Consider the following 72,089-nt stretch of genomic DNA (forward strand, 5'->3'; position numbering starts at 1 on the left):
TTTATCTTAATAGTTTGAATTTTCCTTAAAATTGAATTTTCAAAATCCGGACTTAGCTTCTTGATTTTAGGCCAAATTGATTTCACAATTTCTTCCAGTCTAAACTCTTGTTTAAATTTGACAAAAAAATTGATTGAAGGGAATTTAGAGTTCGGATTATAATAAATTCCTTGACTAGGGTTCAGGATTAGATTTGGTGGACTTTGAAAGGGGTAGCTTAAAAATTTTGCCTGAGACATTTTATAGAATTTCTAAAGTTGGCACTGAGAAAAATTTAGAAAATTTGGTGTTAACAAAATCACAAGATTTTAAATAAGACATTAGTCATTACTAAGATATTAAATATCCATGTGTGAACATTAGAAATATTTTGGTTAGTTAGCAGCCGTTAGGATAAAGGAAGATATTTTGTGCCATGTACACATACCATCTTAACCTATAAGACACTGAATGATGTAAAAAGAACAATATTGGAACGGATATAATGAAATTCATCTATTGACTCCTCTCAAGCAACAATCTATTTGGCGGATCTAGTAAACAATTTAAGGGATTTTATTAAAAAAAATGTTCTCATTCAAATTGTCATGTGAAATTTTATTCATAAATATAACTACCTAGTGTAAGCACTATGGCTTGTTTCTAATATGCATTAGCTTCATCGAACCAAGCCTTTCTAATTTTTGAATATCCCTATTGTATGATCTATTTTTTATGTTGGAATAGGTAAGTCATTTTTTCCCTTAGAATTGTACTTAAGAGTTTCTTATCTCATATGACTCAATAGTCAACTCTTTTTTGGTGGCATGTCTTTCTTGATCTACTCTATCCACTGAATGAGATGTATTTGAGATTTATCTCTTCTTGGCGATCTAATCTGATTGGTCAATTAATTAATTTCCATTTTTTGTGTTTTGAACTTTGTGTTTCTAATACCCTTTTGATGGTTCCTCTTTGATTTTAGATTTCTTCATTTGTTTGTAATCTTTATTAGGACAAGTTGCTGCTTCCTTCGACTTGCAGCCACTTAAGATGATTACTAAATTACATGGAATTTACTCCAACATCATTGCAACTATTACTATGATTGTTAACATTGTCTTCGTATGCCAATTGATTATATATTACTTTTCGGTTTGCATAGGGCTATGTAAAGAAAGTTATGAAAAATTAGATTATTAGAAATTTATTTTTTTTAAAAAAAGACCAATTGCAGTGATAAAATTTGTTGCTATATATTCATCGGTAAATCGTTGAGCAACACTGGTGATATAACGATGAAAAGAATCACCACTATAGTCTAACACTAGTTAAAATATTAATTGGCGTACTAATCTATAACGGTGATTACTTCACTGCGATATATCTATACCGATGATGTGGACCCGTATAGCATTTTCAGATGGTGTCTATAGCGGTGACACTAATAGGGACAAAAGCACCGGTTCCTATAACAGCGGAGTGGATCACAGGTACAGACTTATTTTCTTATTGAGACGGTTGTTCATTCTATTTCAAGGATCTCTATTCTAGAACCGTACATGAGATTTCCATCTACCACGGCTCATCCCTTTTCCATCAACAATGAGGGAAAAAATCCATGGAATCAAACAAACAATTGAAATGTTTTCCTTATAAAGTGATGGGGGCTAGTGTTTTTTCCTAGAGGTCTTTTCTCATTTGTACCAAACATGTTGAACTTTTTTAGATTGATTGGTAACTCCAACAATTCTTTTTGTTCTTAATCCCCAATATTTCTAGGAATTAGTTGCTCCAACAATCTTTGGTAGTTATATGAATATCTAAAGTACAAATGAGATAAATGTTTGTTGTCCTAAGCATTCTTGGTCGACCCAATTCTGAAAAGAAAGAGGAATTATATATAAAGTTTTCATGTTATTGATTCCAAGATACAATGCTTTTTCCTCCATGCTACTTATTAGTACTAGTATAGTAAATTTGATGTGCAATATACAACCTATAGGTGTATTATTTGGTTTTAAGACTAGAATCAAGAAGCATCTCAAGTTGCATCAATCTGGATATATGATAGAAGGGATTGCCTATCTTCGAAGTTCAAAGTTTCTCCAATCTCTTTCTTTCCACATTGAATTGTGCCTCTTTTTTATAAGAATAAGAATAAATTAAATAGAGTTGTAAGAAAAAAAAAAGTTAATCCAATCACACCATCTCCATAATAGGACAATGACCCTTTTTCTCTCGAGGTGTTGGAATTTTTAGTAATAAGATATTGATTACAATTGAAATGTTTATTAATAAGATTTCCATTTTATCTGATGTTTATGCGTACTTTAAAACTAACTTTATAATTCTTCTCATTACCCCATGTGTGAATAATTTTCCATGCAAAGGAATTACATGATATGAAATGTGTAAAAAGGATTAAGAACTAATTAAAATAAAAAAATGTGAATTGTTTGTTTGGAACTTTTAGGAAGAGATCAATAAGGAACAATTAGAACACATTTGAATTTTCAATTCAAATCTCTGTTGAGACTATTAGCCATTTAATCAAGATGCAAGAATCAATGCATTTTTTCTATAGATTCTAATAATAACATAATAAACAATAACCTATCTAATAATAACCTAACCCAAATTTGATTCCTTTATGATAATAAAATAATGAAATAAGAATGCCATGATAAAGATGGGGTTATGATGACTATCCATTTTGTGTGCATAGCTTGTACATATCATAACATTTGTAGAATGAAAATCCATGGGATGATTTGTTGAATTGTAATAGATCCATAGCTCAGTGAAGGAATTGTTGTTGAAAAAATATAAAAGGAAACTTTAAAGTATCGATCAGTTGATTGATTCCAACTTATTGACTTAATCAGTAGGAATAACATAATCAATAAGATAGGAGTATCCATCAACTTGACAAGGATGAATACATTTTTTCCCCTCAAAATTGAAGGAAGATTGTTCCTTGATGAAAAGTTTGATATAATAATGGATAAGTCATACATGTACTCAATAATATGAGTTATTCGCTGTTCACTTGGTTTCTAGGTCATCGTTAATAAGATAGATTATGCTTATCATGCAGTTGTAATACAACCTCACCATTGAATCATTTGGATCTCTGGTGATACAAACATACCAAAGTATTTGCCACTCTGTTAGGCCATAATGAACACACAATGTTTGTTTTTCTTATAAACAAGTATGAAATTGTGATCTTTTGCAAGAGTGAGATTGGTTTCTAAAAATCACTTTCTGACATAGGGTTTTCACTAGCTAGTCTCAGCAATGCCTCTAGGTGGCGTATTTGTCTAAAATGAGATCTTAAAAAATGAGGCATAACGACTTCACAGTTAAGAATAGGATAAACCTTAAAATTGAACTAAATGATAAACAACAGAAAGCCCATTAAAGTGCTAATGCTATAATAGATCGCAACTAGAGATTTAGAAAAAAGAAGGAAAAAAATCTTTTCACTATTTCTTTATCTCAAAGGCAACATTATCAATCATGGATTATAAAAAAATATGAAAAATCCATCTATTAGAGTCCAATTAATGGTGATTTCATTACAAATGTGATGCTCTAACCTCGAGTTTAGCAAACTCAACTCACATAACATAAAAATAAAAACTGAGGCTTAGTTTAATAAGTTGGTGGGATCTTTGTTTATTATTGTTGAGCTAGTCAATTTAGTTGTAAGGGATCCATCCTAAGAATGCAATCTAAATCATAATAAAATTGTGTATTCCTGATATTCCATTTTTAATATAGGAAAAAAAAGAACATTGATTGTTCCATTATTTTAGATTGAGCAGGAAAAATGCATAGAGTGTTACAAATTTAGTTCTATTAAGCTTATAAAAAACCACCAAGTGATAACTTAAGTTTAGTGAAACATTGGAACTAAAAATGGGGAATCGTAAGCCAAATCCTGCTTACAGAATGTATGGGTTCCTTAGAAAGCAAGAACAGACAAACGACAAGTGCAGAGGCTTAATGGAAGTTGCTCCAATGAATTAGGTTGAAGGGTTGCAGAAGAATTTATCTTTCAACACCCTGGGGGACGATTCTATGTGTTGAAATATCAAATGATTAATTATAGTTTGAAACCTTTTTTTTTCTTTTTTTTATTTATTAATATATTAATATATAATTATTATAATAAATATATAATACTAATTAGTTTGTAATTCTTTCATTTTGAATCATTCCCAATTTGAAATAAAAATAAACTATTCAATGAGAAAAACATTCGCTCTAGAGAATAAGGCTAGGAGAGAAATGTCTTATCATGTGAAAATAAAAATGGAGACCCACTCTACCTGTCGATATTAACAACAATATAATTTACTTGTACTAGAAGAAAAGTTCATTGAGTTTAGAGATCATCAGAATTCAAGTCACCTCTGTCCCTAGTAAATGCCTAGTTTATGACCTAAGTGTTTATCCAACTTTTTCACCAATGCTTACAAATTCGAAGTTGTTTAAAATTAGATATGAAATATTTATTATTTGCTCAATGTCTTTGGCAAACAGATAAATGTAGTTATTAATACAAATGAACACACACACACACACACACAATGATATGCAAGGAATCCCATTATTGAACCATTCAAAATGCATGTGCCTCTAAAGTAATTTTTTTTTAAATAATCCAAAAAAAGAATTTCAAGACTTGTTAATGTTTCAATAGTACCTTCAGATGATTTGATACATCCATATCCTATGTTGATAATGCATAAAGTTTGGTCACAACATTTCAGCTTGTAAAGTGGAGGACTGAAAGTCCTTGTGTCACCAATTCACTTGATATATAGTTAGTGTATTGAAATGAATATATACAAAGAGAAAATGAATATGTATTGAAATATAATGCATATTTGTTACGTTAATAGCATAGTAATCATTTATCGGGGTATCCACAATATACATTAGATTTTTGGGATGGCAAAGGAATACAGTTTTTCTTCTTTTTGTTTGTCCTCATTGTCCTTCCTTTGGCTCATGTTGATACTCTACACACATCCTAAGTTTTCTAAAAACATAAAAATTTAGTCCATCCAAAGGAATAGAAGTAAGAGTAGAAAAAACCATTTTTTATAAACATGAATCCAATCTTACCCTTTTTCATTTCTTAATTTTCAAATTTCTTTGCCCCTTCCCACATTTTTTTGATTTTTGAGCCCATCTAAGTTATGTGTGTGGTATGTAGTTCATGTTGTATCTTTTGAACTGTGCTATTGGTTCTACTCATATCAAGTGGATATGATACCACACATATTAGATGATGTTAATAAATTAATCACATATAAATAATTTACGACCATCTTTTATCCCATCATAATGCAAAGGACATGACAGTCATGTTACTCTATCTAGAATAGAAGAATACATAAAATGTTGTTTGAACCTTTTGAGTCTTGTAAGCTAAAATAAATTCCTTATCATTCAATAAACATCAATTCTTATCATTTGGTAATCACACTATAGTTTATAAAAAATTCATGCAATGTAATCCTTGGCTAGGGCCAACCAATCCAATTTTTGGGCATCAAAATCTGTTTTAATGCATGGATGATTATCATACGATATTCCCAACGTATCATAGGACTCATGTTCTAAAAAATCAATGTTTTCCAAATGTAAAAAACAAATAGAATTACAGGATTACTCATTGGGACAAATACTTGCATTCATACCTCTTTAGTTGGTTCACACCATATTGCATTCTCATCAAATGATATGCACTAGCTAGAAATCCACTAAACACTACGTTATAGGTACATCGGGAACATGGATAATTGTAACCAAACATGTACAAAATGCTATAATGGAGTACCAATCCTTGGACTTTACTTGTAAAGTTTATACTCCTTTGTAATTACAGCCCAATGATCTATAAACCAGCTCATGTTATATTATCCATGTAGATGAAGAACCTTGCATTTCTTTGATGTTCCCACATATTTTTATGAGTTTACACTACTTATGATGATGAAATTTATGAAGATTAATCCATGTACCATTTTATTTTGTACAAAACATCATATTTACTTCATTAAGTTGCAAGAAAATACTGAACTCTTTTATTTGAAAAATGCTTTAGAAGTCGTCTCTAAAGTTGATGTTGATTGATAGAGTAATCATTAATCATAATTTGCAACATGAGTACTATGTCCAAGATAAAACTTTCGATTAGAAGTAAAACATCAATTTTGTGGTTGGGAGCTCACTCTAACTTGACATTACCATTTGTTGTAATTTATAATGCATACACTGTGTCCAAGAGGAAACTTGTGATTAGTAGTAAACAGTCAATTTTTGTTGGATCCATTCTATCGTTATAGATCTCTTGATATAACTTCTTATAAATTTCATCATAGCATCTACAATTGTCTTTGATTTTAGGTGGGTAGCCCATCCATGACATTGATGGAGGATTAACTTATTGGTTCTTTGAACAATACCATAAGAATCAATATTGAACATTCGTCCTATAATAATATAGGCTCCCATCACATATTTAATTTGGTTAAGACACTTCATATAGTCTTATTAAAGGAGTTGTTTTTGTTATTACTATACCAAATGTTCAAATAAAGTCAAATTGCATAGGACTTGATATTGTTACCAGTTCACAATCAGCAAAATCAAATGGGGAGCCTATTAATGAGGCAAATTCAATGAACCAACTAGTATCATAGGTAGATGGAAATAAGTTGGAGTATTGAACAATTGGAAAGATCATTAAATGTTGTTGAAATAATTGAATTGGGGGTTGTTCAATGAAAGATCAATTGTCTTATAGGAACCCTTTGCTTCCATTTTATTGTTTGAATATTCAAGAAATAAGGTCATTACAATGCCCGTTCTTGCCATTCATAAATTCAACCAACAATTGGGATGGGCATGAATGTCAAAACTTTTGTAGATATGTATATGACCAATATATCAAATCTCATGGAAAGTGCTTAAAATAAGATAGTTTCTAGGTATAATAGCAAATTCAAAATTTGTATCCAAGCATCCACCATTGGTTCTATACTTGATTACAAATAGAGAGCTTTTCCGTCCTTCTTTAAATGGAGTTAAAACTTCAAAAATTATAAATGCCAAAATAGGAATAACACTTGACATCATTAGAAAAGCCCAAAAGGTATCACATTTGTAAAGCAGAATATAAACATACTTCTATGAATGTAAAATATGTTGAACTCGTTTATTATTTAGAACTCCAACTTCAGCACATCACTCTACACGAGAACCGGTTATGATTAGATGTACTTCTTTGAATGTAGAATATACTAAATTCATTGAGTAATTAGAATTGTAATTGTCTATTATCCATAACTCCATTTACTTACTCAAAATAAGAATTGGTGTAATCAAACCACATAGTTATTTAACATCGGCCTTCAAGATTATCTAGCAAATATATGACTAGTTCTCCTTTTTATTTGTCCTCGGGTTCTCCATGGAAACAAATGAAATTCATTCTAAATATACCTACTACAATAACTATAATTTATTGGTAACAAAATTTCTTTACACTAAAGTGTTTTTTGCTCTTTTGTCTTTGTTTAAGAGTTACAGTCATATAATTAAGTTATTATTATGTATTAATATTAAGTCATTAGTGATTTTCATTTTAGTATAATAGTGAGATGCAATAGTTATGACATAACATATGTTGCTTGGTAGCTGGATTGTTTTATTCTGTTGATTAACTTAGAACTGATAGTAGAATCTTCAATTAATTTGATATGGAATACTTGAACCGATTAGATTTGCTCTTTTCCTTGTACCAGATTTACACTTATATGATTAAATATGTTCAATTACAAGGAAACCTTAAAATGATTCATGACATAAGAAAATAAGTCTTATAGGCTAGCACTAACCTTGTATTTGAGTTATTTAATATCTTAAATTAATCATTCCATTTTAGACTAATTCTTAGTGCTATATGATTTGGATTGACTTGAAATCCTGGTTCTGTTAATGAAGTTATTCATGGACAGACCAAGATGTTGGATTTCAGGAACATCCAAGAACGATTTTTTTGAAGCATCCCCACATGGCTAGATCGATAGTGGCATTGTTTAGTTTAAGCATAAGGTCATAAGTGACCCCATAAGACACTAGAGATAGAAGAGCGAAAAAACGTCGCTGGAACTTCTTTCATTAAACAAAATGAAGATCAATGCACTGTTACAAAGATGCAATGGCAAAGCTAGAAAGTTTTAGCTAAGGGACACTGATTCATTTTATCATTGCAAGTGATTGGGTGCATGTAGAGTTCCACGACACTAGCCTGGGTCTGGTGTGGGCACCCTACATGGCTAGGCCTGAGTCCAACACATGATAATAAGATTTTTATAAAGGTTTACATAGATGCCCACTCCTGCCCCATGGTATCTTCACTACTGGTTTTACTAAAAAGCAATGAATCTAGATCTAAAGATTCAGAACTCTTCCAAGCCCAAAAGACCTTAATTTTCATTCATAAATTATGAATTGGCAGAATTCAAATTGTGAGCAATAGGAGTAGATTCAAATGAAAAAAGAAAAAATTGAACAAAGGAAAATTACGATTCAACTATTTTGCTAGTCTAGTTATATGAATATAATTTGACACCAAAACAAGCAATAAAAGGGGTTTCATTTTACTATGATTTTTTTTTCTCCAAAATCCAAGAACGGGTCTTCCAGCCATGCAGCCATTAGCCAAGTTGGAGGTTTGTTTTAGCCTCATGTTATTATTTTGACTTCATTGATTAAAACTGCAATTAAGCATACCTAAAGTGCATCCATGACTCTTTCAGCAGTAAAAGGAGAAAAAGATTGTTTATAATTCAATATTGGAAACATGCCCATTGGATGGAAGAAACACCTTTTTTTATTTTAAACCCCTAAGAATCACTTATACACGTGGAGGAATGCACTCTTTATATTATAATTATATGGCCAAACTCGCCATAGGCAGTGATAATGAATGTGCTAAAAATTCACAATCATCTAGTGCAAAATCTATCATGGAATGCAAGCAATAGCAGAATAGTAGACATACTCACTCCAGTAGATCTAACATGGATGATTTTATTATAGACAAGACGTAAAAAGGCAATGCACTTCCGCCAAATACATTGCTAACAAGAAACACAGTTCGGATCAAATATCAACCCAACCCATTCAAGTAGATATGAAGACTAACAAGAATCAAATTTTACAAGCAAATGTAAGGCCATCCTTGGCTAGCTCATCCGCACTGTGAACTGGAGGCTGGAGCCTAGCAGCCTTGGCTATGGCCTTGTTCTCCTCTGGGCTGCCACCTTCGAGGAAGGCACCTATAAGTTTCCCATCTTTGATCCAGTATGAACCAAACTTTGGTTTCGGAGATACAGGGTTAGTATCCCCAAACATGACAGTGTCACCAACATTGTCCCCATAAAACTGCCATGAAAGATCGAAGGAGCGGGAGTAGAAGTACGGAAGATAATCATATTCTTCGATTTCTTTTCCCTCTTCAGTTGCCTTTATGTGCTGTGGCAAAAAATAACAATAAGAGATACCAACATCAAAATTCAGAACGTGTGTCAAATTCAAATTTATATCACATACTATCCAAGCAAACAAGTTATGTTTAGACAGCGTGGTTCTTCAGGAAGTTTCAAGAAATTATCCCCCATATTTCAAAAAGGATTTCCGAGAGGATGAAATGCCAGGTATTCATTTGATGGAAAATAACCTTTGCATTTGCTTTCTCCATATACTTCTTTAGTCATACCGTGGCACATTGTCCAAGAAATTATCCCCCATATTTCAAAAAGGATTTCCGAGAGGATGAAATGCCGTGTATTCATTTGATGGAAAATAAACTTTGCATTTGCTTTCTCCATATACTTCTTTAGTCATACCGTGGCACATTGTTCACATGCTTTCACTCATTTACAGTTTCATAGCAGCATTTGAACAACAAAAAGGAACATGCAGAAGACGAGTGCTTACATGTTCATTGTGAGAGAAAGAGAGAGAGAAAGAGAGAGAGAGAGAGAGAGAGGGAGGGAGGGAGAGAGAGAGAGAGAGAGAGAGAGAGAGAGAGAGACTATCCTCACCAGTTCAAAGGAACATATTTTTTGCCTAATCAGAACGACTAGACCATTACCAGCCAAAATGCAGATTTGGAACTGTTATAAAACCTATCCAAAGTCCTAGCCTAAAAGTTCTTAAATCATGGGCTAAACTTGGCCCAGCCCATGGTCTATCCTCTGATAATAGATGTGCTTCTGGGTATTTAGGAATCAATGACACAATCTTTTTGCAAACCAACTTAATCCATGATTCTGTTTTAGTGAACATGGGACAACCAACATATCTAAATATCAGAACACACCTAACTATAATTTCTCGAATTTGTTAGTGCATTTGCACACAGATGCTCACACACGTTGCACATGAGAAATAACATGCAAAAGATTACCTTCACAGCCTGCTCTGCAGATTTCCTGGCGTGATCAACATGCTCCACCCTTCTTAGTTCATTGTATAATTTCAAGGGAAAAGTAGCCACATCGCCTATTGCATAAACACCAGGCACACTAGTCCGGAAGAAACCATCTGTCTGTTATCAAGTAATGTACAAAAGGGTTAGGAGCTTACAAGCTCATATGCCAAAGGCATCATATTTATGTATATTAGCAACAGTGTACAAATTTAAGAATGTGAATGCATATAGTTGACAGCTGCCTTGCCAGTAATTTGTTGCCCCATGTACAACCATGTTGAATATGTTATGTCACTTGTTTGGGCAATTGATAAATGAGTTTGTTTTCAGGTATCAAACACATTTTCCTTTCAACGTCAGCCTGCTTATGCACCTATCTGACATGCAAGGACACTGGTGTGGACATTCCTAACTACATGGTGACAAATCAAGAAAGGAAGGTGCATGACGGTGAAAGATGGTGCAAATGATGATAGATGAACCTATTCACATGTACACAGTAATGAACAGTAACGGTAAACATATTCCAAAGAGTGGGACTTTTAGGGGTCTATTAAAGGATGAACACTATCAAAATCATCATATGATGGTCGGATAATTATAAGCACCATGATGTTGTCTGACGGTAGTCTATTGAAACCTGGCTCAGCTTCAGACAGCTAACTTAATTACTTCAAACCTGGCTCACCTTGATTCCACCTTTCTCCTCTTCAACTTGACCCTTAACAAGTGTTGTGAGTGGTCTGCCTCCAACACCAACAACAACAATATCTGCATCCAGCACCCTTCCGTCCTTCAGATGTACAGCCTTAACCTGGAAAATAAGCGCAACATCTAATTAACAACAAAGTCAACCATATTAAATGGAGGACCAAGGACTGGCACTGCCAGGGAAGTATACACCAGCTAGCAGAAACTTACGTTTCCTTCTGTATCCGCATCAAATCCTACAGCCACTGTGCCTTTAATTATCTTAATTCCTTTGTTTGCATAATAGCCCTCATAGAAAGCTGCTATTCCCGAAGTAAAAAGCCGAGGCACTGAAGAACAAGAGATTGGTTACAACAACAAATAGAAGCAGCTCAGGCTATTACTGCTAGACATTAAGGGTATGAAAAAGGATGATGGGGAAGTTTATACCATGAGTGCACTTTGTCAAAAGAAATCTTGTCATGTTCATTAAGATGTATGGTGAAATGAACAAGTTAAAGCACATTAAGATTCAAACAAGGAGAGAGGAGAGAGGAGGAAAAAATCAAGCATTAATATAAAATCCCCTCTCACCAAATTGCAAGATCACATAATAATTTAAGTTTGTGGAAGCTATTTTATTACATATATATAAAGTTATGTAAGAATATCATTTTAACTACTGTAAAATAACTGTGCCATATTAATCAGCCAATGGTTCACTTATTTTCGGAAGAGTACTTACTGCACCAGGGTTCAGGATAGACCATTGTGACATCAAAGTTGTTAATTCTCATTGCTGCACCCAATTCAAGACCAATGTATCCACCACCAACAATCACAGCCTTTCCTTTTTTCTTTGCTTGAATTGCTGCCACAAGCTTATCAGCATCATCAATTTCTCGAAGATATAAGATGTTATTGGCATCTGCCCCTTGAACGCCAAAGTCAGACAACCTAATGACCTGAAAAATGGTAAAGAAAAACCGACATAAGCTTAAATGAAGCTATTTATCGTCATTAAAGCATTATTTTTATCATTTAATCTAGTTTTCTTTAATATCTTCTTATTAGTTTCTCATTTGTTTATTTCTACCTAATTTTTAGCTTTTTATTTTTCCAAAATTTTCCCAAGAGGAACCTTGCCGTTAAAAACCTGAGAACAATATTTGCGACAATGCATTAAACATTTTACAACAATGACAAAACCATCCTTCCATTACCCATGAGACTTCAGTAGACAAACGGCAAAACATAAATGTCGTATCATGTGCAGAAACAATTAACCATACTTAAATTTTTCAAAGAATTGCCTGGAGCCAGAATGCCTCATACAAAAGGTGACCACTAACGTCAACATTGGAATTTGGAACTTATCACAAACTTTTTTATTTAAGCATCTTCGTTGTAAAGCCTCCCTGTGTCTAGTCCAGTTTTCACATGCTAAGGTTGTAGCTTTAGTACTTAAGAAGAAACATATATCAAGGAACTTGGTCATTCCGTATAATTCTTTTCTAAAGGGGCACCTAAAATCACTCATGGCCATCTATTTTGGACTTCATCTCACAGTAAACAGAAAGGAAACTGGAAAAGAGTGTTTTGTGTGGCATGAGGATGGGCACTCACATCTCTGACACTGAAGTGGAAAGGAATCATATCAAGGTATAGAGACAAGGCATTCATGGCTAGATGAAGTATGGTATCGGAAAAATTAGATGCCCAGCAAAACTTTACAATTAAATCAACCTTCCAAAAGAAACTCTAAAATAGGACACCTCATATATAAGCTTATAAATGTGCTTTCACCGAACCCCACCACAGATGAATTTCAGATGAACAATAAAAATTTATTGAGGCTAATGTGGCAAGGAAATATTCAGTAGACCATTTATTACAGCTTGCGCACACGACATATTCATTAACATAGCTTGTATTCTTGCCCTTAACAGGCATATTTTTCTTGCATGAGTTATATCATGGGATAGGGACCATAATGCCCCAAATAAGAACAGAATAGATAATTTTTTCATTTCCTCTCACATACAATTCATAATTTCAGATTCTCAGTAACTTTTTCAATATAAGCACTACAATATGTGGAAAGAAGACCAAGAGTGGCCCATCAATTAGGCCATCATTTCAAAATGAGAAAAATAAATAACAAATGGAAAGTCAGTGTTCACAAAAAGGAATGCGTTTCACCTTTCCCAAATTAGATTCTGCGCATACATACCGTGGAACCAGTGGCAATGAGCAAAACACCAAACTTAAAGGTTGTTCCGCTTGCACTTATTAATGTTTTGGAAGCAAGGTCCACTTTCACAATTTCAGTGTTCAGAAATAGTTCAATACCTGTGTACATGTAGAAAATTAGTAAAATAAGAATTATATGTTTATCTAGTACACAAATATTACATGCCAAACCAAATTAAGACTTCACTAGAGACAATAAGATGACATGGAAGTACGTAAGATAGTGACATTAAAACATTTTTGGACATTTTTCTATGCATAATAGAAGAGGAAAAAACCTTTTCGAAACATGAGAACAGTTTCATTCTGTCAGCACTATGCCCTGTAAAAATCAAATTTAATTGTAGGAGTGAAGGAATTTGGGACCTTTCTCTGTGTACCATTCATGAAGTAATCGTTCACCACCACTTCCAACACACACATGAAACCCCGGAAGTCTGGCAAATCCTGTAAATGAGAATTAGCAGTCAGCACAAGTTACACCCCTTTCCAGATTATGAACCAAAGGCGGCATGCATGAAAACAATTTAACAGTGCATAAGGTAAAACATGCCTACAGACTAAGTCAACAAAGAAAGTTGATTAATATTGCAACCATTAGCATCAACTCTTGAAATCACTAAAATTAGAGAAGCAACCACAAGTACTACTTGTATTTCAAATTAAAACAGGTAAAACTAAACAAAATACAACTTCTAGAGAAGCAGAAAAGATCCATTTAACATACTCCAGTAGGTGAAAAAAAAAAGGCAGACCCACAATTTGGGTGTAGTTGGCCTCAAAATATGATTAATTAAACAGTTATTTGTAAAGGAAAACCTGCTATTAATTACAAAGACAGAAAGAGAAGCTTGCACATTCTTTTGACATGCACCAAAAATTAGCACATGTAATCACGGAACAAAAGACTTCAAAACCAGGATTAGACTTGCTGGAGATCGACCTTTGCTTTCTAGCCCAAACAATTCATAGTCAGAGAAGAGAAAATTGCAATCACATTGATATTTCTGTGCATGGGCTGAAGTCCAAAGAAATGGTTTACAGTAATTTGTGCTTGCAAGCAAATGAAAAATCATCATGCCCATAATTTAGAGTCAATAAGCTTCATAATAATCAAGGCCATATACCAGCACCTTTTCCATGTACCTAAAAAAGGATTCTGTAATATTTGCATTCATCAACATCCAGCAAAATAATTACAGACCATGAAGTTAAACCGAAAAGCTGCGAACATTCTCTTAGAGGGGAAATGAAGGTGCACTCAAGCATTCAAGGAAATCCAAGCCATAAAACAAATAACTCCATAGGATTGCATACCTTCTGGGAAGAGATATCCCTTGCTGAGAGCTGGGCGCTCATAAGGAGCAACCTGAAAAGTATCTCAGTCAGCTTAATGCCAACATAATCTTTAACACTGAAGCATCAGAAAATAATTAAACTGAAACAAGTACCAGATGCATTAAGATTCAGTGAGTCACTTTACCAGATAAAAACAGCTGCAAGCAAACAAAATAAAGCAAATGCTATTTGCTGAAGTGTATCAATGTAAAATTAAAGAATCACAGCAAAATAAGCATATCTGTTCAAGCTAATAATAGGGCATTATTTGGAATAGCTCATTATTAGCAAGCAATGGCAAGTTCAGAAAGAAAGAGAGATCATACAATTTAATAAGTAAATATATTTGAAACAAAACATGCAGGAGTACGGTGACTATGGTACTCACTGCAACAAGTTGTCATGGCAAACTCCCAAATGAAACAAAAAACTAGACCAGCATACTTCAAACCAAAAGAAAAGTCCAAGCAGGACAAACTAAGCAGGTTGAGATTGTTATGTTGCACTAAAGGAACTAATTTGATTAGTATGTGATCAACCTTTAGTGACTTAAATATCTCCATAAATGAAATACAAAAAAGATAGAGAAGAGCATACCGCCTCTTTGGATATAATTGCTAATTCACCAGCGTGAAGACCAAGTTTAGCAAACTCCCTTGCAGCATATCCCTGGAAAGGTGGAAAATTGAAACTTTATTACATGGAAAATGTAGAAAGGAAACATTTAACTTCATAAGGGATAATGGAAAAATAGGTTGGAGATCCAAATTGCAACAGGACTTAAAACTTTGTATGATTAACCACCAATGGATGCCAAACACCTACAGATGTACATGACTTCCTTATAATGCATTAACGGAGAACACTGAACCAGTTTTAGGATCAGTGATGAGGTTGAATCACCACCATGATCACCAACAGCAGCAAGACTGACCGCTAATATCAGCAATACCAACATAGAAAAACATCACAAGTACAACACCAGTGCTATTGTCATTTTTATTCTTTTTGGACTTCCAACCATGGTCACAGACTCACAAATATCATTTTTTCGTGTTTTAAATGGAGAGGATTTTCTCGTAATATGGCGATCTTAAAAAAAAGGGAAAAAGGGAAAATATGGTAAATTTTTAAAAAAATTAAAGAGTTCTAAAAATTAAGGAAACATAAAATAAATGTGAAAACAAGAAGACAACATATAAGCAGAAAATAAAAATTAGAAAATGGAAACAAGTAGTCTGGCATTTGAAAAATGCGAAAAGGGCTTAAAAATTAAAAGGGAAAAAGGGAAAAAATGCCAAAGAACAGGTAAAAGGGAAAAAATGCCAAAGAACAGGTTTTTCTTCACATTTTTTTTGTTTTGGCGTTTTTTCAAAACAATGATAATTTTTCTTTTTTTTTTCGTTTTTGCGGTTTTTTTTCTTTTTTGCTCTTATTTTCACATTTTTTCCTTCGAAATGTGTTTTTTGTGATTACACTCCAACATATCGATTTAGACTTTCAGAATAACTGAATTTTTACACTCCAACATATCGATTTAGACTTTCAGAATAACTGAATTCTCCAATAAAATATTGTGATATTAAGAGCACTACTGTAATGTAATCATTCAAACAAAGGCAACAATTATCAAATAAAGGAACTGCTTACTATTTACCACAGTAATAGAATGCAATTTGCAGACAGTATTTTCAACTCCACTTCTTTAACGACAGAGACAACAATGAGAAGGAAAAGCTAACAATGACCTTATGCATTAATAACATGAACACTGTAGTATCACAATTTGCATTAAAGAAAGATTTGGTATCCTCATCCTCTACTGAAAACTATTAAAGACATACCACTCAGCCACATTAAAGAAATATCTAATATCATCATCTTCTTCAGGAAACAATTAACGACATATCACTCAGCCACAGACACCAGATGATAATCTAGAACTGAAGGCAGGACATGAAAGCTTGCAATCTCTTAACATAGTTCACACGCAAAACCCTTGACTGAACAACACAAACAAAAAACTAGAAAAAGGCAAAAAAGGTCGATTGCCAAAAAAGGCAGAAATCGTCACCAGCCAAAGCGGAGAGTGAAGATCTAAATATCAAAAAAGAAAAAAATCAACAAATATCACATCGCCGTAACTCGGCGTTAGTTCCCAGCGATCAACATTATACAAAGGTAAACAACTCCAAAATCGATAAAGGTAAACATTATACAAAGGGAAGCAACACCAAAATCAGAGTAAACTAAACACATCTTGTTCTCAAGATTGAAAAAGACAAAATGATCGGAGAGGGAGAGATCGGATGATACCGCGGCGACTCCTCCACCTAGAATTACGTACTTGAAATGCTTCTCCGCCATGAATGTGTGTTTGGTAGTGAGTGAGACAGAGAGAAAGAGAGAGAGAGGAAGTGTGTCGAGAAGGGAAGCAAGAGCGAGGAAATGGGAAAAAGTTAAGGGAGCGACCTGTAGGATATGGCGACCAATCAGTCTTCCTTCACATATAAATATATATTTGCACATGGACGACTGTGATTGGCCGACGGAGGGACGCACCGTCACCGATGACGTGGCCGTGTTTGTGCCTGTATCAGCCACCCCAAATGCCGCGATATTTCCATCGTATTTCGGTAATAAAGAACACTTACAAAAGAGGGCCCCGTTTTCCCTTTTCCATTTATTGGGAGGACACCGCAGCCGTTCAGACACAAAAAATTGCTTTCGAGTCTTCCGTAAGCGAGCATCAGACTCTTCTCCTCCATCATCTTTCTTGAACGAGCAAGAGGAGTATTTGATCCCAATGTTACTCAAATTGCTCAGAATGAGCGAATCGAATCGAATTGGTCACCTCTCGATTTGATTCAGTGGCCGATTTGGGAGCAGTAAGAAATCGGGTGATTTTTACCCGAATCGGTCAAACCAGGGCAAACTTGGGCGATTCCCTTCGAGTCTTCTGTCCTTGATACCTCGGCAGCCCTTCCACCATCTCCCAACCCAGCAGCCGTAACTTCACCTCCGGCCATCGAAGTGGAAACAGTTTCCTCTAATCTGGAGCTTTATCATTATAACGAGCGCGTCCGTCCGCAGGGATTTCAAAGCAACGGCCAAATTCTTAGTCAGAACAGTTTAAGTAAAGTTTTCAACCCAATGAGAGCACTTCATTGATGTTATGGCCAAATTCTAAAGGCGGGCTTTCCCTTTCTTTGTCAGAATTGGGTATAAAAACACTTGTAGGCTTGTATGGAAGATGTGAAGGTGGTCTCTGTTTTGCACGCCAGCTGTTTGATGAGATGTCTAAAAGATATTATATTTCTTAGAATGTCATGTTTCTTTTGGTTGGTCAGTATTGGTCGGGACAAGCCTAACGCTATTAATTTTGTCTTCCCTGTGTGCACATGGGGTTTTTGCTAGAGGTTTATGCAATCGAGGACTTGCTAACTTTTAAAATCAGATGCACATAGATGGAATCTATGTTTTTTTCATTTTTTGTTAATTTTTCATTTTTTAAATTTAAATGTATTTTTTAATTATTTCGATTCACAAACTATTCTGATTCGATTTACCCAACGATTAAGCTTTCCAATTTGATTGAAAAACCAATCTTACAACATTGGTTCATCCTACTAGCCTTGCTCTTCTTCAATTCCCCTAGAGTACCAGACTTGTTTTGGTGTCCCAGGACGCCACCCCAAGTATACTTTAAATCTCAATTGATAACTACCTTATTACACACCCCTCCCCGCCATTGCACCAACCCTCTCTAGGATCCTTTCTATTTATTATTACGCTAGCTACCTTTCCTAGTACCACTATAGCAGCACCAGGAGCCCTGGATTATGAAATTAAACCAAGTTAGATGATCATGAAATTAGTTAATAAAGATAGTTTTACCAAATTATCACATTCAAATAAATGTGCTATACTTCTGTTTCTTTTTCCTTGTAGGATGCCAAAGTTTGGTGAAAGACAAATCTCTGTCTCTCGTGACCTTCTTTTTGGTCCATTGTGCTTGCAAAGATCGAAAAGACATGAGTTTTTTTGTGGCGGGTCAGGCTATTCAGTTTTTGGTGGAATATCTGGATCATGAAAAATAATTTATTTTTTCAGGTCTTACTTTACAATCTTCAGGTGGACATTGTGATTATTGTAAAGGTATTTTGGCTACCTGATGTTATTTCGAGATTTAGCAGCTATTTTCCCTTTGATTTGCTGTACTTTTTTACATACATTTCTCTTGGATGAATACCAGTTAATAGTTTCAATTTTCAGCTCTCTCTCTCTCTCTCTCTGGCTTGCGCTCACGTTGGCATGCTGGGCAATATTTTGAAATTTCTGCATGGAAGGAAGTGAGTCTCCACGTAAGAATAAGTGCCACTTTAGGTAGGATACTGCATATGCACACACAATATCCCATTACAGAGTGCCATTGTAACTCATTCTCCGGTAACTCGAGTCATAGTGCTCGTTTTTGTATAGCATGATAGAAAGGATGACAGGTGCATTTAGGTTTTTTAGTCCCTTTTAGGGTTCGTTTGATGGACATAGATTTTTATTCATGGACAAAAATCTTGGCTAAAAATTCATGGATTAGAATTCACATATAAAATGTAATGCCCCAAAAATTTAATCTCATAGTGAAGATTGAGATAGACCTTCAAGGGCTTATAAGAGGGGTTGTTAAGTGGTTGGTTGTTCTAGTTCTTAGCATTTTTCGAGTAGAAACAGAAACTACTATGAAGCGAGTTAGAATCTGCCGAACCAAAGGCCTGAGCTCGGGAGTGGGTTGGGTCATTAAAGTGGTATTAGAGCACACTTCAACCTCAGACCTAGGGTCCCACATGCACGAATGAGTGTGCTTTAAGGAGGTAGATTGTAACACTCCAAAAATTTTAGCTCACATTGAAGATTGAGAAAGAACTTTTAAGGGATTATAAAAAGGGTGGTCAAGTGGTTGATTGTCATGGTTCCTACCGCTTTTCAGTTGAAACTGAAAATGCTAGAAGGCAAGTTGGGATCCGCACAACTAAGACCCTGAGTTCAAGAGTGAGTCAGGTCGTTACACAAAAAATTTTGTCTATTGTGTGATGGGCAGAGATAAAAATTCACGAAAATTTGTCCACTGCATGATTGACAAGAACAAAAATCCTATACATTTTTGTTGTTTGCGGCCAAGTTGCTTAGAGAGGATGATTTGCAGCAAATGGGGGAAAAAGCAAGGTTGAGAGAGAGAGAGAGAGAGAGAGAGAGAGAGGGGGAGAGAGAGAGAGCATGCACCTACTATTGCTACCTGATGCACAAGAAGCAGCCATGTGTTGTTGAAGAAAACAGTGAAGGCTGTTAATGCCTACCTCAACTGAACCAAAGGGAGCCTACAGAGGGGGTGATAATAGGTGAGAAATTCATGGAGATAGAGAGATGCGGAGATGGGGAAACAGGTCAGACAACACATACCTGTTGTTGTTGACCCGATGTTGAGGAACCAGTTGTGATGCTACACCAGAAATGATGCACCCACCGATCAAAAGGGGTGTGCAAAGGGTGAAAGAGTGACGGTATCAGTGGCATAGAGAGAGGAAAAGATGGAGAGAGAGGTCACAAATGGTGTAGAGGACACCACCCTACACTACTGCTGCAGAGGAGGAAGGGTTGGAGAGCAATTGTGGAGGAGGAAGATGCGTGAGGTCGGATGGAGGAAGATGCATGAGGTCGGGGTTCTTTTCCACTGAAGTCTTAGCAAGTAGAAATATTGTCTGTGGACAAAATTTGGACTTATATAGGTCCCCATGTCCAACTTTTGTCTGTGAATGAAAATCCATATTTCAATCGAACAGGGGTGGATTTTTTATCCATGTGTGCCAAGACATTGATAAAGTTCAAACAAAGACAATTATCTATGTGCTATAGCAAATTTCCTGGCCATCAAACGGACCCTAATTTTATTTTTTCCATATGTATAGGCATCACATCTGTCATTCATGCACTATTTACTAGTTGTCTTGGTCTATTGAATGAAAACCGGAGTTGGCCTCAAGGAGGGGGCTGGGGTACACCACATTGAGCACCCCAGTCAGTTTTAGCCCAAGGCACGTTATGGTTGGCTTCATAACTTGAATGAACACTCAAGTCTGTAGTGTAGTACATGAGGATGTATGTTCCTTGAAATAAGTAAAATGTGCATCCTTCATTTGCGCAAATCTTTAAAATGATCATATGCTAAAAATTTCTAATAACTATCAATAATTTATGCATTCATGTTCATACTTCCAAGTTTTTTGGTTAGTAGTCCTGTTTAACAAGAACTGAAATTGACCATGGAGTAGATAAGGATCCTTTGATCACTTTGTCCGTCCTTTTATTGTCCTCGCTCACTTTTAACTACATGCAATAAGAGAGCTAAGGGGCTTGGCAAGAAAGCATGACTCTTTCATAAGGTTACATTTGATAGCCTCGGCTGCATTGAAAGGTGTGCTTTGGAAGATCCTCAGTTTGTAAAATGAAGATTTCAGTATTGTGATGCATGATACATATAAAAAACCATAGATTTCAAGGTTGGATGGGGGGAGCAGTCAGACCTTAAATTTGTAGATCTGAAATGCTAGTTATCTCATATCACCATAGACCAGAGATCCACTGTGAAACAAACACACCCAAGTATCTCTGGTGTAAGAACAAAGTTTCAAGAGCATGAACAAGTATTCAAGGGTGAAGATGCCTCCATCATTGCTAATGGGAGATTCTTCAACATTTGATGTGATAGATTCTACTTCCACTGAGGTAGGAAGAAAAGATGTGAGCAAGAATGGTCTAGATGGAGATGGTTTTCAGGTGGGTGGTCCTACTTCTTGTCCTATAACCCTATCATGTCATGGCTAAGCGTCGTGAAGAACACAGTGAATCACAGTCAAGGACATTGGGAGGAGGTGATGGGTCTCCTCGATTTATTTATTCAAGAGGTGAATGCTAGGAATATGTTTATCTATTCAATAGATGTACATGAGAAATTGCCAATGCAATATAGATGGCATCCATTGCGACGTTGTGGGGAGTGCTACGTAGCAGCTTGACTTCACTGTCATTTTCAGTTATTCAAGGAAGCAATGGAGTTCTCTCTTGGGTATTCAGTTAACAACCCTTCTCGGAGGATGGATTTTGATAGGGGTGTTCTTGTAAAGTTGACATTGAAGTGATTTTGCATCTAGGGAAGTGAAGAGATGCAGATAGATTTTTGTGTTGAGCATTTAGAACCCCATGATGACTATGAAGGTGGAGGCTATGTTGAGAATTCCCATTTGATTCATCTTCTGTGTTTAAATCTCATTTGGGTTCAACTTTCCAGATTTTCCTATTCAGATGAATAATCAAAGAATCTTTGCCATAGTGATAAAACTAATGGTGCAACTCTTATTGATGTAGATAGATTTATTAAAGCTTATAATAGATAGATCATTTCTCTAGTTGCTTATGTTTTTATTTTGGATTGATAGAATGTTTCGAAACAATATTTGAAATATGAATGGAAAACATGGCAGTATCCTAATTGTGATGTCACATCTCATGATAGTAATATACACACTTTGGTGGAGGCTTTAGAGAGAAAAAAAAACCATGATGACTGGTGATTGCACTCAAGGTTGGTCAACATCGCCCAAAAAAGGGTCAGAGATATGATCAATACCCAATTGGTTGATCCAAATTCATTTATGTTATTGGAATTGGAAGAACCATGATCAAAGCCCGATAAGGAGAGAATGATTGTGATTCTAAACTCCAAATCAATACCTTGTAAAGACAATGATTGTATAGAAAATGTTAAAGTGGCCAGTGTATCTAGGGATGATGAAATGAAGGCTGCATCCTTGATTCCAATGGAGCAAACTCAAATCTAGGAGATTGACATGTGTGAGGACAATGTGATTATTGATGCTCCTTTAGACAAATTTTAACAAAGATAATTTTCCTACAAGTTTTCATGCTCCTTTAGACAAATCTTAGATAATTAGAGGAGTAGTTTATATCAATAGCAAGGTGCTTAGGAAAGGAAAAGGAAATTTCACTGCTACAAGTGGCAGGAGACATGGTCTTAGGTTCAAGAAAGTGAGCTCCTTCATGCAGAAGGGAAGTTCTCACAGGGGAGAGGGAACAACCGGCTACTTTCGACAACACTAATCTTGTTTCCTCCCTGAATTTAGAAAGCTCTATTGCCATGTAGGATATTTGTCCTATCAAAAAGGATTTAGTAAAGGAATCGATGATGGTTGAGGGACTTGGTAGAGGCATTTGAAGGTTTTAATTTCTCATTAAAATAATTAGCTAAAATGTAAAAGGACTAGCAAGGAAAAGAGCCCAAAAAGGTTGGATGTATCTTCTCCAAAATCTAATCCTAGAATTTTCTTTGTGTATGATTTTAAGTTTAATAGGTGAAGGTTCATTCAGTTTCAAAGAGGATTTGGGGAGTTCAATACTCATTTCAATATTGATTTGCTATAAAATTTGGGCTAAAATTCTGTTTGGTTGTGATTCAAACATATTTATCATAATCAGTAGGTTTAATTTGTATTGGATGGACTGCACTTTAAAATGCAAACTTTTGGGCTTCAAGTTCAATGAAATAGGGTTTATCTTCATACTAATAATATTTAAATTAGAAAGGAGAAAAATTTTATGTTGGAGGCTTTTATTGTCAATATGACTATCCCCTTATGGTGGTTGGAAATATAATGGAATCAAGAAAGGAGATGAGGGTTCCCAGTGTTTATGCATATATTATTTTTAATTCCTTTATCTAGTTTATAAGATTGGAGTTAATGACTAGTCTTACAAATATAGTTTAGGCTAATCACCTGAATTCCAATTTTCTTGTGCTGAGTAAAATTAATAGATGCTTTATAAAACAAGGTTTGTTTACACATAGTTAAGGGGGGAAATTTTGTCTTTCAATGTAGGTCAAAGCATTGTCAAAGCATTGTCAAACCATGCAGCACAAAATTTTCAACTCAAGACATATGAGGAGGCCAGAGTTTGGTGGGGATGTTTTTAGATTTTTCAAGCATTTGGATTGTGAGGTTGAGTGTAGGCAAATAATTAAATATGCTTGGCAAATTGATTTTTATGGATGGCCCATGGTTAAACTTGGCCCAAGCTAAATCATGTAAGATCTTGACTGGACTTGCAGGTGATTCAACTACAAAAAAAAATGTAGAATCATCATTTAGAGAAAAATTTTAGTTCAAATAACTGGGTTGAAAAGGATCCTCAAATTCATCATATGTTATTAGATGCTTTGAAAAGAGAAGAAATCAAGTGGAAAAAAAAAACGAGGCTTCAATGGCTGAAGGAAGGTGACATGAATAATGTCTTTTCTCATTAATATGTAAGAGGAGAGTTAGAAAGGACCACATTGATCAAATGACTATTGGTTAAGGAAAGCTTGAGGAAGAGTCAAATTTTCTTAGCATGTAAAGCATACCTTCAGAAATTTTTTGAGAAGAATTAGTCCTTGGGCAGTACTTTTGATTACGAAGTTGGTGAGAGATTTTCTTTTGAAAAGGATGATTTGTTACTTATGTCTGTGTTAGATGAAGTGATTCATTGGGCAATATTGGAAGCAAATGCAGGCAATTCCCATTGACTTGATGGTTTTCCAAACATTTTTTTCAGCTTTATTAGGACATTGCTGGAGCAGAGATTTCAGTAGCCATAAGGGCACTTTTTCAAAAAGTAAATCAGTTTGTAGGCTGGGAAGAAATCATATTGTGTTGATTCCTAATAAAGTAGGCTCTGACATCAATGTTGTTAAACGTGATAAGGCAAAAGTGATGCATTAAGCCTATGAAGTGATGCAATTCCTAACAAGGTGAAGCGATGCCTAAGCATCACAACCAAAATTTTGTTAATGATCTTAAAAGTCTTAAAAGCAATATCAATTCAAACCACATGAAAGAAAAAATTTCCAAAGATGAATTCAAACCATATAATTAAAAAATAACATATGTGATGAATGCACTATCTTCAAGGCATTTGATACATCATTGTCATGTTTTGAGTAAATAGAATATGAAAAAATGAATCTCATATAAAGGCTCTGTCATCCAAAAGGGATTGAATAAGTACACCAAAGTTAATAATGGTCATAAATATGCCTACAATTTAAGGGAAAAACTTCCAAACTGCACAAGAAATTTTGGCAGCTAAATCCAATTTTGCATAGCTGTGTTAAAATAGTATAATCAGTTGATTCAAGAACAATAAAAATGAAAAGAACATGTTGACAGCTTCTATATAATAGTGAAGAAAACTTGTCTATGTAAAAAAGGGGAATATAGATAATAAACATGAAGATAACACTGAGAGAAGAAAACACAATAAAGGATTTGCGTGTTCGACAAATTTTGACAAGCGATTCCACTCATCATTGAATGAAACATGAATCAATTAATTACATCAAAGAACTATGGGGAGCATCATGAACGAAAAGGTGAGTCAAGTTACGTGACTATATCACAACCAAAAATTTTCAGTTACACAGGATATGTACACTTGTCAATAGTAACCAACAACGACTGAACAATTGGTCAAGTAACACCATCGCAAGCTTCAAGATTTTCACACATCTCTTTTGTCAACATACTCTATTTATCAAAGTAAACCTTTTGGCCACTGTTTGATAGAACTCTTTCTTTTTAAATATAAGCTTTTTTGCATTCGTTTAAAAACAAACACACCAGAGAGGCAGTCGAACATATGGATACATTGCTTGTGAAATTTTCTATTGCACTTGGGTTTTCTGTCAAAGGGGAGGAGCATAAAGATGCTGATCATTATAGTTGGACATGGGGAGATCTGATACTGTAAGGCTTGGAGGACGGAAGAAAGGAGGCGCAAGAAAAAAAGGCCGCATCTCAATCATTGCAGAGGGGCCTCAGTGCCCCCTTGATAGGATCGGGAGATACCTAAAATGGAGGTACTCTGACAGCCCTATCTATCTTAGGCGTTTGAAGGGCAGGAAAGTTCCTGTCGCATGAGAGAAAAGATCCAAATTTTAAAAAATTTCCGGTGCCCGTCAAACATAGGATAAAAAAAATTACCATTGACGGGTTCAGAAACATCTTTCCGAAAACTTCATCCCACCCCAACGGGTCGAAGGAAGTTTTCGGGATAAAAAAAAATGCTACCCCATCGTTCCTTCCTGCTGCTCGGCAGCTTCATCAGAGCTGCTGACCTCGACGCCTTTGGTGATCATCCCCAAACCTGCTTTAGGCACATACGAGAAAAAAAGGTGCTAGAGCTGTGGAATCCCTCTTCTGCTAGATGTCTTTGCTTAGGGAGTGTGGAATCCCTCTTCACTCGTTGTTGTTGTGTTCCAGCAAGGGCTGCTGCTTGCAGCCCTTTCCCCTCTACCTGTGTTTCTGATTTTTTGTTACGGACAATTTTGTTTGTTTCTTCCTGTTACCAAAGGAAAGTCTGTCCTTGACATCTTAAATGCATCGCTGCCATTTGTTTTAATCAGACTGAGATTTGGAATGAGGAAATGAACATACCGATTGCAAATTAAAATTGATAGGCTTTCACATGAGCAGTTCTCAAGAAAAGAGATGACCATATCTACAGGAAAGTTGAAAACAATAGTTCTGCGAAGAGAGTAAAAAGTTTGTTCTCTCAAAAGGAGAATCCCTTCAAAACCAAAGCAGAATCTTAGTTGTGATCGTTATCTCACTTCCCATGTCATCAAACTAAGAAACATGTTTCAAGTTAAATTCGTTTCTTAGTTATGAAACACACAACAAAATGAGAATGAGGCAAAATGTCCAATTCTCTATTTCCTGGAAACTTGTTTTCAGAATCTTATTTCTCATTCTAGTTTTTTCAATCCATCAAACGGTCCCTTATGCCATGTTTGATGGCAGGGTAAATTTTTGAGCAGTAAATTTATCATGAAAAAAATTAGAAAAAGCTTACAAAATGAAAAATTTTGATTTTTTCAACTTTTGATGGCCTAGAAGCTTTTTTTGTTCAAAAATTATCTGTGTTTGGTGCACAGGAAAAAAAAAAACCATAGGTAAATTTACTTCCAATACCATAAGATTTTGAGAAAATATTTCATTATCTAGGGATGAAGAATAGGTCTTCCAGCAACCTCTTTGAATGACCAATCAAGAAGTGTATGGTGCCATTGGTACTTCACATTCGTACTCTCACCTACTGAGCGACTCACTAGGAGCATGAAACTAATAAACATCCACCTTGCTTTACTCGAATCCAGTCTGACCAGACTAGAAACTAGAAATCAAGAGAAAAATAAAGGAATTCGTTTACGACTGAAGTTCCTAACCTAAAAGGCAGATACAGATGCAAGTGGTGTCTGAAGAAGCCAATGGAGCTCCGCAAAAAGGAGGAAGAGGAAGAACAAGAAGCACCTGATCTTGGCGGCTTTGAGAGAGTAGCCTGAAGTGACGAAGAAGACGATGCCCAGATAGTGAAAACAAGAGGTGAGCAAAAAGAGGAAGCCTTAACGGGCAAAAATAAAATGGATGGTAAAAAGTAGGACCTCGGGGGGGGTGGTCTGACTTTTTTCCATGGTAAAATTACCATGATCCATCGAATTCCACAGAGGAATTTTACCTGCATTTAAATGCAAAAGGAAAAACCGTACAAAAAACACAACTTTACCCCGGTGCACAAAAAAATTGTTGTGCATCAAACGGAACCTTAGGCACAGATGACACAATTCCCCTCTAAAGAGTCACTCTAGAAGTAGTAGAAACGAGGCATCTACCATGCCGAGGCCACTACAGGCCAGACCCCACCGGATCGCAACTTCCCAGGGAGGCCATCTCCTGTGCAAATTCTAGGCCATCACCCGTATACGACATTGGACCATCATCTTGTACAAGTAACCATGAGCTGTCACTCACTTCCCAAAGTAGTGCCTCCCATAATGGGTAACCTCAATACTTTTTATTGTTTACAAATGCACATTAACACATTAAATGAATGTATACCAATTATTTCCGGAGCTCATAAATTAGAAACGAAATGCATACATTTGTGCATCCTTGATGTCTCAGACATCAGCCTCAATCATGAAAAGTATCAGGTTCAAATTCAAATCATTACAAAATTGCAAAAGCACATATAATTTCAGTAGTGGGCTAACAACAATGCAAATAGATGTAGAATTATTCATACATGAATTTCAAAACGTATACATAACATACATGAGGTTTGGGCTTGTTGCACATTTATTAAGTGAAGCATAATCGGATGTATATATCTGAGAGTGGTATGAACACCTAATGGGCATAAGATGTTCAATAGAATAGATCAGATCAGCCTCGCAGAGCCCTCCCCATCTCTCCAACTTACAAAGTTGGCGACAAGTCCATTTTTCAAGTCTCATGAATCCAAGCAATTTAGGGGAGTTCTAATAATTAAACTGGAATCAATTAGCCAAACGCTAATCCTAAACCACATGGGTTTTATCTAGACTTTACACCCAAGTCCCAATCTAACGTGAGCCCTGAAGACCTTCAAAATAATTTTTTTTTTTCAAATTTTGATCGTACGCGAAACATGCTAAATTCAACATGGTACTCTAATTCATGGAAATAGAAGGGATCTTCAATTAGACCCGTGTTAAACTCCTCCATTTCTCTTGTTTAATAAAATTTAGAAATAAAATTATGGAAATTCCAATGTTTTTTCATGAAGGGGACTTATCTCTACACGTTTTCTCCTTCTTCTATTGCCTCTTCCTTTCTTTTTTCCTCTTTTATCTCCCTTACCAAGGGTGCTCGTACACCCCCTCTCCCTTTGGCTTATATTTTATCAGAGGATGGAGGAAGCTTTTAGTTTTAGTTGAAGGTGAAGAAGAAAGGGTTTCCGTGGAAGGTAAAGGAGAAAGGGTGAGGAGAGACAAGATGTCAAGGGAAAGCAATGAGTAAAGATGAGCGTGGGTGAGGAGAGAGAAAATGAGAGTGAAAATGAAGCACATTGATTTTGAAGAGTAATGATGAGAGTGGGAGGAAGTGTGGGTGAAGACAGATAAAAAAAGAGGGAAAACTGAAAACGCGTGAAAAAAGCAAAGATAGTAAAAAAAAATAATGATGGGGTTGAGAAAAAGTGAGGTGAAAAAAGAAAAACAAAAAAATAATGAAAAGTTTGTAAAATTTAACAAAAAAAAACAAAAGGCCATCGAGTTTACTTGAGTTGAGTCCAACCAACTCAAACTCGCTAATATACTCGAGCTTATATTTAAGCTTGAGCTCAACTCATATAAAAAATGAGTCGAGCTCAAGTCAAATTTACTCAAGTCAAATTTACTTGGGCGAGTTTGAGTCAAACTCGAATTGGCTCGACTCATTGTGATTGGACAAAAACACTATAAGAGCTGAGATTGAATCACTCATCTTTGCAGCCAACTAGAGGACAAAAACAATATATATATATATATATATATATATGAAAAGCAGTAGGCAAATGTTTTTGATCGGATGGTTGTGTTTCATTTTGTGTGGCTAAAAATCATCACAAAAATGTGCATTGGTGATGACATTTGCTTTATTACAGTTTTTAATAACAAAATTTAATGGTTTTTAACAAATAAAAGTGAAAAAAAAATCTGACCATAGAGGTAACTAGCTGTTTTCCATCATATATATGACAATCGAATGGTGACTTTAGATTGCTAGTATTACCTTGCCCACTTAAGAGATATATCATGATGTATGGTTAAGAGAACAACAATGAAAAAGAGTTCTAAATCACATTTTTTTCCTTGTTGAGAAAGATGCCTAAATCACTTTCTTATTTTTGTTTTTTATTTCAACCGTCCATCATGGCGGATCCAATAGCTCATGGTCTATTAACTACTATCGATTGCACCACCATCAACCATGAGGCTGGAGAGCGGTTCGTGGCAGTGTGACAACATGAATAGGAATCAATAATAATATAGTGATTATGCATAGCATATCACAAGTCAATATCAACTATGTAATTTGCATATAGCACAACCTGTCCTAAACATATAAAGGCTATATGTAGTGGGTATTGGGATCACTGGCTAATAGGATTATTGTTTGTGTAATTAATGCAAGGGCCGATCTGCCATAAACAAGTAAAGACTCTAGAGGTCATACATTTGGATTTTGAAGCATATAAGAAGCATCACAAGCATTCAAGTTTGAAAAAGAAAAAACTCTACTATTTGCAATCTAGGTCTCAAGATGCGCCATATACACATATTTCCTACAAAGAACCAAAACACAATCAAAATCATAATTGTGCACAAGTATGTGAGTCACAAGATCTAGAACGTGCTCCCAAGCTTTGACTACAATAAGATGCACTACGACCACCTGAAAAATAAGAAATTAAATGTCATGATTATACATCTATACTCAGTAGGTCGTCCCCAGTTTGGCTATATTAAGTGAGTTCACATACAACTAGAATTCATCAAACGAAATATGTTCAGTAACAGTTACAGCATGAAGCCTAATGTATAATGAATAATCCAACACAAATCGAAACATGAATCATCTCAAACCCATCAAAAAATAATTAAACTAATAAAATAAGATCATGATTCACGTAAATATTTCAAACTCCATTACTTTTCAACCCTAAATCCTGCAAAGCACAGTTGCAGAACCTTGTTGCTAATTATTTATTTGCTCCATTTCATTAATTTAGATATTACCCTGCTGTAGCAGAAACTCCACTAGAACATCACAGCATCAGTGGTATAGGCACCCACCATTCGGGTACAAGCGGTACATTTCCCCTAAGCTTTGAAGGTGGGGAAAGACATTTATTGTGTCATAAGCCTTAACAGGCCAAACTCTGTGCTTTGGCACGTACCTTTAACTCCAGCCTTCTTATCTTTGAAGGTGGGGGAAGATATTTATTGTGCCATAAGTCTAAAGAGGCCAAACTCTAAGGTTTCGCACATACATTTACCTCCGGCCTTTCAACCATACGTTTCTCTGATTCATTAACTCCGGCCTTATGACCGCCACATCGCCTCAGGTTATCCTCCCGTAAGAGTAACAGTACATTTTTAAGAAAAATGTATGTGGTTAACACAAGATATATCATGTTTAATTGCTTAAACAAAACGAATGGGTATGATTAACTTTTACAAGCATCATACATTTAACAAATGTTAATCTCATCCATAGTCATTATGATTCGAGGGCCCAAATAGCAAGCCATATACACCTTAGGCATGCAGCATATCGGTGGTATGAACAAGGAAATTGAATACATAATTGAGGGCCCATCTCAAGATTATAAAAGTAACTCACCAAAAAAAAAAAAAAGAACTTCACTAGTGCTAATTTTACAAAATCCACATCGATTCAAATTAGCACACACACCACTCGATTAACCATCTAAAAACAAAAATTATACAAAACACATTATTAAGTTAAACCCTAAATATCTAACCTAACTCCGTATGTAAACTTCACTAAATACAGTGATATCCCATAATTTGATAACTACCAAGACTGAAAATTGATATTTGGGAAGGTATGCAACCTTCCCATCCAATTCCGGTGCTGGAAATAAAAATCTCGTCCCTCACTTTGGTTATTTTCATTCTTAAGTTAAAGAGAAAAGCGAAATTGGAAAAGGGAGAAACCTACCTATTCGGCCCTTCATGACCTTCCTCTCTCTCCCCCGTCATGTTCTTTACTCACTCGACACACCCTTTTTTCCTTATTTAAGTTATCTTTTAGTTTTATTTAAGCTAATTAATAGTTATTATTATTTTTTATTTAGCCTACTAGGTGGTGCAACCCAAGTTTAACATATATTAGTTTATGTTTTTTAAAATATTTAAACGATTCTTCTCAACCACCTATTAAACCCACATTTTGGGTTGATTTGGTTGGTTTTCTAATAACGCCCTCAGGTTTTAGTGATTTTCATGTTCATCATATCATTAAGTTTGAAACTTCTAAATTTACTTATAAATCAAAGTGTTCTTTTACTGTACACATAACACATTCCACCAGGTACTCAAAAGATCTAGGTGTATTTTTTCCTTGTTTACCATCAAGATTTCCAATCTAGGTTAAAATGGCAATCTTCCCCCGGTGTTTCATAGAAATCCCTTTTGTACCCCCAAGTACCTTTTAAGTTTTAATTGAAAATACAGCTTCCTAATCATGTTCATTAAAATTAAGGGTTTGATTTTCAAGTAATTCGTTTTCTTTTTAAATTAATTAAAATTTAAGTATTTGAGTTTAGGGGTGGTTAATTAAAATGTTGAACATGTTCATGAAAATTGAGGAATACATTTGAAAGCTTCATTAAAGTATTTGGACGTTAATGACAAGTGGGTAAAAAGATTGTCTGTTGTGTGGATAATGTTTGTTATGCGATACTTATCAAAGGTAAAAAAAAAAAAGAGTATTTTTACTAGTTGAATGGGTCTCTGTCAGGATGACTCTTTTCCCCTTGTTTATGTTTAGCAATCATTGAGATTATTGTAGAAGATGTTGCTCAGCTATGCATGATCATGAGATTGATATCCCTATCTTTTGCAGGGAAACTGGTAGGACTAAAATGACAATATATGAAATGTTATGATGACATTTGCCAAGGCCAATAACAATTTAACAATATCTCTCAATCATTAGAAGATTTTGAGCAACATCCTAGTATGAAAATGAATATGTGTTTTTTTTTCCATTCAATATGAATGAAACTGGGATGGAGGAAATTCATGGCAGAATGGATGGTTGCAAGGTACTTTTTCCACCAAGTGTCTTGGGCCAACCTTCTCAACTAAGGCTCTTGGGATTTCAACTTGGCACTCAGTTCAGAATAAATTAAGTCCTCAGAAAAATAGAATGTTAAGTTTTTCTAGAAACCTGTGTTCAAATTAAGTATGTTCTGGTGGCTATGCTAAACTAATGGTTGTTGGCCTTAAAATGTCTTTCATTAGTTTGATAGTTGAATAAAGACCTATTTGCCAAATTCTTGGGCGACTCTGATGTCGAGAGAAAAGCCCATTTGATTTCTTGGAACTCTCTTACTCATCCTGTACTAATGCTATTCAGAAGTATAAATCTTGTGGTGATCAGTGGATGGGGTTTGGGATTGTTGTCAAATTAGTTTGATTTCAGAGTATGATTTTATTATTTGGGCTTCCGACGGTTGTCCCATTTCTTCCAAAAAATATATTTGCATAGAATAAGGATCAAAGGAACTGTGGAAAAATTACATGGATTTCAAACTCTGTTCCTAAAGCTTGTTGGTTTGCACATATTTCTACGCTGGGTCATCTCTCTGGCATCGAGTTGTGTGTGCCCTTTGCCAGGCTGGTATAGAGACAGAACAACATTTATGTTTTTCTTGCCCATATGCAAAAGATATTTGGTGGCATGTTGCTGCATGGTTTGGCGCGGCAAAAAGTTCCATCTAAGGACTTCTACGCTAAACTCCAGTGGTGGACCAGGAAGCAGTTTATTTGCAGGGAAATGCAAAAATGCTGCTTGTTTTCCTTTAATGCAGTCATTTGGAAGGTTCGGTCTTTTTCCATTGGGCCATGTTTGATAGTTTCATGGATCTTAAATCAGACCTTAATCCACGGATATGAGGATCCTCGGTGACAGCAGATCTCGGATCCATCCACGATAAACAAACACAACTTTAATGTAGTCATTTGGAAGGTTGTTCATAAAGATTTGGTGAAACCCGTAAAGGATGTTAAAGAAGAGGTTTGGGAGACCCTCTCAAGGATTTTTCTGAATAAAAAATGGGAGCCTCAAGTTATAGATGCTATTTAGAAGTGGTTAAAAAATGGAAGTTTTTTCCCCATTTTGGCAGGTGGAGCCATGTTTTGGATGGTTAAGAGTGATTTGCCTCTTCAGTGATTAGTAGAAGTTAAATGGAACAATTGTGTTATGGACTGATCCTTAAATTTGTTTCTTTCCAGAGTCATTCTTCTAGTGAGCATGAATTAAGTCTGCCACGAGCTTTAATCAACATGATTTCTTTGTATAACAAGGAAATCTTCGTGAGGTTACCAACAACAAATGGCATCAGTCAAGGCTTTATACGCTTCAAAAAGGAATTCTATTGTTGCTCACTGGGATCCAGCTAGAACGGAAACCATTTCTGTTTGTGATAGCGGTCGTTAATGTGACCATTCCTTGTTTCAAAAGAATGTCGAAAATGTTTAGCCTCTGTTTTGTTTTATGTAGATTTCTTTCTTCTCTTCATTCTTTTATTTTTTCCGGGTAAGCAGGTGGTTTACAACCCATCGCTTGAAAAAAAAACAAAAAGGCCTCAAGTCCCTCGCATTCCCTCTACCTTTAGGGTCTTGGACTGCTTTCGGCATCTGTGATGAAAATGCATACCCTTCAACTTGGATATTATGCCCCATCATTTAAGTCAAAGGGACATATTTCCCACTATAATCAAATTAGAAACCGCCTTAAAGAAACCCCTATCTCGACCAGCTACACTATGCTCCATTGAAGCTCAATCTTTTATTCTTTTACAACTCTCTTAATAAAAGGGGTCTTCCCCAACTATCTTTCATAAGAAAACTACAAGCAATAACAACTCGAAGTGGAGCCATAAGATGTAGTAGGAGTTGTTTCTCTATCTTTTATGTTGATTTCCAATAGACAAAAACAAAAACAAAGAAATCTCCAAGATTTTCCTGACAAACCAAACAGTTGAAATGCCTTTTCTCAAATAGCAAAGCCAACTCCGATTTTATAGTAACACGAGAGGTATATAGGTGCTGCGAGGGTTGTGAAATGCATTAAATTGAAGACTCTCAATAGAGTCTCAACAATGCATTATGCACCCCGAACTTTTACACGGTATTGTCCTCGTAGGAGGCACACTTCACTTGCTCTCTTGGAAGAGATGCAAGAATCTGAACTTAACTCCATTATAAATTTGAGTTCCATGTTTCCCATGTTATCGACTGTTTGCATTTTCCCTTTATTCTACCGATTTCTTTATAACATTCAACACAAGCTTTGTAATGCTTTCGATGAGCCCGTAACAACCGTGCAGCTGATTCGCCAGAACAGTAACAATGCCCAACACCGATGCTTGAAGGCTTTACTGGCTCCCGTGTGTCAGAACAACTACGACTACTACTCTCTCTCTCTCTCTCGCGGCACCCCAAAAGCCTGAATTGACGCTCACAATGGTCGAGCTAACGACCGGCCTCATACTAGCAGGATGGCTCACCAGCTATGCCGTACCTTTTGGGCTCTCGCTCAATTTCATAGGAGTAATGAACAAAAAAGAGATTTGAGGAAATCTCATATCAGATCAAGATCATAGTAAGATTCATTATCTTTACAAAAATACTGGTTTACTGGCATATGGGCTAAGTTTAGTTCATTCTCTTCTTAGTCAATCCTCAATCCGTTCTTCCCAACAGAGTTAATCAGCTCATGGTGTAAAACGCCCCATAAGGTTCAGATGTGGTAGACACTTAAACGCTAGATATAAATAACAAACAATTTTAACCTTTGATTTTTTTTTAAATTGATGGTTGAGAGAAAAACATGCATAAAACGCTTGTATCTTTTTCTCCTTGTTTTTCTCCCTCAACCATGAAAAAGATCGAGGGCTGAGATAAAAACCAGTTTAAACAAAATATGAACCTTGGAACGTACTTATAAGCACGAAGTTTATATAAATTATCTTTTAGATTAAGTTATTTTGTAAAAAAAAAATATTTGCCCCAACCCAAGGTTCCTCCTTGGCTCCTCATTCCATTGAACCAAAAATCCCAATGGCTTAGCTTATGAAGCAAGGAAAATGACTAACATTCTAACGTTGGTATCATTTATCCGGCCAAGCGACCTCTCATGTTCAAATCTTGTAACAGTCACTGTTACACCCTAGTATGCTCCTCATCTGAGCTGCAATAGGTCCTGAAACAAACTCTGTATATCCTAAGGATGGTGGGCAAAGGGGCTGTGGCGTTTCTTAGGAGTGTAAGATGAACCATTTACCCTTTAAAAACAAAAAGAGAGAAAACCTTGGCATCATTTGGCCAATAAAATATGAATACAATAAAATATGGATGCAAGCGAGAGAGAGGAGTACGGTTAGGTCCAATCATCTTGTAAGAATGTCTGCCACGCTTCATGAGTCAAGAGAGAGAGAGAGAGAGAGAGAGAGATACCTGAGTAGCACCAAGTAGCAGGCAGACTTCACCTCGCCCACACTGCAGGAGAGGAGCGAAATGTAGCAAGCATATGGTTCTTAGTGCTGAGAGAAAGAGAAATGTTCGTGGAAGCACCCTAAAACACATTCCGTGTTTGAAAACTGGTTCCCGTCTTTAAGAAAAAGGAATTTTGATTCCAGAATTCCACCAACGCCCCGTAAAGTCCATCTTAGGGTTGGGGAAGAAAAGAGGGGAGAAGAAAAGAGGCAAGGGGCAAAAAAATGGAAGACGGATGGGGATGATAGTTTCGAAGAAAATTGGGGAAAAGAAAACAGGTGAGGGGAAAAAAAGGATGGAGAAAACCACTCATTTTGAAACTGCAAACACACACAAACACACAGATGTATGAGAGAGAGAGAGATGCCAACAATCAACGAGTTACCAGAAAATAAGGCAAACAGGTTATAAATGTATCCAAGAAACTCGATATCTTAACATGTATGTGAGAGACAGAGAGAGATGCCAACCAGAGCTACTTGAAAATTACGCAAAGAATCCTACAGGTTACAAACATCTCCAAGCAACTCATTATGAACCAGAAACCATTCCCCCTTCTCCCCCGGACAAACGAAGGAAAGCCCATTCAGCCTTGCCCCAAGAAAGCATGTAAAGGCATGCAATTTTTCACTGTGGGATGCTGTAGCGCAATTGGAAAAAAAAAATTAATAATAATACGAAAATGGGCTAGGTTTTAGGAACCGTCACATTCAATATCTTTACGTCTTGATATGGCTTGTCTGCTCTATCTGTCTTCACCTTTTCTACTGCCTGCAAAACCCATAATATTGCAATAAAGGAAATCACAATCACAAATAACAAAACCCACAGTAACAGTGACGTAGAATGAAGAGCTGTGTTATATGGTTACGAAACACTACCATAGTTGGAAACTGAAGGAATTACCTTGAGTATGTTCATAATAGAAATGAAAAAAATAGAGAAGCTCAGTATCGGTTTGTGTACCTGAACTACATCCATGCCCTTTACGACACGGCCAAAAACGGTATGCTTGTTATCCAGCCATGGAGTTGCAACAGTGGTTATAAAGAACTGCGAACCATTTGTATTTGGTCCAGCATTTGCCATTGACAGAGTGAAGGGCCTGTCGTGTCTCAAGCTGGAAGAAAACAAAAGAAACAAAAGTATAACCAATTTGAACTGCATTTTGAACAATCAATAGGACCATTACTATAAAACTTGGCCAAAAAAAGGAGCTAAAACAGCCCGATTCTCCACTGTCTCCCACTTGGGTCTAGGCACCTTGGCAACAGTGTTTCAGAATAGATCCACATACAACAAATTGAAGGCTCGTGCCAAATTCTAGTCTTACTGTAAAAAGCACATCAATGTGAAACTGCAACTCTCTTTCTCTGTAATTGCTTTGTTACCTAATAATCCAACTGCAAAAGAATTAACAAGGCCCGGCAATTGCAGTGGTCCAAAAGCTAGAATCAAATATTCTTCCAAATAGCCAAAAGGTCAATAGGTTTGTTTGTCCTCTATCTGATCCTAAGCCCTAAATTTCAGGAGGCATCGAAAGACATCCTAATCCATCACATGAGAACACACTCTCAACATGTACCATGTGTTGCATGTCCATGTTCGATAAGATTATAACATATGCTTGACATTCCTAATGCATCATCAGAAGCAATATCTGTGAACAGCATGACTAGACCAGGTGTGGTTAAAATGTACCATGACCAAATTTTGGCCCTAGACCCAAAAAATTTTACATATTTGATCACAGTAATTTATGCTTGGTAACATATGCACTGTTAGTAAATCGTAATTTCAAGTGCCTCTATTAAGTAACGACCAAATAATTGGCAAAAGAAGGAAGAAACACCAATAAAACACAATGGTAATGACGTGTTCACTTACCTTTTGTGGAACTCGTCTTCGAACTCCCTTCCCCAAATGGACTGTCCGCCAGTACCATCTCCTAATGGATCACCAGTTTGAATCATGAATCCTTTAATCACCCGATGAAAAATGAGATTGTCATAATACCCATTCCGACAATGTGTTGTAAAATTTTCAACTGTCTTAGGGCATTCATCAGGATACAGTCGCATGTGTATGTCTCCAAGTGTTGTGTGTAAGATCTGTGAGATACAAGGAAATGGCAAATCAAACAAAAACATCAGAGTGATGCCAATAGAAATAACAACCCATCAATTAAATCAGAACTATAACCAGTTCCCAGATTCATGTCACCAAAACTAAAACAGGATACATTTACCACCAACAGTGAAAAAGTGCCAATTGGCAAAGCATATAAACCCAAACCATATCATAAAAGATGCATCTAGTTTATCAATTAGACAACAGTAGCTTGTTACTTGTGTTGTTTATACATATATATACATATATATATATATATATAAACACATTGCTGGACCCGCATCCCCACCCATACTCTACACCTGTGTGACATAATTTAACCACGTTCCAAGAAACCAAGCATAATACAGTACCCTTGATATTTTTCTTATCAATGTACCTGTGAACATGTCCAGCTTCAGCACAAGGTTTAAATGAAGGTGAAACTTACCCTACATAAATCTTCACCTGGATGTAGAATGACCATGAGAGGTACTATTCTTTCCCTTTTCTTTCAAGGTGATAGGAATAAAAAAGACAAGCTTCAAGGTAACACTTTCAACTATTTTGATTGAACACTAGGTAAATTTTTATCTGAAAGAGATTGCCCTTACTTGGACGCAAACTTAACAGCCAAAATTCATCTTTCAACCATCAGCAATTTTTTCTTTCCACATCATAAAGGAGGATTTCTTGTCCCCTTTTTGGTCAGAGTACTAATGTTAAGCATGCAATTGCCAAGCACATGCATGCAATTGCCAAGCACATGCATGCATACAGAGATATGGAGAGTGCTGGCTCAAAACCTTACCACACTGTCAGGCAAAGATGTGGTTACAGCCTTCCCAATATCAGAAACTGCCATAAGTTCTTCAGGAGGTGGTTTCTCATTGAAGACATCCCTTCCCTTGGTTGCATCTTCAGGCTCCTCTGGTTCCCTCCGGCTATTAGCAAAAAAAAAAAAAGTATCGTAATCAAAATTAACATTTATTTGCAGATCAAAAACAAATGCAAATTGATTCCACATAGACTTCATATATTGACATTTTCAAGTTTCTTATGCAAAATCTTCAACAATGTTTGGTGCAAAGTAAAACTAAATTATAGCCAATGCTCCAAAAGTTATTAATAGCTTGAACTGATTTACTTAATCAGAAAAGAATTCACTGTTGGACAACTTTTTTAACAAGCGAAAGGAACAAAAAGGAAAAGAACAAAATTTGCAGCACACATCATGCAGCATATAATTACATCTGTCATCGTGCAGCATATAATTATATTTATCATCATGCAGCACCATCTTGAAAGATAAAAGTCTTGGTTATTGAGTATGTTAATGTTAATTACAAAATCAACGGTGTCTCCCTAGCAATTGCAGAAGTTTATCACATGGTAATTGATTTATTGTTTCAGATCAAAGCAAGTAACTTAGGCTCTACTGTTGTTCCACATGCGCTGATAAAGAAAATTATAATGATCAACCGAGAGGAGTGGAGAAGGAAGTTGAGTGCAAATTTGAGAACCTAGCAATTCTAAGGTTCAAAATTAATAAGAGAAAAGACAACAAGGATTAGCATGTCACAACAAGGAAATATATAGTGAACCTGAATAAATATATACGGTGCTTCTTAAAAGCACAACAAAGTAAAGTGGGGTCTGTCCAGGGCTCTTTGCTCTCGTTAACATTTGCTGAAGCAGCAGGTATTTTCCTAACTTTTTTACTACTTCTGTCACCTTGGTAAAGAGCAATTTTTAGGAAGCGCTCATTGTTCTCCACCTTTCCAAGAATTCGAGAAACTTTATTTGTCTGCAAGTTGACAATCTGAATAAAAGGAACAAAGGAATCAGACATCATTAGAGCATTATTAACGATTATGAAAGACTTAAAAAGAACAAAAAACAAACATTGTGGAGCAATCAGCCAGAAAATATGTCACGAGTGCAGCCATGGTGTGTTGATGCACCATTTTTCAATACATTCACACACACACTCACACATAAATGCACAAAAAAATATAAAAACTATATATAGATAACAACCATAAAAAGTTAACAGTCACAACATCAGGCACACACAACTCAGTACAGAAGAGAGGCCAGTAGGCAGAGACAAAATGATTTGCTGTGAAAATCAAAGAACGAAAAATTCAAATGAGGACAACCAGATAGTCTTCCCACAGCTCCCATTCCTTGTTGGGGTCCTATTAATTAGGGTAAGGACAAAGCTTCCCTCTCCCCCTGGCCAACCACACCTAGTTCCCACGGCAGACAAACAAATAGGAGAAGCAACGGTCAAAGAAAGGAATCACCCCACCTTCCCCCACCAGAATTTTGTTTTATTTATCTACATGTGCACTGAGTCAGCAGTGGCTAAAACAAACAGGCAGGCTGGCTCTACATAAAACTGCTGATACTCTAAACAAAAACACACTTCTTTGAGTCAATTCAAGAAAGAAATAAGAAATGTTTATGCCATCCGACAATCTATTTTACATTTCAGTTCACCTAGACTCTCACAGGCATGCTTCCCATTGAGCTAGGTCCATTATCACTTTGGCATTTCATAGGTAGAATCAACCGACAACAAGATCCTGGTCAGGACCCATGTCACTGTACCCCATCAACCTGCACTAGGTATTGGTGCAGCTCTAGGTCACCAAAGCAATCGTCACCTTTGATGCATGTAGTCAAAAGCACTCGGACCTTCAAATGGCACCTAGGCGGACCAAAAATAGTAAATCAAAGAAATATGAAGTGGAAGGAAAAAGGAGAAGAAAAATAAGAGGGGGAAAGGGCAAATTAATGAACAGAAAAAGTAGAAGAGAAAAGAACTTTATTATTACACTTTCCTACCTGGGGCCTAGATGGCCAAGTGGTACCGCACCTAATAATTGCCTAGCCCAAAGATCCTTCACACGTGCCCTAGCTGACACTTGATGCGCAGCTATGTCACATGGGTGCGGGTATGGGTGCCAACACGGGTGGTGGTGCAGACATTGGTATGAGGACACTGCAGTACATATATACAAATATATTCTACCTTCACATATATAAATATAGAGATAAGAAGATTTTACGCAAATAACATATAAATTCATTGCCTAATATTCATAAAATATATATACTAAACAAAAAAATACTAAAATAAACCATAAACCGAAACATTATAAAAATGAAGTATGTTGTGTCCAGGTAGTGTCCCGTACACGCACCTGTGTCATGTGGTATCAACACATTAAAAAATGAGAAATCAGAGATTCACAATAACATACTAAGCATCCATAAACTTTAAGCTTTAAGTTTAAAGTGCTTCAATTATATCAACATTAAGCTTTAAGTTTAAAGTGCTTCAATTATATCAACATTACAAGTTCACAACATACTATGGTTGGCAGCAAGCATCAACTTCTTTACCTATGCACTCTAGGTAAGAGGAACAATGGAGTCTGTGTGGCTTCAAGGCACAACCATTGCGTCCGGCCAAGTGCACAGGAGGGGGTGTTGCACCAAAGAAACACAATCAGCCTGACTAAGACATAACACAGCCTGACTAGGCCAGAACACGGGTCGATCCTACTCAGCAGCCTTAGGCCTTTGACCAACAGACTGGTGTGAGCATGGGCTTTGTTAGAATATATTGTATTGGGAACCGGGTCCATATATGGACCCGGCCCTATGGGGCACGGATACCGAGGCGGACTCGGTACCCTAGGCGGCACTCTTTCTCTCCCTCCTATATATTCTTCACTTACATGTAATTGTTGAGTTAAGTGAATATTATTTTCTCTCTCCTAGGGTTGCGGTTTGCCCCTAGGTCAGAGCTTCCCCGTGGTTTTTCACCTCTTTCTGAGGTTTTCCACGTATATTGTGTGTTCTTTCTCTGCTCTCTCCTTGTGGTTCGTGTTCCTACATGGTATCAGAGCCACCGCGTGTGAGATCGTTGGTGTGCAAGTAGTGTTTTTTCCACCGTTCACGTGCCGCCTCCGTTGCCGTTTCCAGCACCGCCGCCGACACTGTTCCCAGCGCCGCTGTTGTTGCTGTTTGCCGTCTGACGCCGTCCAGGAACGCCGCCGCCGTCCATCGTTCCCAGCGCCGCCGTCGTTTTTCCGCCGACCAGGAACGCCGCCGCCGTGGTTCCCTGCGCTGCCCTGCCCGGCCGCCGTCGCTGCTCCCAGCACCGCCGTCGCCTGGGTTATCGTCGCTGTTCCCAGTGCTGCCCTGCCGCCGTCGCCTGGGTTAGCTGCGCCGCCGCCGGGTGTCGTGTTTCCGCCGCCGTGGGTTGTGCCCTCTCTACCGCCGGTTGTGACCTTTGGGGATTGCGATGGCTGATGCAGCGATGCCCAAGCTTGATGATGCCCTCGACACGGGCAGCAATACCAAGGGTGAGAACTTGCCTGTTCATGTCACCTCCATTCGGCTGAATAAGGATAACTATCTCTCGTGGTCTGCTGCCCTAGAAATCGGAATTACTAGTCGTGGTCGCCTGCACTATATCACTGGGGAGAAGCCTGCACCTTCTAAAACTGATTCGCATTGGCCGACCTGGGCGTTGGAGGATAGTCAGGTAAAAGTATGGATTATTAGTTCGGTTTCCGCAGATATTCAGCCTTTGATCTTGCGTAAATCGACGGCGTATGATATGTGGACTGTTCTTGCCCGTATGTATGGTCGTAAGAAGCGTGTTTTACGTGCCTATCAAATCAAACGTAGCATATATGCTCTTAAACAGGGAGATTTATCTGTTGCCTCCTTCTATGCCGCCCTGAAGACCAAATGGGAGGAACTTGACTATCATGTGAATGATGACTGGAAATGTGGTGTAGATCATGCCCTGTATTGGGAAAAGGAATGGATGGACCGCACCTTTATCTTCCTTGGAGGCCTGCGTGATGAGTTTGAAACCATTCGAAGCCAGATTCTTAACTGTGATGAGATTCCTGGAATCGAAGAGGTGTATGCCCGTATTGAGTCTGAGGAGCAACGGCGCCAGATTATGCATATTGACTCCCATCAGGGGAGTTCTCCAGCAGCCTTTGTGAGCCATACTTCTGGGACGGGGCAGCGTCCTACTCGACGATGCAGCCATTGCAACAAAGTGGGTCATTCTGTTGATTTTTGTTGGGATCTTCATCCTGAGAAGCGTCTCGTCCGCGGTCGTCCTCCTCCTCATCGCCGAGCCTCTTCTGTGCCAGAGCCTAGCCCGGGGTCGTCCAATGTTGCCAAATCCAAGCTCTCCTCAGATCAACTCAGAGAGTTGCAAGCCTACATTAGTCGGTTGTCTACCCAGGATGATGCTTCTACTTCTGAGGGTGCTAAGTTAGCCCAGGCTCTGGTTGCTACTAGTGATCAAGGTAATTCTTCTCTCGGTGATTGGATTGTTGACAGTGGGGCTACTCATCATATGACAGGGGACCCTACGATGTTTCAAGAGTACAAGTTGACCTCTGGGCAGCAGCGTGTGTCTATGGCTGATGGTTCTTCTATCTCTGTGGCTGGAAAAGGGAGTTTATCACTACTGAACAAATATTGTCTTCATAATGCCCTGCATGTTCCCAATATTCCCGTAAATTTGTTATCTGTCAGCAGTATTACCAAAGAGCTAAACTGTAATCTAATTTTCTCTGCTGATTGTTGTTTCCTGCAGGACTTGGGGACGGGGCAGAAGATTGGGATTGGTTCGGCTATTGATGGGCTCTACAGACTGCCCGTTCGAGTTGCTTCTGCTTTGATTTCAGCCACCAGTGGTCAGTTGCCTGGCGTGGAGGCCAGATCCGTCATTATGCGTTGGCACGAGAGACTTGGTCATCTTCCCTTCCAGTTGCTTAGAAAGTTGTTTCCTAGGATGTTTCATTCTGTTTCTTTGGACACCTTCGCCTGTGAAGTGTGTCAGTTGTCTAAGCATGTTAGGGCCTCGTACCCTATTTCGTTCAATAAAGCCAACCGTCCTTTTGCTTTGGTTCACTCTGATGTTTGGGGTCCTTCGGGAGTACCCACTTGTCGTGGCTTTCACTATTTTATGACTCTTATTGATGACTACTCCCGGTGTACGTTCGTGTATCTGTTGAAAGAACGTAGTGAAGTTCCCAACATTGTCAAAAACTTTGTGGCATTTGTCGAAACTCAATTCCAGACCACTGTTCAAGCCTTCCGCACTGACAATGCCCGAGAATATGTCTCCCAATCCCTTGATGACTTCTTGCGAAGCAAGGGTATTATTCATGAAACATCCTGTAGCTACACCCCTCCTCAGAATGGCGTGGCTGAAAGAAAAAACCGTCATTTGTTGAATGTTACCCGGGCAATTATGTTTCAACGTCATGTCCCTAAGAGGTACTGGGGGGACGCCCTTCTCACTAGTGCCCACCTTATCAACCGTATGCCTACTCGTGTGTTGGATGGTCATTCCCCTTATTCTGTGTTGTGGCCCACTCAGAATCCCTGGCCTCTAACCCCTCGCGTGTTTGGGTGTGTTTGTTTTGTCCATGATCATAGTCCCACTCTCAAGAAACTTGATCCTCGGTCCATCAAAGCAGTCTTCTTGGGATATTCCTCCACCCAGAAGGGATACAGGTGTGTTGACCCTAGCACTTCCAGAGTATATGTCTCCAGGGATATGACCTTTCATGAACATGAGGCATACTTTCCTGCGAATCCTCTTCAGGGGGAGTGTTTAGGTGACAGAAGGGAAGAGTATTCTTCGCATCAGTTGATTCAGTTCATGGATTTCTTGGATTATACGGTGAGTTCTCCAAGTGTGGAAAACGTTGTCAGTGAGGACAGAGACAGTCAGATGGAGGGGGGCCCTGTGGAAGAACAGTCTCGAGATCACCTATTTGGTCAGGTTTACAGCAGGAAGAAGAAGGATGTGATGGAAGATGTTGATGTTACCAATCCCAATCTTCCCAATCTTGTGACCTCCCCGGATGATCCAAGTCCAATGAATGAAGAACTTCCCATAGCTCTGCGCAAGGGCACCAGGTCATGTACTTCTCATCCTATTCAGAGATTTGTTTCATATGCAAAACTCAGTAAAGACTACAAGTGCTTTGTTACCTCTTTATCTATGGCTGTTATTCCCAGGTCAGTGGAAGATGCAAGGAAGGATCGTAAATGGCTACAGGCCATGACAGAAGAGATGGACGCCCTGAAAAAGAACAATACGTGGGAGGTTGTTGATATCCCCAAGGGAACTCACTTAGTTGGCTCCAAGTGGGTGTTTAATGTGAAGTACAAACCTGATGGCACTGTAGAACGCTATAAAGCTCGTCTTGTTGCTAAAGGGTTTAGCCAGAAATATGGGATTGACTATCTTGAGACGTTTGCTCCCGTGGCGAAACTGAAGACCGTAAGGGTCATCTTAGCTCTTGCAGTGCAAAAGAAGTGGAGAATGGACCAACTTGATGTAAAGAACGCCTTCTTGAATGGTCACCTTGAGGAAGAAGTCTATATGAGCATGCCGCCTGGGTATGCTCGGAACGGGAAGTGTTGCTATCTCAAGAAAGCTTTGTATGGTCTCAAGCAATCCCCTAGAGCTTGGTTTGAAAGACTAAGGGTTGTAATGAAGACTAATGGGTATAAACAGGGAAATGGTGATCACACCCTCTTCATCAAGCAGAGAAATGGTCTGGTGAGCCTTTTACTTGTATATGTTGATGATATGATTGTCACAGGCGACGACGAGGGGGAGAAAAGGAAGATGAAAGAAACGTTAGCTGCAGAATTCGATCTCAAAGATCTGGGTAAACTAAGGTATTTCTTGGGGATTGAGATCGCGCGATCTGAGACTGGGCTTGTTATGAGCCAAAGAAAATACACGTTGGATCTTCTAAAAGAGACAGGTAAACTGGGATGCAGGCCCTTTCTTACCCCAATGGAGTCTGGCACAAGGATAAGTATCAAAACTGGGACTATCTTGGATGAGGAAGGAAAAGGGAGGTATCAGCGTCTGGTTGGTAAACTTATTTATCTCACTCTTACTCGCCCAGATATTACGTATGCTGTGGGTGTGTTAAGTCAGTTTATGCATGCTCCTACTGATTGTCATTGGAAAAGTGCTGAAAGAGTATTGGGATACTTAAAGAATGACCCAGGGAAAGGACTACTCTACACTCGGCAAGATCAACTAAGCATTGAAGGATACTCTGACGCCGACTGGGCAGGATGCACAGATACTAGGAGGTCTACCACAGGATACTGCATATTTCTTGGAGGTAACCTTGTGGTATGGAGAAGTAAACGTCAAGAAGTTTGTTCCAGGTCCAGTGCTGAGGCTGAATACAGGGCGGTTGCTATGGGGGTTACAGAGATGTTATGGCTCAAAATTCTTTTAGCAGATATTGGGGTTAAAATGGAAGAGAAGATGAGGATGTATTGTGACAACAAGTCTGCGATTAACTTGGCAAACAATCCGGTCATGCACGACAGGACCAAACATGTGGAGATCGATCGTCACTTCATACGGGAACGCATAGATTCAAAGGAGTTGATTCTGCCCTATATGAAGTCTGAAGATCAAGTTGCAGATGTCTTAACTAAGTCTTTATGTACATCTCAATTTGAGAAAAATGTTAGCAAGCTTGGCATGTTTGACATGTATGCCAAGCTTGAGGGGGAGTGTTAGAATATATTGTATTGGGAACCGGGTCCATATATGGACCCGGCCCTATGGGGCACGGATACCGAGGCGGACTCGGTACCCTAGGCGGCACTCTTTCTCTCCCTCCTATATATTCTTCACTTACATGTAATTGTTGAGTTAAGTGAATATTATTTTCTCTCTCCTAGGGTTGCGGTTTGCCCCTAGGTCAGAGCTTCCCCGTGGTTTTTCACCTCTTTCTGAGGTTTTCCACGTATATTGTGTGTTCTTTCTCTGCTCTCTCCTTGTGGTTCGTGTTCCTACAGGCTTCACACTGTAGACTACGTAAAGCTGCAACCAAGAAACTCCCAAACTATGTCACATCGGTGCTCCTAAAGAGCTGCTGCACCCTCGTCAACACAAGTCGGGTGCTAGTGCCACTTCGGCATGACCCGTCCACGTTGGTCAGCCAAACTAGACCAAAACTGACCATTTTAGATGTGCACTTGAATAAACCAGCCCTAGAACAAATGTTTATAACAACTAAAATGTAAATATAGATAGGGCTATTAAACAGATAATTAACTATATATATATATATGTGTGTGTGTGTGTGTGTGTGTGTGTGTGTGTGTGTGTGTGTGTGTGTGTATATCCTCGCCAGTCGCCACAGCCACACCTAAATTTTTTTTGAAAATTGGCATATCCGCACCCCGCACCCCATGTGACATAGCTCCCAAGCCTCATGGGTTCAAGCCTTCAAGGTATCCAGCCTCGACTACACATTTCCTCTTGATACCAGGCTGGACCTGATGAAATTTGGTCACTCATTCAAACAAGTCCAAGAAAGGTGTTTGATAGATGTACATGCTGCCTGCTAAAGGTGGTTATGGACACTGACAATCTTAAAAAATTGTGGATACTGGAGGAATATCACAAGGTATACATACATATATGTATGGTGTTTGCAAAATTCCACAAAGATTTGCAAAATTAATACAAAACAGGTGAAAAATACGTTGGAGAATTATTATGCAAAAATGCAAAATTAAAATGTTTTTTTTTTAAATGTGTCCAAGTGTGTCGAAGTACCAGTGTCCGTGTATTGGTCACTTAGTCAGTCATGGATGGCCCTTGCTGCTGATCCTTCGGCCATTCTAAGCCATTGGCTGTTTCGCACACTGCTGGCCACTGGTGTATCATGTTGCCGGTCTGGGGCTCTCCTGCTCAGCCCCTTTTGTCCTGAATCCTCTCAGCAATAGCATCAAAATGCTCTCCATTGCTTGATTCTGTTGTTTACTTGCCCTCGACCCTCTCAATATGCATCAAGGACCTGCAGCCTCCTTCCCAATGATCCTGAATCCCTATCTACCCCAGACTTTGTCATGATGGCCCTACCCTAGCCCTATCCTAACCTGATTGATCCTAGGAGGTTGGCATCACCCAGCAGATTAGGGCCTATGTGCACTTTCGACAACGAAGCCTTTGACAAGAGCATTAACTACATATAGGCACATTAGACGAGACTCTAATGTTGTTAAGTGAGTCAAAAATTTATAAGCAATAGTTTCAATGATTTCAGTCTCATAAACAATTTACTTATTTGCTCTACTGTATGCAGTTTCCAATTATATATATAACTACATATAGGCACATTAGACGAGACTCTAATGTTGTTAAGTGAATCAAAAATTTATAAGCAATAGTTTCAATCGTTTTAGTCTCATAAACAATTTACTTATTTGCTCTACTGTATGCAGTTTCCAATTAAATATATATATATATATATCTGTGTGTGTGTGTGTGTGTGTGTGTGTGTATATATATATATATATATGTGTGTGTGTGTGTGTGTGTATATATATATTAGTTTCAATAGTATGCAGTTTCCAATTATATATATAACTACATATAGGCACATTAGACAAGACTCTAATGTTGTTAAGTGAGTCAAAAATTTATAAGCAATAGTTTCAATCGTTTTAGTCTCATAAACAATTTACTTATTTGCTCTACTGTATGCAGTTTCCAATTATATATATATATATATATATATATATACATACATATATATATATAGAGAGAGAGAGAGAAAGAGAGTGAGACACACACACACACACTCTCTCTCTCTCACCTAAGTTTTCTGAAATTGCTTCGTGCCCATGTCTACACCCACACCCATGTGAGTGTTACTAAGTCAGTCATGCATCAGAAATCAAGAAAAGAAAACATCATATACCAAAGTACACAGAATCAGGGATTTGTATGAATAAAACACATAAGAACATCATGCCTCATAAAAACACATATGACAATTTCAATACAAGCTCCCTCAACACCCCTTTCCCTCTTCTTTTCCCTCCAAAAAAGAAAAAGGAAAACCTAACTAAAAGGAAACACACATACACCAGCCACACACACTCCATTGGTAAGGTACAGTAGCTGGAAGCAGGAAAAGAAGTAAAATGTCATGAAAATGGCCTTTTGGTATCATAGTCCAGCCAAGCAGACTTGCAACCCAATGCTTGCTGTCAGCCGAGTGGGGACAACCAAGTGGCTCAAAGACCTGGCCTAAACTTAACCAGACTCCTCTATGTGAAAGACATAAACATCACGGTTGTTGTCAATTTATCTATGTAGCTGCATATTCATTGATGTATACCATTAAGAACTTGTACACACTGATGTGGAAATCGGTTGGTCTATATGCAGTACAGATTTTTCCTTTCTGTTAAAGTGTGGGACTCTGTTCATCCACCGTGCAACATAGAGACAAGGCAGAAAAAAGAAAGTTGCAAAAATAAACAAAAACAAGAGAATTTTACCTTTATACCAAGCAGGGTTGCATAAAGAAGAAAGTTAGAGCTTTCATCAAAAATGGCATTAATCTGCGGAACATTTTCTGTCTTCTCTATTTCCTTTTCAACAGCCATTCTTCTCCCAAAATCTATCGCTTCTAACCGGTACAGTGGAACATCACTCCTTTGAAGGTCTTGGGCCACCTAGTACATAGAAAATAGATGTCCACTGTAAACACTGCAATTCCATTCTTTCAGAGCATGACAGACCAAAAGAAAGCCACAGTAAGAGACTTGCTCTTAACAGGATCAAGTGAACCAGCGACCTACTACCTAGATTCTTTTTCCAGCAAATGAATGTGGCCTTACATGCATAAACTGCAGGGATATTTTGCAGTTTAACTGGAGAAAATAGCTATCTAGCGTAGCTATGTCCAATACACTAAAGCATAAAATACTTTAGGAAGAAAATTTGAAGCTTTACCTCCAATGATTCATCATATACTCGCCTTAATTTCCCTGTTTTGAACCAAAATACGCGTATTCTGCGATCAGGAGATGTAACAGAAAACTGCTTCCCATTTGGACTGACCTGAGAATGTATGAATAGACAAAGAATAATGGAGAAATGAACAACAACAAAGACAATATTGGAAACTAAACCAAAGATTGCAATGCTTGCATGCGAAATTTAAATTGTACAATTTTGGAAGAAAATGAATTACAAGGTCAACCATTTATTAGTATCAAGCTTCTAACTAGAGAAGGCTTTAAAAATGGCCCTTCTCCCACATCCCCAAAAACCATGCTTATTGCTTACTATCTACTAGAAGGTATGTTTCTCACTAAGCAGCCATAATAATTGTCTGTTGCTTAAAAGCTTTGACAACATTAAATACCAGAAAAATGTAGCCAACAGTGCCTAGTTGCTCATTGAGGCATTGCCTGGATTCTAGCCAAAAGATACAGAATGGTTTTTCCACAGAAAATTGTGAATCTCTTGGCAGTAAAGAGAAAATCACAAAATATCAAGATTTACCTCTATAGCAGAGACAATTGTCTTGCACTTTGCAATATCGAAGAGATTTGTATCAGATTTTAAATTGAAGCTTACTCTGCAATGAAGGAAATACAGTGTCATCAATTCTCAGATAGCAATGCTCGTCACTAAACATGACGCAATTCCAAGCACCAATGAAAATTAATCAGGCAAGAATGAAGGTCTAGACTCTAGAGTATGACCTATTGTGCATAAACAAATTTCTCACAAACATATGGACAAAATCAGGAACAAGCATCATGGAGAATAAGAACCGTGACTACAGAAATCCTTACACCTAATTTTTGCTTTTACATTCATAGTGAAGCAGTACTATCAAGGAAAGATTTGCAGAAATACACAGAATTCAGGTGTCCCATTTCTTTAAAACCTAAGTTGCAAGGAGGAGGCGCAGGCTGCATCACATGCTGCACATATCATGCCTAAAGGACATCTTCAGTGTCACTTGACTCATTTTGAATAAAGGTGCAAGTGCAGCACAACACTCTTTCCCCCTGGCAATCCATCAGAAGGGTAACTTTATCACGTCCAAGGGCATATTAGATAAGGCCAAGAAACCACATTGTTCACATCAATTGTGTTATTCATTCTTAAAAGAGAGTTAGTTCATTTTTCTATTCATGATAACCTGTATTAGTCATGACACAGCCATTTATACAAGAACACAAATATACACACCATCTATATTCCATACATTTGCCTTCCATTTACAAAGCTGCAGATACAAGACAACCTTAGTCAAGGCTCAGGTTAACTTGAAAATTTGCCAAAAGGGAGGCATGAATGTTTAAGTTGCTTGTAAAAGTGAATTCAATTCAACCACTAAGAAAACTCAAAGGACAAAAAACAAAAACCTCAGCCACATGCTTAATTTTTAGTACAGACAAAATTACATGAAGACAGCGTAAACAACTCATAGTCAGAAAAATTACATGCATGCATACATCCTGTATAACCCTGCCCTTTATCAAGATGCTAGTGAACATGGGATATAATTTTATTCTATTCTGGAAAAGTTAATAAGAACCAAATTTAACCCACAGAATTCAGACAGTTCCAAGCACCTAAGTTTGAGCACTTGTTTCAATAACAACATAGACACAAAAAATGAACAAAAGAAAAATTTAGAAAAGAAACAAATATCAATGATGGAGAAAATGCATTTGAAGAAATAAAAATTGTTCCACATACACATTTTCCGGAAACTCAAGAGTGGATGGAGACCAGTAGTCCAGAACACCTTTTGTGTCTGCAGATACCACAGTGTCATATGCATGATTATACTTCATAACTTTAACTGGTGCCATGTGAACCTAGAAAGAAGCCAGTGGCATAAGTGCACTCACTTGTAGGGAGAAAAAGATCAATTGAAGACTATCATACCAACTAAAAGTTAAAGCCACATGAGCTAACAGAAAAAAACTACAGAGAGAACCAACCTGCTTTGATATTACAGGTTCAGTGGAACCAGAATGAGCATCATATACATGAACATAAGGGGAGTTCATGTCACTAATAGCAAGTTTAGCTTTGACATCACCATGCTTATATACCCATTCAACTGTACCAGGTGTATATGGCAAGCGCATCATAACCATCATGTCATAGTTGACAACATCATAAATCTTCACAGATCGGTCACTCGATATTGTACAGCAAAGAAGACCATCAACACTAACCTGCAGTTCTGAACGACGTTACGGTTGACAGCTGCCTATTTAAAAGGAAAATGACGTCTAAAACCATTTCTTTTCCATTTCCAAACCAATCTTTACAGATATTTATTGACATACACAAAATTCACGATTTTATGCAGAGTGCAATAGAAGAAGATCAAAAAAAAGTGTCCAGTACATCATTTTAACTTATCCAGTCATATTATTGTTATAAAAGAAATTATTGAAATTTGGGACTATGATATGCATGTGAATTTTCGAAATGTGCTATCCCTTTTTTCTTGAAATAACATAGCACCTCCAAGACCTGAAGTAGAGAGATGGATGGCAACATAAACAGGACTTTACTTTTTTTCTTATGTTAGGCTCTCAATCCATATTGATGCTAAAGGAAAATCTGGAGTGGAGTGCCAAAAAAGGAAACAACATGAGCCATATGAAACAGACAAAAAATAAAGCCTTGACCAATAAGAAGCATGAAAGATGACTCACAGCCAACCCTTCAATGGCACCGAGATGAGACCTGAAATGTTTAGCAAACTCTATGCCAGAAGGCTTCTTTTTCCAAAACTTCAAATGCCCTGGAAATCAGGAACAAAAGATAAAAAGATATTCAATACTTTTGAGGATTACAAAACAAGATATATCTTTCTAAAGATGAATCTAAAATTCTAACCTCCAAACTGGAAACAATGCACATGAATTGGTGAAATACCACATATAGGAAGACAATCTATCCCTTGTTTTTACATGTAGTACCATTTCAATTTTTAATATGATGTGAATCAGATATTGCTACTCTGTAACAGCAAGAACCAAATTAAAAGAGAGGAAGGGGGGTTGATGGGTGCGGTAAATATTATGTCTTGGCCCTATATCTTCTGACCTCAAAATGTTGTGCAACTGAGGCAGTTCAGATTCGGTTTAAGAGTCAGATTCTGTTGTGAATTTAAAAATCAGATTATGATATGGTTTAGACTTTGCTTCATTCATATTGGAATTTGAACTCGAATATGAATATGTGAACATCAGATAAAGTGGATATGGTACTGAATAAGCATCCGATTTGAATGTGATCTGCTGACATGATGTGAAAACGTTTTACAGAAAAAAAACTTGTATAAAAATCATTACCTTGTTAGCCATCAATATAATCATCAATATCATAGAGCTAGGGGATGTCAACCAATCTGATTCAGACTTGCATAACCGACCAAACTATTTCCAAAAAGTCAGATATGGAAAAGATTTAACATCCAATTAAGAAATCAGATTGGATTTAAGAAATGACATTTGATTGGATTTAGATTCAGATTTAAATAAATATAAATACCCAAACAGAAACAGCTTTGTATTTAGTTTTAAATAAATATCATATATCTAGTACTCATCCATTTGAAAGTCGGCTCTTGGTTCTAGTTTTGTCAAAGTTCATACTACAAACTCGTGCTTAAAAGAGACTAAACCATACCTTCATCACATTTTATTTCATAACCTGATTAGTCTTTGAGAGAATAGCCAAAATGATCTCTCTCTCTCTCTCTCTCTCTCTCTCTCTCTCTCTCTCTCTTTAAACTGCCTTTCATATTTTTTCATGACAAACGATCTGCCAGGGAAAAACAACTTGTGGACGCAGAAAAAGGAATTGCAAGAATTGTCGAGAAGAACGTTTTGACTGAAATGGCTACGTTTCATAAAGGGTGGAGAAAGAAACCCCCAGAGAACATCCATACCGTCAATACTTCCAGTTATAAAAAAATCTGCCGCAGAAACTGCAACGTGCGTCACGACATCTCTGTGCATATAGCTCTTCTCATACCTACAGAAATTTGTAAGTAGTGACGTCAAGTAAGAGCATATGTATATTCTGCACAATACTTTAAGTAAGGCACGAACTCAAACAACACATTTGCAGGCTAAAACAGTAATACTAGTAGTAGTAGAAGCAGAAGAAGATCATGATCAAAAAAAGAATACGCTCTTTATTATCCCATCGAATTCGCCAAAGTTCTGTTCTAAATCAACGAGGAGAAACGATTACCGCAAGAAATAAAACCTGATTTAACACTTACCAGCTCAACTCGGAAAAAGATAAAACCGAGAGAAGAGAAATCACGATGGTTAAAGTTTTCACCCCCGAGCTACCGCTAATGAAAGCTCCAAAAACATAATGCACACGTCAACACGTAAGAGAATCCTAGTAGTCTCAGTGTTTACATAACACTAAACAGAAACACGACCAGCGAGAAACATGGAACTGAAAACCCTCGAAATCTCGGAGGAAGACTTCAAATAAAGAGTACGAAAATAACGGCTCGGAAACTATAACGAGAGAGAGAGAGAGAGAGAGATTACATGTTAGCGGAGGGAAGAGAGTCGAGAAAGGCCTGCTCGAACTGGAGTGGGCGCTTAGGACGGGATCGAGCAGCGGGGCCCGGCCCGATCATTGGCTCCTCCCCGTCGTCCGCCGCCGCTTCCGTTCCGTTTCTGTCATCTTCCATGGTTAGGTTTCGAGGGCGACGAGCTCTGCAGGGTAGAAGGGAAGCGAGCGGAGCGCTTGGAAGGAAGGCAGACGCAGCGGGACAGTGAACAGCTTCTTGCTTCCAGTGCCTCCTGCGGAAGAACTTTTGCGCCCGAATGGGTTCCCGGCTCCGAAACGGAGTCGTCCTCTTGAACCCACCGAGTCGTCGAAAATTTTTCTTTTGAGACCCAACTTTTTTTACCCCAATTGAAAAAGTCTGGAGGACGTTCGATGACATCCTCATTCGTTCGTACTTGGAAAACCAATGGCAAACTTTTTACCTTATTTGAAAAGGTTGTGGGGGCGTTTGATGACATCTCATTCATTTACTCGACTTTTTTTGAAGTATTTTGTAAACTTGGGATTTTTATTTGGGTGGGCCATCCAAAATCTATTTTGTAATGAATAATTCAGGCAGACAAACATTGCGAAACCCTTGGTTTTACAGGTAAAATAGGTAATTCTACTTTCAAAAACCTGATTTTAAATTGTCATTCAAAACGTGTTAAATGGATAAGAAGAGAATTGTGTATCACCTTCCTCCAAAGAGGTTTCTTTTTATGAAAAAGGGGATTTCACCAGTGGTGGAACTACACCACTGTAGGCTGGTGTGGGCAGTTGCCTACCCCAACCCCTTAATATTTATTTATTTTTACATTGACTGTTTCAAATATTTATTTTATTTATTAACGCCTACAAGTTTATATACACATTAACGAACCATTATTGCCATATTGTCACCGCAGTTGGCTCAAAGGGTGTGGCCCGGCCTGGGCTAACTTTAACGAGTCAGTTCGTGATTTATGACATAAAAAAAAACCCTGATAAGGTCAACTTTGTTATTTAGTAATAAACTTTTAAAAATTAAGTATGTTTATGTTAATTAAAATTAACTTATTTCCTAAATTTATAAAAAAGCAAACCTAAGAAGAAAAAAAAAGGCAATTTGATTGGCATCCCTAGCAGGGGAACGGAGCTAGTGCTTCCGTTTGGTTGTTGAACCGATGCAAACATTGAATGCATAACTAGCAGAATGCATGGAATAGTAGGCCACTAGGTACAAAAGGTTTGGTGTTATATATATACACCATGGAAGAAGGCTTGCAAAAGAGCTCACTCTCTCCCTCAGCTACTTTCCCTCTGTTGTTCCCCTTGCTCTTCACAATGAAGCATAACGACAGTGTTTGTCACTTCTGCAATGTTGCATCCCACTCCCTAATCCTAGTCTTTGGCGGTGCATCCCTCGTTACAGCGATGGCCAAGATATTTCTCCTGCATGGTCGGCTTGAAAAAGATCAAGAAATCAAGAACAAAAATGAAAAGAGCAAAAAATGCCAAAAAAACAAGCAAAAATGTCTATCTGGAAGGTCAAGGTGACCCGAGTCAAGAATTCTCTATGAATAAAAATGTAGCCTTCTTGTTATAGTGACAAATCCTGCACTAGGAAATCCCACCACATGGAGAGCAATTTTTCTTGGATTATCATTTGAAAATGAAAGAAAAATTATTTTAAATGAATTTGATAGTATTGACTGAAAAATTTGTCCTTACAAGAACAAAATCATGTAGGTCTTTGCAATAAACAAGAGATACAAGAAGGACTTTCATCAAAATTTACAAGCATTTCAAATGCACTCGCAGGTTGACGTGAGATTTCTAGGCCTTGGCACACGCAAGCATTTTCAAACATAACATAAGCCCTCACATTTTTATGTGAAATTTCATCCCTTCGGCGTATACATGCATTCCATTTGCATAAATTTCACAAGTAGCTCTCAAACACTCACATCTATGTGACATTTTCACGCTTTAATGAAAACAAACATACAAGCATGTGCATTGCATGAATTTTACAAGCATTTTCACAAACACTCATATTTATGTGAGATTTTCACGCTCTATTGCAAGTACATTGCATGAATTTTATAAGCATTTTCACAAGCACTCACATTTTATGTGAGATTTTCACGCATTAGTATACACATACAAACAAGTACTCCAATGCATTGATTTTATAATATTTTTTAAGCTACAAGCATCATAGTAGTATTTACACCGGGGCATTCTTTATATATATTTCAAAATGGATTTTTCTTTTTGAAAGTTCGATTTCAAAACTATCATCATTTTCAAGAAGGGTGTTCGGTCTTGTCACTAAGCATGGTTTCTGGCTCAGTAGCAAAGATGGGCATTTGTGAACGCTCAACATTTTTACAAAACCAAATAGCCATTCACTATGAGAATTTCAAGTTGATTTTGAAAGACCAAGTTTCAAAAACAAATAGGCTATTTCAGAGCCATATAAGCACTTTTGTCGTAAATATTAAACACCTACACCTAGATCACCTAGGTCGTCCAAGGTAGAAATTATTATTTTGCCCCTACATCCTGATACGGTACCCATAAAGTAGGAACTTTTCATCAAATTTTTAAGAATTGCCTAATATTTGTATGATTACACCATTTCTCAATTTTGCATGACCTCAGGAGCCGCTAGAGTCCACTCACCAGAGTTATCCCAATATAAAGCTACCTCACTTGTAGTTCAAACAAGCTCCCAAAACTTAAAATTGTGATTTTTAGCATAACTAAGTCAAAACAGGTTTACCTTAATGGAAAGAAAGTTTTATTTTACTGATTTTGAGTCATTCAACCTAAGTTTCAATCAAATATTAATTTGCCTATTGGGTTTTTTTTTCTCTCATGTTTTCAAGGGTTTGAGCTAAATTTGAGCTCAACTCGAAAGAATGAGCTGAAACCGAACTAAGACTATGTTTATCACATATAATGCAAGCGCCTTTTAGTTCGGTTTGAGTCATTCATCCTGATTTGACTTCAATTCAATTCTCAGAACTTTCGCACTCTCATTTTCTGGGGTTTGAGCTGAATTTGAGCTCAACCATCAAGAGTGAGCTAAAACCGAACTACAACCATGTTTATCTTGTATAATTCAAGCATCCATTAGTTTGATTTGAGTTTAATTCAGTTTTAAGTACTTTCTCTCTTATATTTTCAGTGGTTTGAGCTAAATTTGAGTTCAATTCAACAGAGTGAGTTGAAATCAAGTTAAGATTATGTTTATCATGAGTAAAATAATAATTTATTTGGTTTGAATTCATTCCTTTCAATTTGAGTTCAATTTAGTTCCAAAGACCGTGGAGCTCATTCCTACCACTTGCTGCACTCTCTAAGCTACTACAATCAAGCTCAATTTTGAAAAATTAAAGCCAATTTCTCTTATTTTCAGCATGCCAAAAAAGGTAAATAGCATTCCAAGTACCCTTAGCTCCACTTGTGAAAATTTCAATAAAAAATTAATTGTTATGGCTTTCCTCTATTTCCCTTTATAAATGTGTTGTATACGGCTTGGTAAAATTTTGTTTTTTTATTTTTAGAGCAATCCGAGATGAATTTTTTCAGCGATATTTTAACCAAGGCCTATTTGGAGCCAGGCCATAGGCTGGTCGAATCAAATCGAGAAAAATAATCGAAACTCTAAAAGTACACATAGTGGTAAAATAGTCATTTTTTTTTTAGTTATATTCTTTTGCATAAACGTAGGTATAGGTCACATATACCTTGGTTTATGATTTTTTTTATTCTAGAACGTTAGTTCAAGCCAATCCCTTTATTTAAACTTGTTTCACCTAAAATCACACACAAGGGTATTTTGGTAATTTGCTACTACACACATAATTTTTTATAAAACCTTACTTATGAACCATATGAACTTAAGTTAGCTTTTCATGTAAATTTTATAAATTTGGTGAGCTTGAGCCTAGGCTCAACCTAATCCAATTTCCCATTAAAACTGAATTTTCCAAAGATAACACCTAGGTCGAGCTTGCGCGCCCAGCCTATGTCTGAACCTAGTTTTTCAAAACTGAACCTAACTCGGGTCTAGTCCATGTCATACAACTTGAGCCGAACTCACCCAACTCGAGCTTGCTCCCAGCCTATGTCTGAACCTAGTATTTCAAAACTGAACCTAACCCGGGTCTAGTCCATGTCATACAACTTGAGCCGAACTCACCCAACTCGAGCCAGGTTAAGGTCTTTGCTATTTTTAGGTCTCCATTTCATATTTTTGATCCATACCATATATCCAAGTCTTATTTTTATGTTTGGATCTCATATCCAAGTCATATATCTGATTTATGTTTATAAATTTAGATCCATTATTCTCATTTTAGATCCTAAATACCAAATCATAATCCAACTTCCAATACCACATTTAGATCCATCTTCTAGAATTTTTCAAGATCCACATGTGAGCTTAATGTACTTATATCTCAAAAATGCAGATTTTCTCACTCTACGTTTAATGTGTATTAGCACATAAGCACTTGAAACGTACAGAATTCTTTGCTGAGCACATTGGTGCAAATGGAATCAAAATCATTATTTGTATGTAGCAGAAATGAACATTTTCCTAATTTTAGGATGAGGTTTTAAAAGTGTGTTTCCTACTCTTCATATTCTTGTGCCATTTGTCCTTCACACTCAATGTCGATGTGAATGGTTTAGCAAGAACCAATTAGCACTTCTCCATGCACACGTAACTTTTCGCAAAATCGAATTTGGGGTCCAAACTAGATTGCACAAGCAAAATTCGATTGAAAATATGCTTTCAACCTATGGCTTGTGATTTTGAGAGAGGAGAAAAGTTTAGGCCTATATTGATCATGGAAGAAAAATCTCCTATCCCAAGCCACTATAAATAGAGGTCCACCCCATCTCACTACACACTTTGAGCTATTTTTTTGAAAAGTTCAAAAGGTTGATAAACTTCAACTGGGTGCTAAAAGAAGGTATAGCTCAAAATAAGTTAAAACTTTTACGAGTCTTGGTCTAAGTCTTAGTTCGAGCTGCATTAGCACTCAACCTAAACCCAACCACATTCAATGTGGGAGTCGTGGGAGTGGGTTTAGCTAGGGAGCTTCAGGTAATTTCTTTTTCCCTCTTATTTCTTTTCTTATTTGTAACTTAGTTCTTTATGCATGTTTAGTTTAGTTTTTGCTTTCAAGCATATTTAGCTTAGTTTTCTCTTTGTTTTTAGCATATTTAATTTAATTTATTTTTATCAGTTGCTTTAATAATGTCATAGGTTAGATGTTTATTTTCTAAATTAGATTTATTTTAATGTCTTTAGGATAGCATGGTGGCCAGGTATACCCCTCTCTTCTTTGTTTTGTTTTTTCTAATTTCAAGTTTTTGGTTATGTATTTTTACTTAAGTCATGCATATAGAATATAATTTTCTTTCATATTTTCTTTAATCATGCTTTGTACCTCTGTGTACCTCTGTTTTGACATACACTGAACCACTTTGCACCTCTTTCCTAAAACCATACTAGGTCAGTAGAGCAGCACACCCAATGTGCATCGGCCCAGGTATGTGAAAACATAAATTTAGCCTGGTCCTCATACATGAATCATTTTCAAACCATAGTTTTCTCTAAAATGTTTTAAAATGCAATCTCCTTAAATAATTTGAAAAACCCTAGCTCATGTAGACATAGAGTCTAAACCAAGTTCATTTCTTTAAGACCTTGTTCAGACCAGTTTTAGAGCCTACTACTTATAAGTCTAGTCCCATAGCCTAGGTCTAGTTAAACTTTAATAAACACTCATTCATATAAAAAGAATGTAGTGTATATCATATACCTCATGATTTGACTAAGACCAAATACACTTGCTACAGTCAAACCCACGTAGATTCTAACCCAGTTTACGTAAAATTGAACCCAATCACTTTGACCAACTTACCCTTATCCCATTTGGATCTTGGATCTCAATTTGAAATGTTGGATTCAACTCACAAACCTCATATTGATCTAAACATGGATCTTCAACCCAATTTTAACAAACTTAGATTTGGATTTAAAATATTGAATTATGGGTCTCGATTTATGGATTGGATCTTGGATTTTAGATATTAAATCTTAGATTTTGGATCTTGTACATTATAGCTTGGATTTTGGATCATATTTTCACTTAATGGGTTTTTTATCATAAATCTCAAATTATGGTTATCATATTATGGATTTTGGTGTATTGGATTTTAGATTTCAAGCCAAATATTTTGGATCTTTGGTTTCATATTTTGGATGCAAGATCTCAAGTTTTGAATTTGGGATTAGATTTGACCATGAACATTGGATTATCAATCTTAGATCAATATTCACATAATCAGATCCAAACACAAGATTTTAAACATGGTAAACATCAGATTTGGATCTATCCTTTTAGAATTTGGACTTTAAGAAGATCCAATCATGAATACAAGATCAAACCTACTGGATTTCTGACCTTCCTTGTTGGATCAAGAGTCCTATTGACAAAATATGATTGGATTTCTATGACATCTCTAATTTCAAACTTAAAACAAGAATCTTATAAACCTTTTAGATCCTGAATTCAATTTTTGGATTCAAATCTAAATTTCTTTGTTATGTCTATGTCCTACATCCAAGTCTCAATAAAGACTGGACTCCAGGTTTATATGACCTAGTTTTTGCATGCATCATATTAAAAATCAAGATATCGATTTGCATTGATCTATGATGATCCAGATATGAACTGACTTCATATTAATTTCTTGTTTTTCATCATTCCATTTCTAAGATCTATTTAGATTTTAAAACATGTGTGATTTTAAAATTAGGGTGTGTTTGCTTTTTTAGGTTTTGGATGACATTTAAATTTGAGAAATAGAACATTTAGCCTTGGTCTGATTACCACTAATAAATACATCAGGAATGGTTGGACCTCGTACCAACAGGTCGGGTCTTGTCACTCGATATCCCACACAAAACAGAAGCCAGAACTAGTAATTACATCATATTTATATGGTCTACATGTAATATTTGATAAAAACTTTGCATATAAACAACCACCATCATAAACCTATCTGTTTTGTATATGTTACAATTTTTTGTTTACAGAAAACACGAATTCTAGCAGGCCAGTGTGACCTCCAACTCTCGTCTATAATAGATATACTCTATCCAACATCTTGGTATCTTTTCTTCATAAATATGGAAGGTTGAGACTAATTTCCATGATATCTAAGTTCATTTTATGGATAGTTTAGTGTGTCATCATGTTTAGCATATACTGTGTTTTAGTTTTATAACAAGTTAGGCATTGTCCTTCTTGATTACTCTTTCTTGGATTTTAGGTAGGATTTCAACTTGTTCTCATTGAACTAGGCTCCTTCCACGTGGCAAGTAGACTCTAATCAAGTCTAGGGTCATACTAGGATATTTTAGTTGTTCTTCAATAGTCTACCATGTTATGTTCCATCTTAGTAAACCCATAACATGTATCATTTGCATTTATCTAACATGCATTCATATTGGATTTCTAAGCATGAATTTTCACATGTTATCATTAGATAGTGCATTTCATTCATGTTTACCATGTTGTTATTCATTTTCACATGATTTTGTCCACTTTGGCAACTGCTATTGGTGTTTTTGTTGGATTAAAGTGTTAAAGTGTAAAGAAGAAGAACATAGGGAGGAGAGAGAATAAAATCCATTGCATTAAACCCTAATCCCACATCAAAAGGGATTAGGAGGTGGCAATACAAATCACAAAATCTGTCCACCCTATCAAGCATAAATATTAAAGAGGTCCACCCCATCAAGCATAAATATTAAAGAGAACCTCTCACACTAATAAATATAAACCTGCAACTTATAATTATTGACAAAAATAGGCCTACAACTATTAGTTCTTTTACTCAACAACTAATATTGATGGTCAACACTCCTGAAACTGGAGCATGGAGCATAGATGTCAACCATGCTCAGCTTGTTGTAGCATCTTGTAAAAACAACAAAAACTTAGTAAGCATGTCAGCTACTTGATCTTTAGAGGACACATGAATGCTTGAAATAATTCATGCTTGAACCATACCATGAATGTAGTGGCAGTCAACCTTTATATGATTGGTTCTCTCATGAAACACATGATTGTTGGCAATATAGGTGCCCACCTTATTACCATACTTCATCTCCATAGGTAACTTCATCTATACTCCCAAGCTACTAAGTATTGTCTTTGTCCATGTCATTTCAAGATCTATTTGAGCCTAATTCAAAAGTGGATCTGGCTACAACAACTTACTTCTTGCTTCTTCGTGATATCAAATTCCCATTAGCAAACACAAAGGCTAGTAGTAGACTTCTTATCTTCGACAAACCTGCATACTCAACATCGAAGTATGCTTCAACCATTCGAGATGACCCCTTTTGAATTAACAGTCCCTTACCTGCAGAAGGCTTTAGACAAGTTATAACCTTCAAGGTTGCATCCTAGTGAATTTTCCTTGGTTTTACTTCTTAGTCATTATCGCCATAAAAAATAATATCATCCACATAAACTGCCATTACTACCACACTCTTTTTGATAAATAAAACGTGATCAATAGGAAAATCAGACCATGACATCACCTCAAATAACATGAACCAGGCACATGGCCTTTTGTTTCAACCTATAAATACCTTTTTTAAACTGCACACCTTTCCACACTCCTCCTGTCTCTCAAATACAAGTTGTTATTGCATAGACACAATCTTAGATTGATCACCATATAAAAATACATTGTCAAGATCAAATTGGGATATACTCCAACCAAAATGTACTACAATAGAAATAACAAATCTGAGAGTACCAAGTTGAGCAACAAGAGAGAAGATTTCAAAAAAATCCATGCCATAAATTTGGGAATAGCCTTTGGCCACTAGGCAAGTCTTGTATCTCTACACCAAGCCATAAAAACGATACTTAATTGTAAATGCTCATTTTGAGTCAACAATATCAATATCAGGATGAGGATTTACAAGTTCCCACGTGCCTTCGGATACAAACACATCCATCTCATCCTACCAGGCCTACCTGCACTTAGGGTCTAGTTGAGTCTGTTGATAATTGATAGGAATGGATGTTGTAGGCAAAGCGAAAGTAAAGTACTGCATGTTCTTTCTAAGTCTGTCAATATAAGCAAACTTAGAGATAGGATGAAGAATACATTGGTGCTTCCTTTTCTGAATAAAATAGGTGAACCATCTTCTACTTTAGATTTGTCTATAAGACAATCAAGAACAATATAGGGGCATCAATGTTGTCAATCATACTTACTGTTTAAGAAAGAGTTGATGGAGGTCCATGAGAGGGTTGGTACCCGTTATGCACCAGTAGAAGGTCATGAACACGAGCAAGACACCCATTAGCATTTAGATGAGGATAAAGAACAAACACTAACTCTCAATAGAGGGTTGCTAACTAGCATGAAACAAGAGCGGAGCAGAACAAAGGTGTTTTCCTATTCCTTTTGCTCAAACATGTATATTTTTTTTAACATGTTATGATGGTAAAACCTTTTGAGGAAAACCTTGTAACTAATGTTAAATATATTGAATATTTGAGTTATGCTAGAACACTAATGAATATAAAACAATGTAACTAAAGGTTAAGGAAACCTATAAATAGTGGAAGCAAACTGGTGGTCTCATGGCCAAGTGAAAGATGTTGGATAGTGGTCAAGATCCCTATCCCTTTATCTCGGGAGCCCACTTGCAGTTACGAGCTTGACTTGCAAACATTTCTTAAACAAAATATTTTTATTAACAAACTTGAGATTTACATTACCCGTTTCTCCAAAAATCTCTCATTGGCTGTAATCATGAGCTAGACGTGAAGAAAACCTATGAGGCTGGTTATTTAAGCCCAACACTACTCAATCTAGGGTTTCATCCGATGGGATTACCCTAGTCGAACCTCATAGAAGCAAACCACTTAATCTTTGCTTTGCTTTTTCTCCTTTGTCTCTTCTTTTTCTCTTTAGCTGCTGGAGCAGCTTCTTGGCGTTCATGTGTAGACCTTGGTGCCTCCACTAGTGACTTGCTGAGATGACAGATGAAGCTACTGAAGTCTTGTGCTGCTTCAGATCCTACATGAAGTCATTCACATGATGTATGCATACTCTTTTCCAAGTGAAGGAAAAATGAAGAGGCAAGAAGCAAAGACTAACTTGCTAATCTTCCTCAACAACAACAACGACTAGGTTTAGAACTCCACAAACACAAGACTGACCAAGCTGGAGAGGAATCTTCTCCAAGCTCGAGAGGAAGTAAAAGTCAAAGGCTTTGGCAAACCTGTGAATAGGGGGAAGCAGTGGGAAATATTTCTTGGTGGCATTGAAAGTACAACCCAATTTCTTCTTAAGTGGCGTTCATGCAACCCCTTAGTTTCATCTTCAATGGCTTCCGAGAGACGCCCTAATTTCTTTTCTTTAATGACCTTTATTATATGCCATAATTGATTTCAACTTATTTTGCCATTCCAAGCATGCCAATGTCTTAAACCATCATGATGACCCTACCCAAGTGCCATAGGTGGCCTTCGGAGTGGTACACATTGTGGAATGCCATAAAAGGTTGGTCTTTAATGGCCCGTCATGGACCCACATCATTGAATCCCACAAATATTGTAGTGAAACCAATTGTGATGGCACACCACAACAAAATGGTGTGGCTGAAACGCAAGAATCGATACTTGTTCAACATGGCTCGGGCGTTAATGTTTCATATGAATGTTCTACCTAACTATTGGTTGGTGCAGTTGCTATTGCTTGTCACATTATCAATAGGCTTCCAAGTGAAAATCTGGACAAAATGGCTCCTATGCACATTCTTACACAAAAACTAGTCTCCATTAATCATTTAAAATCTTTGGTTGTAAGTGTTTTGTCCATATCCTAGAGCCATTTCGAAACAAACTTCAGAAATGGGCTGTCAAGTGTATCTTCGTTGGTTGCTCCTCTTATAAAAAAGTTTCAAATGCTTTGATCCAACCTCTAAGAGACACTATATTCATGGGATGTAAAAATTTTTGAACCTTTTTTCAAGACACTCTTCATTGGGAGAGGGAGACCTATAGATGCCATGATGAATCTATCCAACCAGTTCTACCATTTTTTTGATGTTTTTAGCCAGTCGCCCTTGCCATGAACTCTATCCATACCATTGTCATCACCTACGCTACCTTCACCCAATCAAGAATTGAATGATCCAATAAACTATGAACCCTCCATTCTAGAACCTCAAATCCAACCAGCTTATCCACACAGTGAACCCACACTAGAGTCACCGCTTTAGAGTTCACCCATTGTCCATGGTCATGAACCTCCTGTAGTGAGAAGATCTAGCCGTGAGAGTTGACCCCTACTTACTTTAGTGACTTCTATCCTTTTTGTTCTCACCTATGGCAGTCACCCACCAAACATCCCATTGAGCATCAAGTTTATTTTAAAAAATTGTCATCCATTTATCAAAATTATGTCCTCAACACTTATTCTCACCAAAACCATCTACTTTTGAAGAAGCCAATTCTGATAAAAAGTAGAGATATGCTATGAGCGAAGAATTGAAGACTCTAGAAAAGAATTAGACACGGATTATGGTTCCACTCCCACCTGACAAGCAACCAGTTGGACGTCAATAGATATACAAGATAAAATATAATAGTGATGGTATAGTAGAAAGGTATAAAGCCCATCTAGTCACAAAGGAGTATATCAACATAAAAGTATTGACTTTATAGAAACATGTGCCCCAATAGCAAAAAATGAATTCTATTAGAATTTTACTATCAGTTGCAACAAACAAAAATTTGGATATGTTTCAATTAGACATGAAAAATGTCTTCTTACATGGTGATTTAGAAGAAGAGGTGTATATAGATCCACCTCCAAGCATCAATTATCAACAAGGCCTTGTATGCAAACTAAAAAAAATTATTTATGGCCTCAAACAATCTCCAGAATTGTGGTTCTCCAAGCTAAGCAGTGTTTTGATAGAAAATGGATTCAAACAAAACAGCTCAGATTACACCATGTTCACCTCTCACTCACCTCAAGGTACACTCATACTCATTCTATACATTGACGATATAATTGTTACATGTGAACAAGGATGAGAGGACGAGATAAAGAAAGTTCAAAGTTTACTACATGACCAATTTGAAATCAAGGATCTAGGCAAACTTTGGTATTTTTTGGGAATCGATTTAGCTCATTAAAAACAAGGTATATTTTTATGTTAAAGAAAGTACACTCTTGATTTGCTCAAAGACATAGGTTTTTTAGGAGCTAAGCCAGTGTCAACTCCACTAGATCCTAATTGAAAGCTCAGAAAAGACGAAGGTGAAACTCTACTGAAATGTTCAAAGTTTTCAAAGATGGTTGGGAAATTAATTTATCTGTCACCAAACTGGACATTACATGTGCTGTCAACCTTACCAGTCAGTCCATGCAGGATCCTTCGTCGACGCATTTAGAAGCTGCTCGTCGTATATTAAGATATTTGAAAGCTAGTCTAAGTAAAGGAGAACTAACGTTGATTGGGTAACATGTTTGACATCATTGGGTATACTGACGCTGATTGGGCTGAAGACTAGAATGATGAATAGTCTACTACCAGATATTGCACTTTTGTTGGAGGGAACATTGTCTCATGAAAAAATAAAAAAAATCAGTGGTGGCAAGATCAAGTGCTGAAGCCTAGTACAGAGCAATGTTGGTTTGTACTAGTGAATTAGTTTGGGTCAAGACACTCCTTCAAGATATAGGAATTAAAGTTGAAAAACTTATGAAACTATTGTGTGACAATATGGCAACTATCTATATTGGAGCTAACCTAGTATTTTATGAACTAACAAAGCATATTGAAGTAGATTGTGACTTCGTTCGAGAAAAAATTTGAAGTAAAATTATATGGACTCCTCATGTGCAAACTGAGGAACAGCTGGCTGACATATTCACTAAAGCAATAGGGAAAGATCGCCACCATTGGATCACTACGAAGTTGGGGCTGATGGATATCAGCTTACCAACTTGAGGGAAGATTGTTAGTAACTGTCTCCACCACTTGACAAGGAAAGTGTGTCATTGCCTTTCCTGTGTCAAGGCATTAAGATGGAAGGTGTAGCGCATGTTGCCATGATAGTTGTGCACATTGCCTTTGTCATCTTCATCCCTACCGTTGAAGCAAAAATTATATATAGTGTCTCAGTTGAAAAACGAGTAATGAAAAACATCTGTGTTGTTCTTCCTTCATGGATGTAGGCCGTAAGCCGAACCAGGTAAAAACTTTGTTCTCTTGTGTGGTTTATGTGAGTGTGAGTGAGTTTCATAATAAAAGATACATTCGTGGCAAAGCAACTGGTAACAAGTTGCCAATACACCTTTAGCGACAGCTTTTAGCTGCACAAAATAGAAAATAACCATCAGCCATGGAGATAGCCAACTGATTTCAGTTGCCCTCACAATATACAAAATGGAGCTGCATAAGTCGAGAGTTCATATCAATTAATGACTCGGATTACAAAAAATTGATAACTCACAAATTTAGATTTGCTCAGGTTGAAGAACATGTCTCTACATTAATGCTATGGAAATTAACCATGTGACTGCATCTACGGTTCAGATTAAGCCAATACAACTTGCACACAAGATTTAGACCTGGACAATTTAATCTATACCCGATAAATGTTTTCTACCTAGAGCTCCATGAAGGGCATGCACAACTTAATTTGCAAATTACAATCCTGATGAATTAATTTGCTTCTCTGAGTACATGATCAACACAGTGAACTATACAGATCATACTGAAGCAGAGACCAGATTTATAATTCCACACCATGGCTTACAAAAACATAAATGCTGCCTTACAAGAGAGAGAGAGAGAGAGAGAGCAGCTGACGCTTCTTGAGTGGATAAAAAAGTATGTACACTGACAGTGTTTGTCGGGTAGCAGCAATTAGCAGCTAGTTGACGCTACATATATGTATAGGTATATATTATGCAAATGTAAATGTTCACTCCTCAAGAAATTAATTTACAGTAAAAGAAACTGGCCAACTGAAGCTATATGAAAATAATGACAGACTTTCTCGTTATTTTCTGAAAAGCCAACAAGAAGGAAAAAACAAAAGTTCCATCTGCCTGGTTGGGACCTTCGACTTAAGATCATCAAGCTAAAGGAAATTGGGAGTAATAACGCTCGGGGTGTGTATTTGGTGATAGAAACTAGTTTGCCTAGTAGAAAATTAAGGGAGTGCTTGGTTTAATGGAGAAAGGCAAGGATGAGAAGGAAGAGAACAATGGCAATGCCCCAGGCGGAGCTTGTAACACCCGCGGTGGCTCGATGGGCAAGGTGGGAGTCAGGGAGGAGGGAGAGCCAGTGCACCACCACCATCAGCAGCAAAGGGGACACCACCAGGAGTCTCTTCAGCTGCTCTGCCGCAGCCACCACCATGGCCTCGTACAGCACGTACCAGCAGAAACCCATCAAGGTCATCATAACGAAGGTGCACAACAGCTGCTCATCATCTGTCGTCTTCTGATTCCCGGAAGTGCAGGAGTGGAAGGCAGCCATAAGAGAGAGCGAGAGAGAGAGAGAGAGAGGAAAGGTGGACGGAAGTTTGTCACATAAAAAGACGGTGAGGCGGATGGGTGCGGTTTTCACTGGTCATTCGATCAGCAGCGTCCAAACATGTACTTGTCACTCATAACCATCGTTATAAATATCATTTTCTGGTACAAAACTACGATGTTCTTCTCGGATATAATATGGTAAACTTGTTTTTTCAGAAAAATTACACAAAATTTAAAAAATAAAAACTAAAATAAAACGTAAAAATAAAAATCTGGTAACTGAAAAGTGTTGAAAACACAAAAAACTGCGAATAAAACTTGTTTTTTGGAGTTTTTTTGTTTTGACGTTCAAGAAACACGTCTTTTTTCTTTTTTGTTTTAACTGTATTGTTTTTTTTTTCTCTTTGTTATTTTTTTCGAATAAAACGTGTATTATGTGATACTGGGACTCATAACTAACAAGTATACACTAAAACTCGACCACCTGCATAACTAGCCATAAAAAACTACGGGTCAATTAATTGATCGATCTGGTCGTTGGCTGCCACCAGAGTTTGATTCCAAAACAGGATCCTATACAGTGGTAAACCCATAACTCAGATTCATATCATTAATCATCTATCGGGTCACTGGGTCAGCGAGTTAACTTACCGGCTCAGTCAAATATTCCAGTAACCAAAATGTAAATCACAGCAGTTAAATAGGCCAAGTCAAGAGCAAGTTAGGCTGAGTCAAACTGGGCCAACATTGACTCGTAGCCGGATTTGTTAACGATCCAAGCTGACCGAGCGATTCCCGAGTCAACTCAATGAGTTTGCCAACTATGCTATTCAGCAACACTGGACCAAGTTTGGCCTGGTGACTGAGGACAATATTCCCTTTTAGCTTGTTCAAATACCACCTGCGTTAGGAACGGGAAAAATCTACATGTTCTTAGTTGGGGGCCAATTGGACTCCAGCATGATATTTGTCTCCCGTGAACACCTTCAAAATTTTGTGTTTGCAGGAGTGAAATTATAGTTTCAAACTTTTAACAGGAACCAAAATGTAATTTTTTTAATTTTTATACCGGTTCAACTAAAATTCTTAAAATTTACAAGTAAAATTTTATTTTGTAAAAGAATGAGGGTGGGTCATCGCTCAAATACTCATTGCTCAAATACTCATGTCGCTTGCTTTACGCTTTCCGAAGTGTGCTTTGTCTCATGGATATGTCGTGTACTTCGATATGAGAACTTCTCTTGATGCCGTGACTTCATGAATTTCCTCATGCTATCACTCATCTTTTGTTTGCAATACCTTGTCCATCCCCGGAAACGCTCCGATCATTCAGTAGGAGTGAATGGAGTCATTGTCACAAGTGATGAAGCATCATGACCTTCATCGATCCCTTGTCGCAGGGTTCAAGTTGGTTGCACATATAACTGGAGGACTAACAATTAAATGCAATCACAGTGATTATGGTGGATCTAGATCGTGCCCGGGATCATAAAGGGGGCGTTTGATTGCTCCTGATTAAAATCCTCAGGATTTGAAAACAGTTGATTTAATATCAGACCCTCCTCCTCTGATCTGAATCCAACTTTTTTTTTTCCCAATACAAAAAGATAAAATAAGGATTCCAACTTTTTTTTTCCCAATACAAAAAGATAAAATAAGGATTTCAAGTGTGGATCTCTCAAGCCTGGCATACAATCCTTAGTTGATAAACCATGGATTTTGCCATAGATCCTTTGCCACAGCAGCAAAAACATGCCACAGATCTACATCAGATCCTTGGATCTTAAATTTGAAATAATCAAACACCACCTAAGTCTCCAGACTTGTGCATGGCTTAAGGCAATTCTCACCTTGAAATCAAAGAGACATATTCAGTAGAGACGCACATTTGAAACTCAAAATTAATATTCGTTGAAGCCATGGTCCATGGAAGGACTGTGGATAGCTAAATATATCAGACTACCGCTTCGAATTACCCGCTTGAAGAAGAACAAAAAAATTTTGCCTCAGATCCAACCTGCCGTAAGTAAGAGCTTATCTACGCCTCATGGTTTACATGGTGAGGTTTGACCTAACTAGACTTCAAGGGTTTGATGTTGAAGGTGTTCCTACACAAACTAGTAGAGAAGGTTGTCTCCCTCTCTCCAACTTTCAGTCAACCTGCTGGAATTACAGTTAGAATTCGATTTTCCGAACACCATGTTCTGGCTGGGGTGAAGGCCACATCTAACATTTTAGATTATGCAATTTGTTAGCTAGTGAATAGTTAAGAATGAAGATCATGAACACCAGAAGGATCAGATTGTGCCCCAGCAGAAGTTATAATTCTTCAAACAACAGTCCCTGAATAAGCATTAAATGAGAAATTGGACTTTTTGTATATATTATTCCCTGCTGTTCCCTCTCCCTCTGCACACACACACACACGCACACACACACATATATATATATATATGTATAGAGAGAGAGAGAGAGAGAGAGAGAGAAAAAGAGAGAACAACACAAGGGAAAATCTCAGAAACAGAATCAGGGTTAAGACTTGATCTTAGTCTCGATAAGTATCCCTCTTAATCAAGTAAGTGCACAAAATGATATATCTCATCAATTCAGGTGTTTACATTTGACATAGGTCCAAAAGCTTTTGCATGGTTTTTGAAATCTGATCTTAAGGGTACAATTGCTGTGCAGCTGCGGTGGAAAGTAAAGTCCTAGACTTTAGGTATCTTTTCGTCAGCATAACTGACAAATGAGTCATATATTTAACATTTAACGCTTTACATTTACCACAGAAACTGGGTCCCTTGGATTCGTCCTCTTCCATTTGTGCCTGCTAATAAAGAATAGGCATTTCCCCTATTGTCACTTCTTTGGCTTTTCTCAACCCGCAAGGAAAAGCAAAT

The 72,089-nt window shown here is 37.2% G+C and overlaps 2 protein-coding genes across 3 annotated transcripts; both read right to left on the reverse strand.

Moving 5' to 3' along the window:
• Window positions 1-9,079: 9,079 nt before the first annotated feature.
• Window positions 9,080-17,279, reverse strand: LOC116262308 (monodehydroascorbate reductase 3, cytosolic-like). Its single transcript, XM_031641548.2, has 10 exons — window positions 17,102-17,279; window positions 15,383-15,454; window positions 14,765-14,816; window positions 13,814-13,894; window positions 13,428-13,546; window positions 11,940-12,159; window positions 11,426-11,544; window positions 11,193-11,318; window positions 10,481-10,621; window positions 9,080-9,543 (listed from the first exon to the last, which is right to left on the reverse strand). The coding sequence occupies exons 1-10, from the start codon at window positions 17,150-17,152 to the stop codon at window positions 9,220-9,222; spliced, it is 1,305 nt and encodes a 434-aa protein (XP_031497408.1). The 5' UTR covers window positions 17,153-17,279; the 3' UTR covers window positions 9,080-9,219.
• Window positions 17,280-36,466: 19,187 nt separating this feature from the next.
• On the reverse strand, window positions 36,467-54,900 carry LOC116262829 (peptidyl-prolyl cis-trans isomerase CYP71). 2 transcript variants are annotated; one of them, XM_031642345.2, is made up of 13 exons: window positions 54,579-54,900; window positions 53,957-54,042; window positions 52,716-52,804; window positions 51,987-52,226; window positions 51,739-51,860; window positions 50,527-50,602; window positions 49,972-50,079; window positions 49,515-49,691; window positions 39,719-39,936; window positions 38,926-39,058; window positions 37,893-38,116; window positions 36,972-37,125; window positions 36,467-36,776 (listed from the first exon to the last, which is right to left on the reverse strand). In XM_031642345.2, exons 1-13 carry the CDS (start codon window positions 54,722-54,724, stop codon window positions 36,693-36,695), a joined length of 1,857 nt encoding a protein of 618 aa, XP_031498205.1. In that variant the 5' UTR covers window positions 54,725-54,900; the 3' UTR covers window positions 36,467-36,692. The 2 variants fall into 2 exon arrangements, with proteins under 2 accessions (XP_031498205.1, XP_031498206.1); XM_031642346.2 differs by lacking the exon at window positions 51,987-52,226.
• Between the last annotated feature and the right edge of the window lie 17,189 nt (window positions 54,901-72,089).

Source organism: Nymphaea colorata, chromosome 10 (assembly GCF_008831285.2).
Source record: "Nymphaea colorata isolate Beijing-Zhang1983 chromosome 10, ASM883128v2, whole genome shotgun sequence".
Lineage (NCBI taxonomy): Eukaryota > Viridiplantae > Streptophyta > Magnoliopsida > Nymphaeales > Nymphaeaceae > Nymphaea > Nymphaea colorata.

Coding starts and splice junctions, on each gene's coding strand:
- LOC116262308 (XM_031641548.2), bottom strand. CDS start 17,152: ATGGCGGAGAAGCATTTCAAGTACGTAATTCTAGGTGGAGGAGTCGCC. Junction 11,319..11,425: donor ATGCGGATACAGAAGGAAAC/GTAAGTTTCTGC, acceptor CTTATTTTCCAG/GTTAAGGCTGTACATCTGAA. Junction 9,544..10,480: donor CTGCAGAGCAGGCTGTGAAG/GTAATCTTTTGC, acceptor TTTTTGCCACAG/CACATAAAGGCAACTGAAGA.
- LOC116262829 (XM_031642345.2), bottom strand. CDS start 54,724: ATGGAAGATGACAGAAACGGAACGGAAGCGGCGGCGGACGACGGGGAG. Junction 50,080..50,526: donor CAATTGTCTCTGCTATAGAG/GTAAATCTTGAT, acceptor ATACATTCTCAG/GTCAGTCCAAATGGGAAGCA. Junction 49,692..49,971: donor TATATGATGAATCATTGGAG/GTAAAGCTTCAA, acceptor TCTATGTACTAG/GTGGCCCAAGACCTTCAAAG.